General features: G+C 39.6%; 2 protein-coding genes and 1 pseudogene across 2 annotated transcripts; all 3 read left to right on the forward strand.

Annotated features, from left to right (window-relative positions):
* Window positions 1-23,413: 23,413 nt before the first annotated feature.
* On the forward strand, window positions 23,414-24,612 carry LOC138441682 (olfactory receptor 7A5-like). The gene is made up of 2 exons (XM_069592779.1): window positions 23,414-24,323; window positions 24,584-24,612. The coding sequence occupies exons 1-2, from the start codon at window positions 23,414-23,416 to the stop codon at window positions 24,610-24,612; spliced, it is 939 nt and encodes a 312-aa protein (XP_069448880.1).
* A 3,787-nt stretch (window positions 24,613-28,399) lies between these two features.
* On the forward strand, window positions 28,400-43,089 carry LOC138440644 (olfactory receptor 7A17-like; annotated as a pseudogene).
* Window positions 43,090-58,492: 15,403 nt separating this feature from the next.
* LOC138441683 (olfactory receptor-like protein OLF4) lies at window positions 58,493-59,464 on the forward strand. The gene has a single exon (XM_069592780.1). It carries the CDS (start codon window positions 58,493-58,495, stop codon window positions 59,462-59,464), a length of 972 nt encoding a protein of 323 aa, XP_069448881.1.
* The last annotated feature ends 12,625 nt before the right edge of the window (window positions 59,465-72,089 follow it).

Here is a 72,089-nt window from a genome sequence, read left to right on the forward strand (position 1 = left end):
GGAGAGGGAGGCCAAGGCCCAGGAAAGGGAGAAAAGGAATGAGACAAGGCATGCCCAGATGCTGGCCGCTCTCCAGGGAAGTGCTATGGCAAACCCCGAGTCTTTAAAGGACAAGGCATTAAGCAAATGCCTAATCTGTAGACAAGTGGGACATTGGCAAAGAGTGTCCAAACCATGACAAGTCTCCTAAAATGGCTTGCTACAAATGCCATCAACTGGGACACTGGGTGGCACTCTGCCCTCAGGATCCAAGAGCCTCGAGGTCAAGTGCCAAGCCTTCCCTCATGATGGTTCAACAGAATTGAAGTCGCCCACTCCAGCCAGCCTGCCTGTCACAGATAATCATCACAGGGCTGGAGCCAAGGGTGTAAATGGATGTGGCAGGTAGGTCCAAGAATTTCTTGGTTGACACAGCGGCTACCTATTCTGTCCTGACCTCCTGCTCCAGAGATTTCTCCCCCTAAACCTGTACCATTTTGGGTGCTACAGGAAAAACAATTAACAAAAAGACTCACCTGAGCACTTTGTTCCTGGGATGGGCCAATATTTTCCCACCAGTTTCTGGTGGTCCCCGAGTGTCTTACTCCCTTATTGCAAAGACATTGCTCCCTGCCTTCGAAATTTTGCAGCTATTGCAGCCCTGATAGAAGATGCTTTAAAACTCTCTCCTGGGGGCAAACTAACTATTTTTACCAGCCACCAAGTGAAACAGCTCCTGAATGGTAGAAGCCATTTATGAATGTCAGGTCAAAGGAGCCTCAGATATCAAGTAGTGCTGATGGAAAATCCAGACCTGACCATATCCCCTTATGAGGTTCTTGTGAGGTGACCCAGCCACCCTCCTGCCTACCCCTGAGGGCTCTCTCCCCTTTCATTCTTGCCTTGAAACCTTGGGCCATTGCAAAAAAAAAAAAAAAGGGATTTTCAGAAGATCCTCTGATGAATCTGAGGAAATCGGGTACACTGATGGAAGCAGCTTTGTCTTGGATGGAAAAAGAAGAGCTAGATAAGCAGTAGTCTCCAATTTTGAGACCATAGAGGCTAAACATTTGCCAGCAGCTACTTCAGTCCAATTAGTTGAGCTTATAGCCCTGACTTGAACTTTAGAGCTGGGAAAAGGAAAAAGAGTAGCCATTTACACCGACTCCAAGTATTCCTTTCTGGTTCTACATGCACATGCTGCTATTTGGAAAAAAAGAGGCCACTTGACCACATGAGGGACCCCAATCAAATATGGTGATCAAATCCTTAGGCAGTTCATTTGTGCACTGAGGCTTCAGTCTCCCTTTGTAAAGGACATCAAAAAGGGAGCACAGAAGTGGACGAGGGAACTGAAAGGTTGTTGCTGAACCATGAAAAGACACTGGGATTCTTGGCCTCTGGAGAAGAAGAAGTCAATCCAGGGCCAGAGACGAGGCTTGATCACTCAGAGCTTTTGTGTAATAAAGTTTTATTAAAGTATAAAGGAGATAGAGAAAGCTTCTGACATAGGCATCAGAAGGGGGCAGAAAGAGTACCCCCTGCTAGTCTTCAGCTGTATGTTATATAGTCACTAGCAGTTTGTTAATGAAAGGAAGGAATGTCTTAAAATTCAGAATGGCACCAGGCCCCTCATCCATAAAATATATTTTGGGATAATCTTGGCACCAAACGAGGCATCCTGGGCCACAAAACGATTGGCTTGAATCTTGTATAAAGGAAGATTACCACACAAATAGTTTTGTTTACATAGATTAGGGGAACAATGTCTAACATACTGGTTTGTCAAGTTGGTTCTGAGCCATTAGGCAGAATCAACTTGAAGACAGATTTTGGGGTAAATGCATAGTATATTAACATAGCTTAAGACAAACATTTCCATAAGAAAAATGCATTGGTTAACTCAAGGTTTGACAATAGCTAACTTCAGGTGAAACCAGGTATCATTATGCCAACACAGTATTTTAAGAGAAACCTCCTTTTAAATTTGTATAGAGAAGGGGGGAAAAGAAGTCACTAGTTTGTTTCCTCCTGCCACTTAAGAGAGATAAAAATGTCTGACACTTGCAGCCTATTTCCTCCGTTTGGAGACCCCTGGCCTTCCTGCCTGTTATCCTCTCATTCCCCCTTTTCTTTTAGCCTCTATGGTCTCAAAATTGGAGACTACTGCTTATCTAGCTCTTCTTTTTCCACCCAAGACAAAGCTGCTTCCATCAGTGTACCCGATTTCCTCAGATTCATCAGAGGATCTTCTGAAAATCCCTTTTTTCTTCTGTTGCCTAGGAAAAAGGGGCATCGTTCTCATTCTGTAACTGCTTCTGAGCCAACAAGGGTGTTCTCCCTAAATTGGTGAGGCAACATATTCTCCTAACCTTCATACGGAAGATTTCTGATCCAGGGGTCCCAAGTAGTAGTTGGAAGAAGCTGCAGCAGTAACAGGAGTTTGAGCAACCATTTGTAACTTAAAAGCTTTCATGTGACTAGAAACAAATCCAGTTACACAGTTATAGATGCAGGGAGCAAACAGCAAAAACAAAACAATCAGAATTGTTGTAATTAAGATAGTTTTCCACCATGGGGAACTAGTTAACATCTCCCAAAGGGAGGCAATTGAGACTTCAGGAGCATCCATAGCCCCAATCATCTTGTTCATGTGTTTAGTAAAACGAGTAATATTAGTGCTCATATCAGGTATATATGTACAGCATTGGGTATGAATAATGGCACCAGTTCCTCCTTGTGCAGATGTCAGAATATCTAAAGCCAATCTGTTTTGTAAAACTACCTTTCTAGTTTGTGCTTGTTCAGCATTAAGAGCTGAAATAGCTTTCTGAGAATCTTGTAATGCCTGTTGAATAAAATTAGCCAAAGCATCCACTCGTAGCATAACAACTGTAGCTCCCAAAGAGGGGACAAACACTGCCACCAAATAATCATACCAGTGAAATACAGACCTTGCCCACTGAGTTTTAAGGTGGGGTAAATTAGCAGGCTTTTCTGGAAGCTCTGAAAATATAAAGCCATGAGTAAAGGCTAGACCTAGGGTGCATCTCCCTATCCAACAGGGGGAAGTCATGCCCATAGGTAAGAGCTACGTATCCAATAAGTCCCGTTTGGAGCAAGCCAGCATGACTGAGATATCCAGTCCCAATTAGTGCCTGGCCAGACAAAGGGAGAACCTGAACTGGGGTTGGAAACCACGGGAATGATTATATTGCATATTTCCTGAGGCAAAAATCCCAATTTTTTCCAATCATTGTAATTAAGTTGTTGGCTAAGTTTTGGGGATGGCTCTGTTTGTTCCCAGCATATAGGGGCAGTAGATATTAGATCTCTTTTTTTTCAGGAGTTAGCCATATAACCTCATCTCATATTTGATAAACATCAGGTAAAAAACCATTGGATCTAGACCTATTTGCCTTATGTGTAGCAAAAATAGTCATTAAACAGAGACAATGTATAATCAAAATTAAAAGTCACGTATGTCCGTTGCACCAGTCCATTTTAGGGTTGCTAGATGTCATCAGATGAAGAAGAGGAATCATATATGATTGCTGTCGGAGGTATTCGCAGACTTGGAGAAAGTCTTTTCCTTGAAGTGGAGACATCCATCATGGGAAGCATTCCACTGATGAAGTGGGGAGCACCCTGAAGACCCAGCAGTTAGTCTGATTGTGGAATGCAGCGTAGGAGTGAGTCCAGGACAGGAAGGCATTGTCTTAAGGATCAAACGGCACACTCAGGATTTTTGGAGTCAGTGGAAGTAGGCTCACATAGATTATCAGGCCCATCTGAAAAGTCCAAATCAGAGCATAGAAACTAAAGACATAAAACGAAGTCACTTAGTTCTGGTCAGTGTGCCACCTCTTAACTAGAGTGTAATGTACCGACGAATCAATTCACTTTGACAGCTGTGGAAGAAGAAAGAATAACCTGGTAAGGGCCTTCCCAGAGGGGCTCGAGGGATGGGCCCCCAGACCCCAATGTTTTTATGAGGACCTCAGTTCCTGGCTCAAATAGAGGCTTGCTTGACTCAGAGGTGGGGTCAGGAGTCATCTCCCAGAGTTCTGTTAATGCCTGTTGAAAAGCTGAGAGCTGAGTTACATAACTAGTTAATTCCAAGGCTTCAGGGTCTATAACAATGTCTGTGTGTAAGGAAGGCCTTCCATAAATACATTCAAAGGAAGACAGTCCCTCCTTTGTTGTGGTAGTTCGAGCCTTCATTAAAGCTATGGGTAGGACTTTAATCCAATTGTCCTGTGTCTCTTGAGTCAATTTGTGCAGATGTCTTTTGATAATGTCATTAGCTTTTTCAACCTTTCCTGAGGACTGAGGTCTCCAGGAACAGTGTAAGTGATATTCTATTACTAGAGCTTTAGATACCCCCTGAGTTACAGCAACTTTAAATGCAGAACCATTGTCAATCTGAAGGCTCCGTGGCAGCCCAAACCTGGGGATAATTTCATGGATTAAAATCTTTATAACTTCCTTAGCCTGTTCACTACAGGGAAAAGCCTCAATCCATCCAGTAAAAGTATCCACCCAAACTTGTAAGCAAGAATACCCATTAGCTTTTGGCATATGAGTAAAATCAATTTCCCAGTCCTCTCCAGGATACTTTCCACTTCGTTGTAATCCAGACTTTGCTAGCTTTTCAGCCTTTGGGTTATTTTTCTGACAAACCTCACACATTTTGGTAATGTTCTTTAAAGTTTTCATTACATTTTTACCTTCGAACAAATGAGAAGCCATCTGGTAAGTACACTCTGCACCCAAATGAAAACTCTGGTGTAAACTCTTAAGAATTTTCCACTGAGCATTTTCAGGAATTATTAATCATCCATCCTCAGACTGTAACCATCCTTTATCAGTAATCTTTGCTCCTCTTTTCTCATATCTTTCTAATTCTTCCTCAGTATATTGTGGTTTTTCCCGTTCCACAGGACCTGTCCAGATCAAAGGCGTCTGCAGTGAAGGGGTTTCCTAGTAAAGTGTCACTTTTCTGGCTTGACAGTCAGCCAACTGCTTACCTTCAGCTACTTTATTCCCATCCCTGCTGTGCCCTTTCCAATGCATAACAGCTACTTCCTTAGAACAATATATAACAGTTAAAAGTCTCTCGATCTCTCTGAAATGCTTAAGAGGTTCTCTTGTTGCTGTTTTAAACTTTCTTTCCATATTGCAGCATGAGCATGTAAAGTCAAATAAGCATACTTAGAATCAGTGTAGATACTCACCCTCTGCCCTTTGCTTAACTCTAGAGCTCGGGTCAGAGCCACAAGCTCCGCTAACTGAGCACTGGTTCCCTGGGGGAGAGATTTTGCTTCTAAAACCTGTTCAGTACTCACCACGTCCTAACCTGCTTTACGCTTTCCATCCCAAACAAAAGAACTGCCATCTGTAAATATTTCCATGTCAGGATTGTCTAATGGGGTATCTATTAGATCTTCCCAAGCTGCATAATTTAAAGTTAGAAATTGGGAACAATCGTGATCAGGTGTTTCATTTTCCTTCTCAGGAAGGAAAGTGGCAGGTTTTAAATTTCCACAAACTTTAAGCTTAGTTACTGGTCCTTCTAACAACAATGACTGATATTTAAGAAGCTTACTGTCTGTCATCCAAATATTAACCTTAGAATTTAAGATTCCACTCATATCATGAGAAATCAACATAGTAAGGTTTCGTCCATTTCCAATTCCAAAGAAAGGCAATGCCAAAGAATGCTCAAACTACCGCACAATTGCACTCATCTCACATGCTAGTAAAGTAATGCTCAAAATTCTCCAAACCAGACTTCAACAATACGTGAACCGTGGACTCCCTGATGTTCAAGCTGGTTTTAGAAAAGGCAGAGGAACCAGAGATCAAATTGCCAACATCTGCTGGATCATGGAAAAAGCAAGAGAGTTCCAGAAAAACATCTATTTCTGCTTTATTGACTATGCCAAAGCCTTTGATTGTGTGGATCACAATAAACTGTGGAAAATCCTGAAAGAGATGGGAATACCAGACCACGTAACCTGCCTCTTGAGAAATCTGTATGCAGGTCAGGAAGCAACAGTTAGAACTGGACATGGAACAACAGACTGGTTCCAAATAGGAAAAGGAGTATGTCAAGGCTGTATCTTGTAACCCTGCTTATTTAACTTCTATGCAGAGTACATCATGAGAAACGCTGGACTGGAAGAAACACAAGTTGGAATCAAGATTGCCAGGAGAAATATCAATAACCTCAGATATGCAGATGCCACCACCCTTTTGGCAGAAAGTGAAGAGGAACTAAAAAGCCTCTTGATTGATGAAAGTGAAAGAGGAGAGTGAAAAAGTTGGCTTAAAGCTCAACATTCAGAAAACGAAGATCATGGCATCTGGTCCCATCACTTCATGGGAAATAGATGGGGAAACAGTAGAAACAGTGTCAGACTTTATTTTTTGGGGCTCCAAAATCACTGCAGATGGTGACTGCAGCCATGAAATTAAAAGACGCTTACTCCTTGGAAGAAAAGTTATGACCAACCTAGATAGCATATTCAAAAGCAGAGACATTACTTTGCCGACTATGGTCTATCTAGTCAAGGCTATGGTTTTTCCTGTGGTCATGTATGGATGTGAGAGTTGGACTGTGAAGAAAGCTGAGTGCCGAAGAACTGATGCTTTTGAACTGTGGTGTTGGAGAAGACTCTTGAGAGTCCCTTGGACTGCAAGGAGATCCAACCAGTCCATTCTGAAGGAGATTAGCCCTGGGATTTCTTTGGAAGGAATGATGCTAAAGCTGAAGCTCCAGTACTTTGGCGACCTCATGCAAAGAGTTGACTCATTGGAAAAGACTTTGATGCTGGGAGGGATTGGGGGCAGGAGGAGAAGGGGACGACCCAGGATGAGATGGCTGGATGGCATCACTGACTTGATGGACGTGAGTCTGAGCGAGCTCTGGGAGATGGTAATGGACAGGGAGGCCTGGCGTACTGTGATTCATGGGGTCACAAAGAGTCGGAGACGACTGAGCGACTGAACTGAACTGAACTGAAGGTTTCGTCCATTAACTATTTTTAAAGCTTCAGGTGCTAATAAAGCCACTGCCCCAATTAATCTTAGGCAGTGGGGCCACCCGCATGAAATTACATCTAATTCTCTGCTTAGATAAGCAATAGGTTGTTGGTGAGGCCCTCTGGGTTGTGTCAAAACTCCCAAGGCCATACCTTTTCTTTCAGTGACAAACAAATTAAATCCTGACTCTGTGGGTAAGCTCAGAGCTGGAGCTTGCAGGAGAGCAGTCTGAAGAACCTTAAAAGCCTTTTGAGTATCTGGAGACCAAACCAATTTGTCAGTTTGGGCCTGCTGAGTTTCAGATATAAGTCTATATAAAGGCTGGGCAAGTTCCCCATAACCTGGAATCCAAATGCAACAGTAGCCTGTGATTCCCCCAAATCCTCTCAATTGTCTTAAAGTCATAGGTAGGAGGTGATTTAGTACAGGTTTAATTCTCTTGGAGCTTATGGCACTAGTCCCTTCTGATGTGATTAAGCCCAATATCTAACAGATTGTTGACAAAGCTGAGCCTTTTCTTTTGATACTTTTTTTTAAAAGAAAAATATAAATTTATTTATTTTAAGTGGAGGCTAGTTACTTTACAATATTGTGTTGGTTTTGCCATACATTGACATGAATCCACCACGGGTGTACACGTGTTCCTCATCCTAAACCCCCCTCCCACCTCCCTAACCATCCCATCCCTCTGGGTCATCCCAGTGCACCAGAACCGAGCATCCTGTACCATGTATCAAACCTGGACTGGCAATCCGTTTCACATATGGTAATATACAGGTTTCAATGCCATTCTCCCAAATCACCTCATCCTCGCCCTCTCCCACAGAGTCCAAAATACTGTTCTATACATCTGTGTCTCTTTTGCAGTCTCACATACAGGGTTATCGTTTCTATCTTTCTAAATTCCATATATATGCGTTAGTATACTGTATTGGTGTTCTTTCTGGCATACTTCACTCTGTATAACAGGCTCTGGTTTCATCCACCTCACTAAAACTGATTCAAATGTATTCTTTTTAATGGCTGAGTAATACTCCATTGTGTATGTACTACAGCTTTCTAATCCATTTGTCTGCTGATGGACATCAGCAGGTTGCTTCCATGTCCTGACTATTATAAACAGTGCTGCGATGAACATTGGGGTGCACGTGTCTCTTTCAATTCTGGTTTCCTCGGTGTATATGCCCAGAAGTGGGATTGCTGGGTCATAAGGCAGTACTGGTTCTAGTTTTTAAAGGAATCTCCACACTGTTCTCCATAGTGGCTGTACTAGTTTGCATTCCCACCAACACTGTAAGAGGGTTCCCTTTTCTCCACACCCTCACCAGCATTTATTGCTTGTAGACTTTTGGATCTCAGCCATTCTGACTGGTGTGAAATGGTACCTCATTGTGGTTTTGATTTGCATTTCTCTGATAATAAGTGATGTTGAGCATCTTTTCATGTGTTTGTTAGCCATATGTATGTCTTCTTTGGAGAAATGTCTGTTTAGTTCTTTGGCCCATTTTTTGATTGCGTCATTTATTTTTCTGGAATTGAGCTGCATGCATTGCTTGTATATTTTTGAGATGAGTTGTTTGTCAGTTGCTTCATTTGCTATTATTTCTCCCATTCTGAAGGCTGTCTTTTCACCTTGCTTATAGTTTCCTTTGTTGTGCAGAAGCTTTTAAGTTTAATTAGGTCCCATTTGCTTATTTTTGCTTTTAATTCCAATATTCTTGGAGGTGGGTCACAGAGGATCCTGCTGTGATTTATGTCGGAGAGTGTTTCTTCTCTAGGAGTTGTATGGTTTCTGGTCTTAGGTTTACATCTTTAATCCATTTTGAGTTTATTTTTGTGTATGGTGTTAGAAAGTGATCTAGTTTCATTCTTTTACAAGTGGTTGACCAGTTTTCCCAGCACCACTTGTTAAAGAGATTGTCTTTTCTCCATTGTATATTCTTGCCTCCTTTGTCAAAGATAAGATGTCCATAGGTGCATGGATTTATCTCTGGGCTTTCTATTTTGTTCCATTGACCTATATTTCTGTGATTTATGTTGGAGAATGTTTGCCTATGTTCTCCTCTAGGAGTTTTATAGTTTCTGGTCTTACATTTAGATCTTTAATCCATTTTGAGTTTATTTTTGTGCGCGGTGTTAGAAAGTGTTCTAGTTTCATTCTTTTACAAGTGGTTGATCAGTTTTCCCAGCACCGTTTGTAAAAGGGATTATCTTTTCTCCATTGTATATTCTTGCCTCCTTTGTCAAAGATAAGGTGTCCATAGGTGCATGGATTTATCTTTGGGCTTTCTATTTTGTTCCATTGATCTATACTTCTGTCTTTGTGCCAGTATCCTACTGTCTTGATGACTGTGGCTTTCTAGTAGAGCCTAAAGTCAGACAGGTTGATTCCTTCAGTTCCATTTTTCTTTCTTAAGATTGTTTTGGCTATTCGAGGATTCTTGTATTTCCATGCAAATTGTGAAATTATTTTTTCTAGCTCTGTGAAAAATACCATTGGTAGCTTGATAGAGATTGCATTGAATCCATATATTGCTTTGGGTAGTGTACTCATTTTCACTATATTGATTCTTCCGATCCATGAACACGATATATTTCTCCATCTACTAGTGTCTTCTTTGATTTCTTTCACCAGTGTTTTATACTTTTCTATATATACGTCTTTTGTTTCTTTCAATTCAATTCAGTCGCTCAGTCAGGTCCGACTCTTTGCGACTCCATGAACTGCAGCACGCCAGGCCTCCCTGTCCATCACCAACTCTGGAGTTCACTCAAACTCACATCCATTGAGTTGGTGATGCCAACCAGCTATCTCATGCTTTGTCACTTCCTTCTGTCACCATGCTCTGTCACCACCTCCTGCCCTCAATCCCTCCCAGCATCAGAGTCTTTTCCAATGAGTCAACTCTTCTCATGAGGTGGCCAAAGTACTGGAGTTTCAGCTTTAGCATCATTCCTTCCAAAGAACATCCAGGACTGATTTCTTTAGAATGAACTGGTTGGATCTCCTTGCAGTGCAAGGGACTCTGAAGAGTCTTCTCCAACACCACAGTTCAAAAGCATCAATTCTTTGGCACTCAGCTTTCTTCACAGTCCAACTCTCACATACATACATGACCACAGGAAAAACCATAGCCTTGACTAGACAGACCTTAGTCAGCAAAGTAATGTCTCTGCTTTTGAATATGCTATCTAGGTTGGTCATAACTTTTCTTCCAAAGAGTAGGCGTCTTTTAATTTCATGGCTGCAGTCACCATCTGCAGTGATTTTGGAGCCCCCCCAAAATAAAGTCTAACACTGTTTCCACTGTTTCCCCATCTATTTGCCACGAAGTGATGGAACCAGATACCTTGATCTTAGTTTTCTGAATGTTGAGCTTTAAGCTAACTTTTTCACTTTCCTCTTTCACTTTATCAAGAAGCTTTTTAGCTCCTCTTCACTTTCTGCCTTAAGGGTGGTGTCATCTGCATATCTGAGGTTATTGATATTTCTCCCAGCAATCTTGATTCCAGCTTGTGCTTCTTCCAGTCCAGCGTTTCTCATGATGTACTCTGCATAGAATCTAAATAAGCAGGCTGACAATATACAGCCTTGATGTACTCCTTTTCCTATTTGGAACTAGTCTGTTGTTCCATGTCCAGTTCCAAGTGGTGCTTCCTGACCTGCATACAGATTTCTCAAGAGGCAGTCAGGTGGTCAGGTATGCCCATCTCTCTCAGTATTTTCCACACTTTATTGTGATCCACATAGTCAAAGGCTTTGGCATAGTCAATAAAGCAGAAATAGATGTTTTTCTGGAACTCTCTTGCTTTTTCCATGATCCAGCAGATGTTGGCAATTTGATCTCTGGTTCCTCTGCCTTGACTAAAACCAGCTTGAACATCTGGAAGCTCACCGTTCACATATTGCTGAAGCCTGACTTGGAGAATTTTGAGCAGTACTTTACTAGCATGTCATGAGTGCAATTGGGCAGTAGTTTGAACATCTTTTGCATTGCCTTTCTTTGGGATTGGAATGAATATTGACCTTTTCCAGTCCTGTGGCCACTGCTGAGTTTTCCAAATTTGCTGGCATATTGAGTGCAGCACGTTGACAGCATCATTTTTCAGGATTTGAGATAGCTCAACTGGAATTCCATCACCTCCACTAGCTTTGTTCCTAGTGATGCTGTCTAAGGCCCACTTGACTTCACATTCCAGGATGTCTGGCTCTAGGTGAGTGATCACATCATCGTGATTATCTAGGTCGTGAATATCTTTTTTGTACGATTCTTCTGTGTATTCTTGCCACCTCTTCTTAATATCTTCTGCTTCTGTTAGGTCCATACCATTTCTGTCCTTTATCGAGCCCATCTTTGCATGAAATGTTCCCTTGGTATCTCTAATTTTCTTGAAGAGATCTCTAGTCTTTCCCATTCTGTTGTTTTCCTCTATTTCTTTGCATTGATCTTTGAAGAAGGCTTTCTTATCTCTTCTTGCTATTCTTTGGAACTCTGCATTCAGATGCTTATATCTTTCCTTTTCTCCTTTGTTTTTTGCCTCTCCTTTTTTCACAGCTGTTTGTAAGGCCTCCCCAGACAGCCATTTTGCTTTTTTTGCATTTCTTTTCCATGGGGATGATCTTGATCCCTGTCTCCTGTACATGTCATGAACCTCATTCCATAGTTCATCAGGCACTCTATCTATCAGATATAGGCCCTTAAATCTATTTCTCACTTTCAATGTATAATCATAAGGGATTTGATTTAGGTCATACCTGAATGGTCTAGTGGTTTTCCCTACTTTCTTCAATTTAAATCTTAATTTGGCAATAAGGAGTTCATGATCTGAGCCACAGTCAGCTCCTGGTCTTGTTTTTGTTGACTGTATAGAGCTTCTCCGTCTTTGGCTGCAAAGAATATAATCAATCTGATTTCTGTGTTGACCATCTGGTGATATCCATGTGTAGAGTCTTCTCTTGTGTTGTTGGAAGAAGGTGTTTGCTATGACCAGTGCATTTTCTTGGCAAAACTCTATTAGTCTTTGCCCTGCTTCATTCCATATTCCAAGGCCAAATTTGCCTGGTAATCAGGTGTTTCTTGACTTCCTACTTTTGTATTCCAGTGCCTTATAATGAAAAGGATATCTTTTTTGGGTATTAGTTCTAAAAGGTCTTGTAAGTCTTTATGGAACTGCTCAACTTCACTTCTTCAGCGTCATGAGTTGGGGCATAGACTTGGATTACCATCGTATTGAATGGTTTGCCTTGGAAATGAACAGAGATCATTCTGTCATTTTTGAGATTGCATCCAAGTACTGCATTTCAGACTCTTTTGTTGACCGTGATGGCTACTCCATTTCTTCTAAGGGATTCCTGCCCGCAGTAGTAGATATAATGGTCATCTGAGTTAAATTCATCCATTCCAGTCCATTTTAGTTTGCTGATTCCTAGAATGTCGACGTTTACTCTTGCCATCTCCTGTTTGACCACTTCCAATTTGCCTTGATTCATGGACCTGATATTCCAGGTTTCTATGCAATGTTGCTGTTTACAGCATCGGACCTTATTTCTATCACCAGTAAGATCCACAACTGGGTATTTTTACACCCATTTTAATTGCTTATGGTGGATATCTGGAGCTGACTGAGTGTGAAATCTATCCTTTAAGATCACTTTTCCCTCTTCACTTTCGGGGTCAATCTCAGTGAGTCTGCAAAGAGCTTCTCTCAGTCTATCTAGGAATTTAGCCAGAGCTTCCTTCTTCTCCTGTTCCATGTTTGCCAATTTGTCATAGTTTAAAGGGTTAGCACATGCTTGCCTGAGTCCTTCAAGAATACATCTGACAAAATGACTCTGATCCCATTTTCCTTTAGCTGTGTTGTAGTCCCAGTCTGATTCTGTAATTGGGACCGCCTGATCCCAGTGAGGAGGCGGTTATCTCGTCCTCCCTCTTCCCTGCTGATTCATTACCAAGCCATTCATCTCCATAAGGAACCGCTTTTTTGAAAACTCAACTTTTTGATCGGGAGTCAGCGTTTGTCCCAAGATATACATCACATCCTTACAAGTATGGTCATAAAGCAGAGTAACACCTTTAAAAGTTCTAATATATTTTTCTGGGTCTTCCAATTAGTCTCCCAGATCCTCTTTGATTCTTTGTATTTCTTGATAAGAAAATGGCTTATTAACTCTCATAGACTGATTATTTCTTGCGGTGGGTGCTTCATGAAGAGGAAACAGCTTGGACTATTCCTCAGCCTCTCTGGCTGCTCTGCACATATGATCCCAGGGATAGATTTGAGAAACCTGTTTTTCTTCATCTCTTTGTCTCCTGTGCTCCATCTCATCTCTTACTTCGATGGTCTGAGTCTCTACTGAAACCACAGTAGTCTGAGGTCGTACTGAGACAGGAGTTGTTTGGACCCTACCTGGGCAGTTTGAATTTCAGTTTGGGTTTCCACAGAGACCATGGCAATCCTTCTTGGGTGGGTTCTCTGACTTTCAGTTTGCTTAGTTGGGAGCCCCAGGTACAGGGGCGAAGTAGGAGGACAGGAGGGAGCTCAAGGTGTCACACCCAAATCTATACCATTAAGACACAAGTCTGGCATATTTTGCAGAGAGAAAAAGGGCAACAGATATGTTACTTCTACCTGTTTCCCTTGTTTTCTACAGAACTGGCCTAATTGTAAAACAGTATTATACTTAAGAGACCCTCCAACTGGCCACCATTCACCGTCCTCCAGTGGATACTGTGGCCATGCAGTATCACATAGGAAGACCAGGTGTGTCTTCTTTAAGCCCTGGGGATCAAATCTATCCCTATTTTTCAGGATACAGTTCAAAGGAGTGAGGCTGGAATTGTTAGCTCCCATCTGTAAGATAGAATAAAAGCAACCGGCGCCATCTTTCTACCAGAGGCGTCCCTCCCTGCTCTAGATGTGGGTGTAGACAGACTTTACACCAAAGATTTTCTTTCCTGGTTGGACTTAGTCTGTCCCTTACAGATGCAGGCATTATATTCGTCCCTCCCTGTTCTACCACCAAGACTGGGTGGGGATGTAGACCTGATGGCATCCTTGACTGGCACCCAGCTCCTCATCATTAAAACCTTGCTTGCCTCTGGTGCCACTCGGGGTGCAATCAGAGTAACCTTCCGAAATGCCTCCAGGCCAAGACCACTGGGGGAAACATTCATCATCTGAGTGCTTGTGCACGACCCTGAGTATATTCATGACCAAAACAAGACCGATACAAACATAAAACTGAGATATTCCTTTCAAGCATCACCACACCAGTATAAGAGCCTCCTCTGGTCCACTAAGAGCCAGCATTACCAAAGGGAAAAAACCCCATTGCAGTCCCAATCTGAGACTCAGAGTTGCTCTTGGAGCTAGAGCTCCATCCATCTTCTGAACTTTCGATTCCTAGTGAGGCTAGGCACTTCCTGACCACCAATCCAAGTTTGGGACCTATGTAACAGTATACAGTAACAGCATACAAGTCCCTTGAAAGTCTATGATTTGATAGATTAGGTTAGTACTTCAAATTCCCAAGGAGTATGAAATGGTCAAAGAGACCGAAAAGTTTGACCGAGAAAGGAGAGTTCAGTCCACACGCTTTGCCCATTTCTGGTCGGTCCCCCAAAGGAGACATTGGGTGCCTCTTGGCAGTGGCAGGTCGGTATAACCCCCCGACAGGTTTCTGCCATAAGCTGTATGAGGTCACTGCGGAACCGCAGAGAAGGGCTCCTCAATTGCTTCGTGCAGGGCGTTTCATTCATTCACACAAGCACACTGTAGTTAGTAAAGTACATCAGAAAACGTGTTCCCTAGGAGAACAAAGAACTAGAGCTCCAAACATCCTTACCTTGCCCTGAAGAATCCTGGATGAGCCCCCAAGATGAAAGGTTGTTGCTGAACCACACAAAGATGCTGGGATTCTTGACCTCTGGAGGAGAAGAATTCAATCCAGGGCCAGAGACAAGGCTTGATCGCTCAGAACTTTTGTGTAATAAAGTTTTATTAAAGTATAAAGGAGATAGAGAAAGATTCTGACATAGGCATCAGAAGGGGGCAGAAAGAGTACCCCCTGATAGTCTTCAGCTGGATGTTATATAGTCACTAACAGTTTGTTAATAAATGAAAGAAAGGAATGTCTTAAAACTCAGAATGGCACCAGGCCCCTCACCCATAAGATGTATTTTGGGATAATCTTGACATCAGATGAGTCATCCCAGGCCATAAAATGATTGGCTTGAATCTTGTAGAAAGGCAGATTACAATACAAATTGTTTCATTTACAAAGATTAGGGGAACAATGTCTGAGTATAACATACTTGTTTTGAGCCATTAGGCGGAACCAACTTGAAGACAGAGTTTGAGGTAAATGCATAGTACATTAACATAGCTTAAGACAAACATTTCCGTAAGAAAAATTCATTAGTTAACTCAAGGTTTGAGAATAATTAACTTCAGGTGAAACCAGGTGTCATTATGGCAACAAATATTTTACGAGAAACCTTTTAAATTTGAATAGAGAAGGGAAAAAAAAAATATATATATATATATCACTAGTTTGTTTCCTCTTGCCGCTTAAGAGACATAAAAATGTCTGACACTTGCAGTCTATTTCCTCCGTTTGGAGACCCCTGGCCTTCCTGCCTGCTACCCTCTCAGAACCTAGCCGCTGATCAGAGAGCTAAGAAAGCAGCAGTATAGAACAATGACCTAATAGGGGTTGCCACCTTAGTTCCACAGACTAATTTGCCAGAAACTCCTTCATATACTGAAGGTGAGATTCTTAAAACTAAGAGTGAGGGCTTTCAAGAAGATCATATGGGGTGGTTCCACAAGGAGGGGCTCCTTTTTCTGCCTGGGAACCTCCAATGGAAGTTGGTTAACTCCTTACATGCCACACTTGTTTGGGGAAAATACCTCCAAAGATTACTAGAAAGTTCCTTCAGAGGAATGGGTCTCCTCTTGTCCTACTTGCCAATTAAACAATTCCCAAGAAGCTCAAAGACCCCAGCTGGCCCAGCCCGTCTAATGATGTGGGGCCTACCCAGGAGAGGACTGGCAGATGGACTTCACCCAGATGCCGGTTTCTCAAGGGTATAAATACCTATTAATCATAATAGATATATTCACAGGATGCATTGAAGCTTTCCCACTTGGACTGAGAAGGCTGAGGAGGTGGTAAAAAAACTGCTCCATGAAATCATTCCGAGATTTGGTCTGCCCAGGTCATTACAAAGTAACAGGGACATCATTTACTTCTAAGGTCACACAAGGGGTCTCTAAAGCATTGGGCATTACTTGTTACCTCCATTGTGCTCGGAGGCCTCAGTCTTCAGGAAAAATAAAAACAGCCAACCAATTCTTAGAATCAGCGATAAAAAGATAACCCAGGAGACCTCACTGGGATTGAAGGAGGCTTTACCAGTAGCTCTCCTCTGTACCCATAAGGCCCCTAAGGAACAGGTTGGTCTTAGTCCTTATGAGATGCTATATGGGAGACCTTTTGTTTATGTCAATGAGCTCTTCCTAGATCCAGAGGCTCAGACCCTCTGATCTTATACCATGGCCATTGGGCAGTTCCAACAGGATATACACTTGTGGGGTATCAGTCAGGAGCCAAAGATTCTAAAGATATTTACCTACTATGTGGTAAGAGTCTCCACTATATGCTCCAGGGACTCAAGTCTTAATTGGAGTCTGGAAGAATGGATCACCAAAAGCTCAACTCCAGCCCACATGGAAGGGCCCCTACCCTGTGATACTTTCTAGCCTCACAACAGTCAAGGTACCAGGACATGAATCCTAGATTCCCTACTTACGAGTCAAGCCATGAAAGGAAACTGAAGAAGACACTCAATACACTGTGAGCCCCTAGGAGACCTCAGTTACCTATCCAGGACCACAAATGAATGCCATTCTAATGAATACCCCCAAAATTAAGTTTCTGGGGATAAGATTTTTCAGGTCAGCTCTAAAGAGCCAGAATAGCTTGATGGGGGTTGTACTCCAAAATAGACAGGAGATAGATCTCCTGATTCTTGAACAAGGAGGGACCTGAGCCATCTTGAATGAAACATGTTGTTTCTGGGTAAATATCTCCAGCCAAGTTAAAGAAAGTCTCAGAGTCCTCAAGAAAAACATTCAAGACTTACAGGGATCTCGAAGAATGAGCTGGAGAGTTCTTGGGGTGGCTACAGTTTTTTTTGGGGATTCTTCTCCTGGAGAGGGGAAATTTGGAGTTGGCTAATGGCCCTCCTAATCCCTGTTATCACCATATGATTGCTTCATGTATGTCTCTGCCCAAGTCAACAAGCTACATCATGCAGTGCCAGTTCAACAAGGATATATAAAACCACCTGACCACGGAAAATATCGCTCATCCTTAGATGGACACTGCTGTAAGGACTCTGAGGCTTGAGACTAGCAAGAGGGGGGTGGAGGCCCAATAGCCCTTGCCATCCCACTTCAGCAGGAAGTAGCCAGAGAGACCTCAGTGCCCCTATTCCCAAAGAATTGGGCCCTCCTTGGCTTGAATGGGGGATGATAGGTAGTCAGAATAGGAAAAAGGAGTCCAAAATGGTGGTGGCTAAAAGACAAAGAAGGGAAAAGCCTACGAAAATAGAACAAAGGAAGGTTCAAGGACCAGAGTGAGGACCTCAGGTAAAACAAACAGCCCTCCTGGCTAGCCCAGTTTACATAGTACGGGTTCGGGGGGAGGAGACAAATGTATAAAAGGAGAAAGCTTAGAAGGATCTGAGCCTCTCTTTTCTTAGTCTTTTGGGTCGGCCCACCCTCACTCCTCAAGTGTGTACTATCATTTGTTTTTCCTAATAAATCTGAGCTATAACACTGGTCCATCCATTATTTCAAATTTTTGCTGCAGAGAGACAGAACCGAGGAAATTACACACTCCCCCAGTACCTTCAAAGGTTTTGGAGCTCCCCTGGTGGCTCAGATGGTAAAGAACCTTCCTGTAATGCAGGAGACCTGGATTCAATCCTTGGGTCAGGAAGATACCTTGCAGAAGAGAGTGGCTATCTACTCCAATATTCTTGCCTGGAGAATTCCATGGACAGAGGAGCCAGGGCTACAGTTTATGTGGTCAAAAAAAAGTTGGACATGATTGAGTTACTAACACTTTCATTTACAAAGGTTTATTTAAGGCATTCAGGAAAGATCTTCCAAGTTTACCAGTTCAATTCAGAGCAAAATCATTATTTTTTTTATCTTAATTAGTCTTGAATGTTAGTTTCCAGTTTTTTACTAGTTTGTATGGCTCAGGTGCAGAGAAGGCAATGGCACCTCACTCCAGTACTCTTGCCTGGAAAATCCCATGGACAGAGGAACCTGGTAGGCTGTAGTCCATGGGATCGCTCGGAGTCGGACATGACTGAGTGACTTCACTTTCACTTCGCTTTCATGCATTGGAGAAGGAAATGGCAACCCACTCCAGTGTTATTGTCTGGAGAATCCCAGGGACGGGGGAGCCTGGTGGGCTGCTGTATATGGGATCTCACAGAGTCAGACACGACTTAAGCGACTTAGCAGTAGCAGCAGCAGCATGGCTCAGGTGGCTCAGTGGTAAAGAAACCGTCTGCCAACACAGGAGCAATAGGAGATGCGGGTTTGATCTCTGTTTGGGAAGATACCTTGGTATAGGAAATGGCAACCCACTCCAATATTTTTGCCTGGAAATTTCTATGGAGAGAGAAGCCTGGTGGGTTACAGTCCATGGGGTTGCAAAGAGTCAGACAAGAGTAAGTGAGCATACACACACACATACTCACACATATGCACACATGGCTCAGGTCACCCTAGTGGTTTCCTTTAGTAAGTTCAATTAATAGTTGTTGAGATGTAGATTTATATGCCTTGTCTTATAGTACCACGAAGGAGAAGCATTACCAGTGAAACATGCTTATTCCACAATATAATTAAACAAAAGAGATATAACCATCTTATAATGCCCATTTAAATAGGCCAATTGTATATACTTTCATCTCAATTCTGTCAACTTTTTGCCTTTAATATTAGAGTGTGGACTTAAAAAAATGCACAATGTGATAGTTGTTAGTTAAGTTTTATTTAGGGGCAAAATGAGGACTGCAGTCTGGGAGATAACACCTCAGATATCTCTGAGAGACTGCTCCATAGAGGCAGTTGGGGAAGGTCAAAATATAAGATTTTGGTGAAGGGGGAGTTCAATGCAACCAAGTGCTTTCTTTACAGCTGGTTTTCTACTAGTTAGGAGTAGCTGATGTCACTATAGAGGGATGTAGTGCTTTTCTAGATATAAAGAAGATGCAAAGATTGGGATCATGGAATCAGTTCTTGAAAATATTTAACTATCTAAAGACCTGTCCCACCAGATTCCCTGGAGCACAGAGTGCCTCACCCCACCCTGAACTCCCTCAGCAGGTGTTGAAGGCCAACAGTTGCAACAACACAGGGCTCAAAGGCAGATGGCAAATCCCTTGTTGTTGTTCAGTCGCTGGCAAATGCTCTTGGCAAGTGCCAATTTGTAGTTGACAAGCCTCTGGGTGCAGGAGAACTGAGAAGGAATAGTAAAAACAGAATTCACGTGCCTTGTAACCTGGTCTCTTAGGAACATAGAAAGAACAGGGAAATTTTCCTTTCTGTCCAGACCCCTGTTCCCTAGGGAAATCAGGTACAGAGTATGGGCGTTACAACCAAAAAAATGCCTAATGAGGAGCTAAGTGAGCTATAAAGTCTCTATAAAGTCTATAGAGTCTGTAGAAGTCTATAAAGTCTATAGACTCTATAAACTATAAAGTCTCACCCCAGCCTGAGAAGTCTTGGATGTCACAGAACATGTTTCCTTTGGAGACCTGAGTCTGACTGAAAAACAGTTTTTCTCTCCCTCCAGCTGTCTTATGGAGACAGAGCTTCATTCACCAATATCAACCTTCCAGGAGGTATTTGAACTTCCACACAAAGGCCTTTCTCTCAGTTCACATCCAGGTGAGTCTGAGAGCCCAGTAGATGCTGTGGGAGAATTAGAGAGAATGGAAGCCTGGAACATTTATCCAACCTAGCTCAGATACCAGAGGTTAGTGTGGTAGTTTGCTACCCTGATTCATAAATAAATGTATTTAGTTAGGACTAAAGGAAAGCAATGTTTGACCTCAGTAACATAAGGCTCAGTGTTGCCAATGAAATGATAATAATTAAAGTCCAATTAGAAGAAGGAATGAGATGCATAAAGCACATTAAGTAAAATTTGAATATAAGCCTCATGATTCTAGGAACATTATATATTATATCATTTCATGTCTACACATTTGCCAATTTAATTTCTAATCTATGTGATTTCATGAAATAGTTACCATTTAAATATCATTTTCACTTAGTTTTTGATGCTCTATTTGATTTCTTAAAGAAATACAGTTGATTCATTACTGTTATATTTAAGCCTGTTCCATTTTCATTGCCATTCTTTTTATTTTGTAACTTCATTTATATTTAAATATGTTCCTATACAAGTGCACATGTATTCATATAGCTTTTTGACAATGTGATAGTGAACAAAGCACGTGAAGTCTCAGATGATTAAGATTTTGCATTATAATGGCAAAATCACAGTATAATGAAGTAAATGATATCATACATAATGTCTCAGGCATAAATCATATGAGGAAATTTATCCAGGGTGAAATGGTGAATTGTCATGAAGTCTGTAGAAATTATAGAGTGTGGTCTGGAAAGCCCTTTGCATGTTAATTGTAGACCAGATGAGAATTGGGATATGCCCACCAAATTTACTTAAGGAGTAAGATAAATCCAAAAGTTCAAGAAAAACAAACATAACACACCCCACAAGAAAACTGGGATGTGGCTTACCTCCTTCTGTGTGTGTAAGTTGTCTCAGTTGTGTCCAACTCTATGTGACCCTATGGACTGAAGCCCACTAGGCTTCTCTGTCCATGGGACTCTCCTGGCAAGAATACTGGAGTGGGTTGCTGTGCCGTCTTCCAGGGGATCTTTCTAACCCAGGGATCGAACCTGTATCACTTAGGTCTAACGTGCACTGGGAGGCAGGTTCTTTACCACTAGTGCCACCTAGGGTGGCACTTTCTCTATGGGATGGAAAAAAAATTATTCAAATAAGTGAGTCAGGCTCAGGAAAAACAAGTCTTCTACTGCTTCATATAAAGCAATACCCACCTTTGGTTGCGGTTTGTATGGTTCATTTTGTGAATTATTTTCTTTTGCACTTTGCTCTTTTTTCTTTTGGGGTATTCAATCTGTCAGGTGTCTTGTGCCATAAATGTATCACTGTTTCTATCAAAGTAATAAAGGTATTTTTCCTTTTTTAAATTATTTTTTCTGAGCATCAAGGAGATGTAACTGGAGTTGGAATGTTGCCAAACCAAGGAAGCTTTAATTCATTACATCATCTGAAGGGGCCATTCAGGCTTATTATATAATTTTCCCCTAAGGCTCATGTGTCCAGTCTTCTCTCTCTCTCTCTCTGTCTCTCTCAGACTTTTTAAAGTATTTCTTTAAATACAGGGCAGAAAGCGGCCATACCAAGAAGGAAACCCATGTCTATTGGTCCATGGGAAGCTTGTGAATTTAAATTTCTGGGTAACATTTATATATTCCTTAAATGAAAGATAATCTGATCTGACCAGTTTGACTTGTAACCACTCATGGCCTGAAGAAAGTGTTTCTAGGCAAGAAATACATAGTAGTGACACACTCATGATGACGTGGTGTGTGTGTCTGTGACTGGGGTGAAAGCAGTTCTTTAAGCAGAGGAAGTGAAGTGAAAGTGTTAATCACTCAGTTGTGTCTGACTTTTTGTGACTCCCATGGACTGTAGCCTGCCAAGCTCCTCTGTCTATGGAATTCTCCAGGCAAGAATACTGGAGTGGATTGCCATTCCCTTCTCTAGGGGAATCTTCCCAATCCAGGGATTGAACCCGGGTCTCCTGCATGACAGGCAGATTCTTTACTGTCTGATCCTCTAGGGAAACGGCCTCCTATATTAAGGTGACATAATACAGAGACCAGGATTTAGTCAGAAGATGGAACTAAGAAGAGGATATGATATGTTTACAATTCACAGGATGCCATGGCAACTAAATTCATAAAGTACAAGGAATCACATGAAAGGAAGGATTCTGTGTGGACTGAAGTGTCAGCTGTCACAGGGAGACCACCTTATTCCTCAGCATCCCTGACACCATCTCTAGTCACTCCCCTTCTTGCTTATTCCTCTGCCCCACTGGCTTCCTTATTTGGGTTTGAACAGGTGGAACCAGCGTCTTTCTAAAGTCCTTAGCAGTGGCAGCTCCCTCTACCAGACACACACTTCTCCTATCACCACACTAGTTCTTTCTCTCTCTTTTTTGAGGAATTGGTTCAATTATTATCTTGTTTGCAGGCCTTACCTGAACACTCAGTACAAAATAATACCTACTCCCCTCTCATTTATACCTGGTTCTTTTCATAGTATCTGTCATCTCCTGTTATATTATATTTTACACTTATTTGAATATCATCTTTAACCACCCTTGGAATGTGGGAGTTTTGTTTATGAACACTGTTCCTTATATGTGCTCAGAGCATTGTTGGTTCTCAATAAGTATTTCTGAAATGCATGAAAGGAGTTTTCATTAAAACTGTAAATTAAGAAGCCTTTGGAATTTGTTGAGAATGGGACAAAAATTTCTAGTCAGAGGTGAAATGAGGTATACACTCAAGGAGGATTTATCTCCATATAACAAAGTTATGACCAACCTAGATAGCATATTTAAAAGCAGAGACATTACTTTGCCAACAAAGGTCCGTCAAGGCTATGGTTTTTCCAGTAGTCATGTATGGATGTGAGAGTTGGACTGTGAAGAAAGCTGAGCTCCGAAGAATTGATGCTTTTGAACTGTGGGGTTGGAGAAGACTCTTGAGAGTCCCTTGGACTGCAATGAGATCCAGTCAGTCAATTCTAAAGGACATCAGCCCTGGGTGTTCTTGGAAGGATTGATGCTAAAGCTGAGACTTCAATACTTTGGCCACCTCATGCGAAGAGTTGACTCATTGGAAAAGACTCGGATGCTGGGAGGGATTGGAGGCAGGAGGCAAAGGTGATGACAGAGGGTGAGATGGCTGGATGGCATCACCGATTCAATGGACATGAGTTTGAGTGAAATTTGGGAGATGGTGACGGACAGGGAGGCCTGGTGTGCTGCAATTCATGGGGTTGCAAAGAGTCGGACATGACTGAGCAACTGAACAGAAACAAACATATTAACATCAATTCCTTGACAGCAAAGAGAAATTAAAATAGTTCAGCTATGTGAGTTAGGCTGGTTTGTGTGAAAACTACTCATGTTATTTCTTTTTTCCCTCCAATAGTCACCTCCACCACATGGAATCAGGAAATGGTACACAAAGCTCGAATTTTCTTCTTCTGGGACTTTCAGGGGAATCAGAACTGCAGCCCCTCATATTTGGGCTTTTCCTCTCCATGTACCTGATCACTGTGTTTGGAAACCTGCTCATTATCTTGGCTGTCAGCTCAGACTCCCACCTCCACACCCCCATGTACTTCTTCCTCTCCAACCTGTCCTTTGTAGACATCTGTTTCACCTCAACAACCATCCCGAAGATGCTGTGGAACATCCAGACACAGAGCCAAGTTATCACCTATGAAGGCTGTATCACCCAGATGTATTTTTACATTCTCTTTGCAGGATTAGATGTCTTTCTCCTGACGGTGATGGCTTATGACCGGTATGTGGCCATCTGTCATCCCCTGCACTATGTGGTCATCATGAGCCCCCAGCTCTGTGGACTGCTGGTTCTGATATCCTGGATAGTGAGTGTTATGTATTCCTTGTTGCACAGCTTAATGGTGCTGAGACTGTCCTTTTGTACAGACTTGGAAATCCCTCACTTTTTTTGTGAAATAAAAGAGCTGGTCCAACTTGCCTATTCTGACACCTTTCTCAATAACATGATGATGCAATTTGGAGCTGGACTCCTGGGTAGTGGTACCCTGACTGGTATCCTTTACTCTTATTCCAAGATAGTGTCCTCTCTATATAGAATCTCTTCAGCTCAGGGGAGGTGTAAAGCATTTTCCACCTGTGCATCTCACCTCTCAGTGGTCTCTTTATTTTATTGTACAAGTTTAGGAGTGTACCTTAGCTCTGCTGCTACCCACAGCTCACTGTCAAGTGCTGCAGCCTCAGTGATGTACACAGTGCTCACACCCATGCTGAACCCCTTCATCTACAGTCTAAGAAATAAAGACATAAAGAAGGCTCTGAAAAGATTTTTTGGGATGGAAACTATATCAAGGTCATTTGTCCTTGGGCTAAAGAAATGCACATGATAGAAGGGTTTAAGCCTCAGGGCCACATATTATGCTTCTTTGATCAAATTGTGAAAATGGCACTTGCTCCTTCAACTTATTGTCTTCTATTTCCATTTCTTTGATTTCAACTTCTCTATACAATTTCAGCAATTTGCTTCATTAACTTTTCTGTTCTGTCATCTATGACATCTATGTCATCTTTATCCTTTGTCATTTTTATACTCTCCCAAATTGATTCATGTCCTTAAGTGAAATATATGGAAATGCCCTTATATCTCATAAGACTGGGTGCATCTCCTAAGAATGATTTCTTTGTGAAATGTTATATACAGATCAAGTTTATTTCATTTTACTGAGTGAATAATCCTGAGTTCTGTTACCTTTTAGAAAAGAAAAACTACCTTGACTACTGAATCCATCCAATGACATAATTTCATAAGAGTGTTAAGTATGAAACCTCAATTTATTACTTTCTGTTCATTATTCCTTTTGCACATCACTACCATAATTTCTCTTCCTCAAATTGTAGACTTTAACATATAGTGTGTTTCACAACAAGGCATTCCATTTTATTCTTGATAGGATCTTGTTCTTTATTTAGCTCAGTGTGCATATTGGTTACCAGTGTGTGCTCAGTTGCTCCGTCGTGTCTGACTTTTTGCGACCCCATGGACTGTAGCCCACCAAACTCTGTGGGATTTTTCAGGCAACAATACTGGAGTGGGTTACCATTTTCTACTCCAAGGGATCTTCTCTACCTAGAGATCCAACCAGCATTTCCTCCATCTCCTGCATTGCAGACAGATTCTTTACCTGCTGAGCCACCATTATCAGAGTCACTGGAAAACCTGATCATCAATGCATGTCTCCACTGGTAGTCTAGGTGAAACACCAATTTCAAAAACGAGTTTGATGTAATAAAGTCTAGAGTCTAAGATGACCCTAACTAAAATGAAGCACATATTTATACCAGATTTTAACTATGCAAATTATTTTTTCTGGTGTACAATTTACTTACTGATGTATGTAAGATCAGTGTCCATATATAAAGGTGTTTATCATTGGCATGAAGTATTGTTTGGTGTAATTATATTTTATTTTGAATCATCTTTCTTCTTCTACTTGAAAAACTTACATTTTTGCCTATGAATATGATTCCTTTCATTGTTCTAAATGAAATATCTTCTCCATCTAAGTTTCATCATGACCACTAAAAGATGTTGAATGAGCAATATAAACATATATATCTCTTTCCAAGTACAGCTCACTAGGGAGCTTAAATTCCTCCTGGTCCTGTGATTCAGAGTCACAGAGTTTTGAACAAACAGGCATATCCTTTTAACCTGGCATAGTTACCTATATGAAAACCTGGATGGATTCAGTTTTTAATACAGTTATATGAAATAGACTTGAATAACTGAGTAATTATAAATGCTATTCAAGTATCAGAGCAAATGTCTACAATGAGAAGTCATATATTATTATAATTTCACTCAGCTGTTCACTTGGATTATTTTATCAGTTTGTTGCTGCATAACAAGTTGTCCTAAAAGGAAATGGTTTAACATAATGTCTTTAGTCTCAAATAGAAATACACAATAAGGATTTAATCTGAGTTCTGATAGTCTCTTCTTCATGAGTCTACTGTCAGCTGTCAGACTCTATTCTGTGTTTTCAAGTTACCTCCATGACAGTGTGTGCAGTTGTAGTGCTATTGTGTTTTGAGCCACTTTATATCAATTTCTTCTTTTGATATAGGTAGGTTAGTCTTTAGTTTAAAAGAAAAAAACTGAGTTTATCAAATAGTTATTTCTTTATATTATTTTCACTGTTCCTATATCCATATATGACACTTTGTTCTAATCCTTGATTAAAGCGATACCTCTCAATTTCAGGTGTGACTCAACTGCATGGACTTTACTTATTACTCTGAACAATGCAAAACTCAAAATTTGAAATTCTAGCTAAGTCATTAAAGAGTAATTACATACAATAAACTGCCAATTTTTAAGGTATACAATTTTCTGAATTTCATAAATTAGCAGTACACACTACATGGTTCATTTTTTGATAGTCTAAAAGGTGCAGAGCAAGTTTCAATTTCTTTGAAATGTTATTGTTAATACTGTAATTGACCTGAATCTCAGTTTTATTTATTTATGATGAATATATAAGATAACACCCTATGGATGTTGTGAAAATGAATGAAATGTATAGAAATGCTTTGTAGAGTCCACAAACCATGTTCAAGGTTAGGAGTACAAGTATGTATACATGTGCCCACATCTGTATATACCTTTCTCTGAAATAAATATGCTCACACATATATGTACATGCCTACAGTCTCATTTGTAATTCCATCCCAAGTTGAAAGAAACCTTGAGAGCAAGTTAGAGGGATGGAAGTGAAAAGAACAGACGCTTGAAATAACAGAAAATAGAAGAATTTAGAAATTTTGACAAAAAGTTTTTAAACAGAATATGTGCCTTTAATATTAGTAATGATTTACTTTTCTCATCTTAAATCGTCAAAGACCTCAAAGTTAGAACCACATTTATATTTAGGCAATGAAAAGTTCCCTATGGGAGCTAATGAGAATATCTCAAAAAGGACTCAATTTTCTCTTTCTGTTTGTGTATAATTTCAACACAAAATACCTCTAGCTAAGGGTAGCTCACTGATTGAACTGAAAGGTTTAAACTCAACTCCAAGAACAACATCTGTATTAAATTGTTCTTGCTCCTACAAGAGACTCAGGTTCCATTCCTGGTTTGGGAAGACACCCTGTAGAAGGCCATGGCAACCCACTTCAGTATTCTTCCCTGGAGAATCCCATGGACAGAGTAGCCTGGTGGGCTATAGTCAATAGGGTTGCAAGGAGTCAGACATGACCCAAGCAACTTACCATGCATGCATGCTCTTGTAACAAATTACCATAGTAGTGATTTAAATTGGAGAAGGAAATGGCAGCCCACTCCAGTGTTCTTGCCTGGAGAATCCCAGGGACGGCAGAGCCTGGTGGGCTGCCATCTATGGGGTCACACAGAGTTGCACATGACTAAAGCGACTTAGCAGCAGCAGCAGCAGTGACTTAAAACAAATACCTGTCTTACAATTAGCACACTAGTGGCTTAAAACATGTATGTATCTTAAACTTCTTCAGAAGTCTGAAGTCTCATTGAACTATAATTATGATGTCTGTAGGACTGTGATCCTCCTGGACACTCCAGAGGACAATGCGCTCCCTTTGTTGTTTTACTTCTAGTGGCCACCAGCATTTCTTGGTTCATGGTCTTTCCTCAATCTTCAAACCTAGGTGCAGAGCACTTGAAAATATTTTACACTAATTCTCTTTCCTTTCTCTTCCACATTTAGAGGAACACTGTGATTATATTATTCTAAGCTGAATATCTATGCTAATCTGATATAAAGATCGATGATTATGCACTTCATTCCATCTGCTAATGTAATCTCAGACTTCCCTGGTAGCTCAGCTGGTAAAGAATCTGCCTGCAATGCAGGAGATCCTGGTTCAATTCCTGGGAGGTGAAGATCCCCTAGAGAATGGATAGGTTACTCACTCCAGTATTTCCCTTGCTGAGATAGGATATTCAAAAGGTCTTGAGAATAGAGTGTGGTCATCTTTTGAGTATCTTATTCTGCCTACTAAATGGTCTTTTCTCAGATATATATCATTTGATGTCACTTAAAATTTCTTTAAAAAATAATTTTAGTTGGAAGATAATTGCTGTACAATATTGTGATGGTTTTTGCCATACATAAACATGAATCAGCCATAGGTATACATGTGTCTCCCCCATCCAGAACACTCCCCCCACTTCCCTCTCCACTCTATCCCTCTGGGTTGTCCCAGAGCCCTGGCTTTGGGTGACTTGCTTCATGAATCGACTTTGCACTGGTCATCAATTTTACAGACTGGCGAATTAAGCGCAGGCGGCTGCAACCGGCACACTAAGCGTGGCCGAGAGGAGCTACCCCACGTTCGAGGTTAGGGGCAGAAGCGGGGAGGACCTCATGCCCGAATGGCGGCAGCCAAGCGGAGTTACCCCACGTCCTAGGTCAGGGGCAGCAGGCGAGAGTGCAAGGCTGAGACGGTGCAGTAACAGCCCAGAGGAGCCACCCTGCGTCAGAGATCAGGGGCGGCGGCCGGGAGGAGCCACCCCACACCTGAGGCCAGGGGCAGTGGCCGGGAGCAGCAACCTCACGTTGAAGGTCAGAAAGGGCGGCAGTGAGGCGACACCCTTCATCCAAGGTAAGGAGCAGCAGCTGCGCTTTGCTGGAGCAGCCCTGAAGAGATACCCCATGCCCAAGGTAAGAGAAACCCAAGTAAGATGGTAGGTGTTGCAAGAGGGTATCAGAGGGCAGACACACTGAAACCATACAGAAATCTAGTCAATCTAATCACACTAGGACCACAGCCTTGTCTAACTCAATGAAACTAAGCTATGCACATGGGGCAACCCAAGACGGGCGGGTCATGGTGGAGAGGTCTGACAGAATGTGGTCCACTGGAGAAGGGAATGGCAAACCACTTCAGTATTCTTGCCTTGAGAACCTCATGAACAGTATGAAAAGGCAAAATGATAGGATACTGAAAGAGGAACTCCCCAGGTCAGTAGGTGCCCAATATGCTACTGGAGATCAGTGGAGAAATAACTCTAGAAAGAATGAAGGGATGGAGCCAAAGCAAAAACAATACCCAGCTGTGGATGTGACTGGTGATAGAAGCAAGGTCTAAGGCTGTAAAGAGCAATATTGCATAGGAACCTGGAGTGTCAGGTCCATGAATCAAGGCAAATTGGAAGTGGTCAAACAGGAGATGGCAAGAGTGAACATCAACATTCTAGGAATCAGTGAACTAAAATGAACTGGAATGGGTGAATTTAACTCAGATGACCATTATATCTACTACTGCGGGCAGGAATCCCCTAGAAGAAATGGAGTAGCCATCATGGTCAACAAAAGAGTCCGAAATGCAGTACTTGGATGCAATCTCAAAAATGACAGAATGATCTCTGTTTGTTTCTAATGCAAACCATTCAATATCACGGTAATCCAAGTCTATGCCCCAACCAGTAATGCTGAAGAAGCTGAAGTTGAATGATTCTATGAAGACCTACAAGACCTTTTAGAACTAACACTCAAAAAAGATTTCCTTTTCATTATAGGGGACTGGAATGCAAAAGTAGGAAGTCAAGAAACACCTGGAGTAACAGACAAATTTGGCCTTGGAATGCAGATGAAGCAGGGCAAAGACTAATAGAGTTTTGCCAAGAAAATGCACTGGTCACAGCAAGCACCCACTTTCAACAACACAGGAGAAGACTACACATGGACATCACCAGATGGTCAACACCGAAATCAGATTGATTATATTCTTTGTAGCTAAAGATGGAGAAACTCTATACAGTCAGCAAAAACAAGACCAGGAGCTGACTGTGGCTCAGATCATGAACTCCTTATTGCCAAATTCAGACTTAAATTGAAGAAAGTAGGGAAAACCACTAGACCATACAGGTATGACCTAAATCAAATCCCTTATGATTATACAGTGGAAGTAAGAAATAGATTTAAGGGCCTAGATCTGATAGATAGAGTGCCTGATGAACTATGGAATGAGGTTCGTGACATTGTACAGGAGACAGGGATCAAGACTATCCCAATGGAAAAGAAATGCAAAAAAGCAAAATGGCTGTCTGGGGAGGCCTTACAAATAGCTGCGAAAAGAAGAGAGGTGAAAAGCAAAGGAGAAAGGGAAAGATATAAGCATCTGAATGCAGAGTTCCAAAGAATAGCAAGAAGAGATAAGAAAACCTTCTTCAGGGATCAATGCAAAGAAATAGAGGAAAACAACAGAATGGGAAAGACTAGAGATCTCTTCAAGAAAATTAGAGATACCAAGGGAACATTTCATGCAAAGATGGGCTCAATAAAGGACAGAAATGGTATGGACCTAACAGAAGCAGAAGATATTAAGAAGAGATGGCAAGAATACAGAGAAGAATTGTACAAAAAAGATCTTCATGACCTGGATAATAAAGATGGTGTGATCTCTCATCTAGAGCCAGACATCCTGGAATGTGAAGTCAAGTGGGCTTTAGAAAGCATCACTAGGAACAAAGCTAGTGGAGGTGATGGCATTCCAGCTGAGCTACTTCAAATCCTGAAAGATGATGCTGTGAAAGTGCTGCACTCAATATGCCAGCAAATTTGGAAAACTCAGCAGTGGCCACAAGACTGGAAAAGGTCACTTTTCATTCCAATCCCAAAGAAAGGCAATGCCAAAGAATGCTCAAACTATTGCACAATTGCACTCATCTCACGTGCTAGTAGGTAGTGCTCAAAATTCTTCAAGCCAGGCTTCAGCAATATGTGAACCATGAACTTCCGATGTTCAAGCTGGTTTTAGAAAAGACAGAGGAACCAGAGATCAAATTGCCAACATCCGCTAGATTATGGGAAAAGCAAGAGAGTTCCAGGAAAACATCTATTTCTGCTTTATTAACTATGCCAAAGCCTTTGACTGTGTGGATCACAATAAACTGTGGAAAATTCTGAGGGAGATGGGAATACCAGACCACCTGACCTGCCTCTTGGGAAATCTGTATGCAGGTCAGGAAGCAACAGTTACAACTGGACATGGAACAACAGATTGGTTCCAAATAGGGAGAGGAGTACGTCAAGGCTGTATATTGTCAGCCTGCTTATTTAACTTCTATGCAGAGTACATCATGAGAAATGCTAGACTGGAAGAAACACAAGCTGGAATCAAGATTGCTGGGAGAAATGCCAGTAACCTCAGATATGCAGATGACACCACCTTTATGGCAGAAACTGAAGAGGAACTAAAAAGCCTCTTGATGAAAGTGAAAGAGGAGTGCGAGGAAGTTGGCTTAAAGGTCAACATTGAGAAAACGAAGATCATGGCATCCAGTCCCATCACTTCATGGGAAATAGATGGGGAAACAGTGGAAGCCGTGTCAGACTTTATTTTTCTGGGTTCCAAAATCACTGCAGATGGTGACTGCAGCCATGAAATTATAAGAAGCTTACTCCTTGGAAGGAAAGTTATGACCAATCTAGATAGCATATTCAAAAGCAGAGACATTACTTTGCCGACTAACGGCCGTCTAGTCAAGGCTATGTTTTTCTTGTAGTCATGTATGGATGTGAGAGTTGGACTGTGAAGAAGGCTGAGTGCCGAAGAATTGATGTGTTTGAACTGTGGTGTTGGAGAAGACTCGAGAGTCCCTTGGACTGCAAGGAGATCCAACCAGTCCATTCTGAAGGAGATCAGCCCTGGGATTTCTTTGGAAGGAATGATGCTAAAGCTGAAACTCCTGTACTTTGACCACCTCATGCGAAGAGTTGACTCATTGGAAAAGACTCTGATGCTGGGAGGGATTGGGGGCAGGAGGAGAAGGGGACGACAGAGGATGAGATGGCTGGATGGCATCACTGACTCGATGGATGTGAGTCTGAGTGAACTCCGGGAGTTGGAGATGGACCAGAAGGCCTGGCGTGCTGTGATTCATGGGGTCGCAGAGTCGGACACGACTGATCGACTGAACTGAACTGAATTGAACTGAATGTACATATTTCAATGGTAGTCTCTCAGAGAATCCCACTCTTGCCTTTGAGAGGGCAACAGGCAGGAAGGCCAGGGGTCTCCAAATGGTGGAAATAGGCTACAAGTGTGAAACATTTTTTCTCTCTCCCTTATGTGGCAGGATGAAACAAACGAAGTGTCAGATTTTTTTCTCTTAAAATTCTGTGTTGCCGTGATGACACCTAGTTCCACCTGAACTTAATTTTTCTCAAACCTTGAGCTAACCAATGCCTTTTTCTTATGGAAATGTTTTTCTTAAGCCAAGTTAGTGAAGCTATGTATTTGTTTTGGAATTTGCCTTTCTTCAAGATGGTTCCACCTAAAGACTAACTTTTTTCCTTTTCTGAAACCTTGGGCTGATAATAGCTCAACAAACCAGTGTTTATATTTATTCTTTTATTGCTGGAGGATGACACGCTTGTTACCATCCTATCACAAAAATGCATATTGTGGGAGAGGGGCCTGGTGAAACTCCAGCAGCATTGAGATGTCTCTCTTATCTGATTAATAGCTTTCAATCAGACATAAAACAGCTTGCTAAAACTAGCGGGGCAGGGAGAGGGGGCACTCTCCATCCCCCTTCAGATGTTCTGATGTCTAGGTCAGAAGCTTTCTCTGTCCCTTTTTATAATTTAATAAAACTCTGCTATACTAAAGCTCTTGGGTGATCAAGCTTGGTCCCCGGTCCTGAAATTAAATCTTCAGAGATCATGAATCCAACACCGTTCATCATAAGCTGTTACCTTCTCCCACTAAAAGAATCAAACAGAATTTACCACTGCTTACAAAGTGAGTGAAATGTATCGTTCAAAATTACATACATGGAAGATTCTTGATGAAGACCTAAAACTGTTTACACCTGAATCTAACAGAATCGTTTTCTTGGCATACCCCGACAAGGACCTGCAGCATTAAGAACATGTAGGATATTGTTAGAAATGCAGAACACCTGGTAGCTTGAATCAGACCTGTTGAATCATAATTTGCATTTGGACTATAGGTCTCGGTAATTTTTAAGAATAATCACAGGGATGATCCAGAGGGATGGTATGGGGTGGGAAGTGGGAGGGGGGTTCATGTTTGGGAGCTCATGTACACCCGTGGCGGATTCATGTCAATGTATGCCAAAACCAACACAGTATTGTAAAGTAAAATAAAGCAAAAATAACAATTAAAAAAAAGAATAATCAATTTAGAAAAGTGCTAGACTAGAATAAATTTTAAACATTTTCACTGATGGTATTTGAGGTAGTATAATTATAAGTATTGGGTACTGTCCTATGCATTACATGTGTAGGATCCCTTAGGCCCTAAACAATATCACCAGCTGCAAAGTCATCTCTGATTGAGAATCACTGCTACAGAATTTGTGCACTAAAAGCATTCTGACAAGACTCCCAATCAAGACTCCATCCCTTTCTTGGTTTATAGCTTTGGGCAGAACATTAAACCCCTCTGTGTGTCATTTCTATCATGGAGAATGAAGTATTAATATATAAGAAGACTACATCACACCACAGAAAAAGAAAGAAAGAAAGAAAGAGAAGTCGCTCAGTCGTGTCCGACTCTTTGCAACCCTGTGGGCTGTAGCCCACCAGGCTCCTCTGTCCATGGAATTTTCCAGGTATGAACCTATGTTAAAATTAAAGCAGACAGTCCCTATGATGTGCTAAGTTAGGCTACAGTGCACAAAAATATCTAAATTTGTCCCATAATTAAAAACATTCATAATGAAGTACTAAAGGACAGCTCGTAACTTCTGATATAAACATAAATATCCTAATTGAGTTGGCCAAAATGTCGGGGAGCCAAGGAGTGTAATTCCCAAGGTTTTATATTAAGGGACAAAGTTATACTAATAAAATATATTTTTAGAAATATCAGGAGTTATGTACTCACCATTAGTGAAAACTTGGAAGATCTGAGGGACTTAATCAAGTGAGAATTCTTAACCTAGACTTTGACGAAACTTTAGCTTGGACTGGGATAAATTGCAGGGATGGTTTAGACCTGTGGACACGGGAGAATTAAGGGGGAAGGAGTAATAAAAACAGAATTCACCTGCCTTGTAAACTGGTCTCTTAGGAACAAAGAATGAAATGGAAAATTTTCCTTTCTGTCCAGACCCCTGTCCCCCAGGGAAATCAGGTACAGAGTATGGGTGTTACAGCAGAAAGATGCCTAATGAGAAGACAGGTGAGCAATAAAATCTCTCTGCTATGGGCCCCTCAGCCTGAGAAATCTTGGATGCCACAGAACATGTTTCCTTTTGAAAGATTGTTGCTGAGCCACAAAAGACGCCAGGATTCTTGGCCTCCAGAGGAGAAGAATTCAATCCAGGGCCAGAGATGAGACTTGATCACTCAGAGCTTTTGTGTAATAAAGTTTTATTAAAATATAAAAGAGACAGAGAAAGCTTTTGACATAGACATCAGAAGGGGGCAGAAAGAGTGCCCCCTTGCTAGTGTTAGCAATGGGGTTATATACTTTTTATTTAGTTATTACAGTGAATCAAAAGAATGTCTAGAGGTTGTAAAGACCTTACTAGACCCACTCCCATAATCTACATTTTAAGATAACAGGATTAGTCAGAAGACTTTTTCCAGAAACTGTCCTCAAGCAGGATCAGAGAAGGCAATGGCAACCTACTCCGGTACTCTCGCCTGGAAAATCCCATGGACAGAAGAGCCTGGTAGGCTGCAGTCCATGGGATCACAAAGAGTCGGACACTTACTGAGCGACTTCACTTTCACTTTTCACTTTTATGCATTGGAGAAGGAAATGGCAACTCGCTCCAGTGTTCTTGCCTGGAGAATCCCAGGGATGGGGGAGCCTGGTGGGCTGCCATCTATGGGGTCGCACAGAGTCGACAAGACTGAAGTGACTTAGCAGCAGCAGTCCTCAAGCAGGATACATTATTGTTATATAGTCCTAAGGAATGTAGAGGGAAAAAAACTTTGTCCTTTCTTTCTCTTTGAGAATTCCAAACCCTTCTCTCCTTGGGGACCCCTGGACTTATCAACCTGCCTAGGAATTGACTCTCTCACTTTGAAAATCTGAGTCTGACTGACTGGGAAACCAGTCCTTCACTCCCTGCAGCTGTCTTGTGGGGACAGAGCTTCAGTCTCTATTATCAACCCTCCAGGAGGCATTTGAACTTCCACACAAAGACCTTTCTTTCAGTTCCCATCTAGGTGAGTCTGAGAGCCCAGCAGACACTGTGGGAGAGAAATAGAATGCAAACCTTGAACATGTATCTGAAGTCACCTGTGATTCAGCCCAGCCTAGCAAAGATACCAGAGATTAGTGTGACAGTTTGCTACCATGATTATTGTGTGTACATGTTCAGTCATCAGTCATGTGTGACTCTTTGCAATCCCAAGGACTGTAGCCTGCTAGGCTCCTCTGTCCATGGAATTTTTCAGGCAAGAATACTGGAGTGGATTGCCATTTCCTACTTTAGGGGATCTTCCCAACCCAGGGATTGAACCCAAGTCTCTTGCATCTCCTTCATTGGCAGGTGGATTATTTATCACTAGCACCACTTGGGAAGCCATAATTCCTAAAAAAATGTATCTACTTAGGACTAAAAGAGGAGCAAGGGTTTCACAGGCGTCACTATTGGCAAATAACCTGCTTGTCAATGCAGGAGACATAAGACACATGGGTTTGATCCCTGAGTCAGGAAGATCCCTTGGAGGAGGGCATGCAACCCACCTCAGGATTCTTGCCTGGAGAATCCCATGGACAGAGGAGCCTGATGGGCTACTGTTCTTAGGGTCAACAGAGTCAGATATGACTGAGTGACTGAGCAGGCATGAGAAAGAGAAGCAAACCTTGACCTCAGTAAGGTAAGGCTCAGCGTTGCCATTTAAATGTTAAAAATGGAAGCCCAAGTAAAAGAGAGAATGAGAGGCATAAAGTGTTTCCAGTAAAATTTGAACATAAGCCTTATGACATGCTAAGTAACAAGAGTAGAGAAATGGGTTATTAGATGTTGACAGATGTACCGTGAAGTAAGGATTTTTTTAAGATGGATCATATTTGACTGGGTCTATATTAATGAGTAAGATCTGGACCAAGGGCTTCACGAAAATACATCCTTTCAAACATATGTATACAATGGCTGATTCATGTTGATGTAGGGTAGAAGCCAATATAATAGTGTAAAGCAATTATTCTCCAATTAAAATAAATGAATTTAAAAAAATTCTTGAAAGATAGTGACTTCTCTTTGCTGGAATGCTTAGTCACCCAGTCCTGTCTGACTCTTTGTAACCCCATGGACTGTATCCTGCCATCTCCTCTTGTCCATGGGATTCTCCAGGCAAGAATACTGGAGTGGTCTCCCATTTCCTCCTCCACGGGACAATTCCTACCCAGGGATCAAAGCGACATATCCTGTCTCCTGTATTGCATGCAGCTTCTCTACCCACTGGGCAATGGGAAAGCCCTTTGCTGGATAGTTATATATGCTTACATATATATAAAAGGTTGGACACAACTGAGTGACTGAGTGCATGCGTGCACACACACACACACACACACATATACATATATAATATATATGTATCTGTGTGTTACACAATTACTCTGTTAATCAAAAATTGTCAGTGAGAACCCTCTGTATGCTGCAGTTGGAGTGCTTTTATTACTGTCTTTGCTCACATTTTTCAAAATGAATTGGAGGTTTTATTTTCTTTCCACAAAATGCTTGCCATTTAATTATTTTATGTATGTATAGATATATTTGTGAGAGTGTTTGATAGTTTGTAAAATGTATGTGGTCAGTCAGTCATATGGTGTTCTCTCCATTGTTTTTACATTTTTATTACTTGAAATAATTGAGCTGTCACTGCAATATTCTTCATTTGACAATACTTGTTTAAAAAAAAATGACAGAGAATGTTTTCCTGCATAAATTTTTGTGCTAATTAATCACCTATTATGAGCTTCCTAGGTGAAGATAGTGGTAAAGAACACGCTGCTAGTACAGGAGAGGTGAGAGACACAGGTTGGATCCCAGGGACTGGAAGATCCCCTGGAGGAGGGCATGCAACCCACTCCCGTATTCATTCCTGGAGAATCCCATGGACAGAGGAGCCTAGTGAGCTGTGGTCCATAGGGTTACAAAGAGTCAGACACGACTGCAGCAACTTACCACACACACACACACACACACACACACACACACAAAACCACCTAGTAAACATATTTCTAACTTTTACTCTCTTCTTCCTTATTGTTCTTTTTAATCCGTTTTGGTTAAATGTATTTCTAAAAGTTGTATTACCTTTGGACACCATATAAAAATCATCTTTTTAAAACCATTTGATTAAACGTCACCTTTGTCTTTCATGAACATATTTGAATCCATGTATATTTAAGAAAAAAAATTTTAACTTGAATACACTTCCTCCTTGCATTTTAAAATATCTCCTCATATTCTTTTATTTCCAAGTCTTTGGCAGTTTAACATTGAATTAGTGGCTAATGTTGGTATCATTAAATTATTACTGTTCACATCTTTATGAAACTTATAGATACTCATTCAATCTTGTTACATTCAATTACTTTAAAGCCACTACCACATAACCTAGTTTTATTCCCAGTAACATTGTCCCATATATGCTTGGTTTCTTTTAAACTTTTCTTTCTACATGAGGTTCAGTTCAGTTCAGTCGCTCAGTCATGTCCCACTCTTTGCAACCCCATGAATCACAGCACGCCAGGCCTTCTTGTCCATCACCAACTCCCGGAGTTCACTCAGACTCACATCCATCGAGTCAGTGATGCCATCCAGCCATCTCATCCTCTGTCGTCCCCTTCTCCTCCTGCCCCCAATCCCTCCCAGCATCAGAGTCCTTTCCAATGAGTCAACTCTTTGCATGATGTGGCCAAAGTACTGATACCTAATTCATACAGTTTTGTACAAATGCATGAATAGAATCCTATGCACATCACAGATATGCTTGATGATTCAGTGCAGTGTTTTTTTTTTTTTTTCCTACTTGTGTTGCCTTTTCCTTGTTGGTCAATAATGTCCCAGGACTTTCTACCAGTCAACTAGTATTCAATGTAATATGGGTTCATTATTTCAATAGCTGTTTAGTATTTCATAAGGTGCTGTGCTACTCACACTGCAGATGGTCTTTCCTAATATTTCTCTTTGAGTTGCTATTATATCATTCCTGCAAAAATATTTGAGATTGTTAAAGTTAACCTGTTCTAAGCAGGAGCAACTTTGTTTCCTCAGAAATACTGAAAAATGCTTGTAGAAATATCTGTCTGTTATTCCAGGAACTGTGGGTGGAGATCAGGGATGCTCTAGACATCCTACAAGGCACAGGACAGACCCTACCACAGAAAACAACCTGCCTGAGAATGTCAATAGTGCTGAGACTGAGAAGCCTTCAGTTAAAGAACTGGATTTTTAATATCTATACCATTGTTCAGATGGTTTTCCTAACAGGGTAACATTTTAAATTTCTGTCTGCAAACAGATAATGCACCTTTGATACCTGTTTCAAAGTACCACTATAAACTGTGTGACAACTCTAAATAATTTCCCAGACCAATGTTTGTGAAAAAGTGTTCTTTTCTTAACTGTTACTGAGTTTGATAAAAAATTAATACCTTGAATTGTCATTTTAATGTGTCTATTTTTATTATTATATGCCCGCATAATATATGCCTCTTAATCTACCGTTATCAACTTTTGAAATAATTTTTTAAAATAGTTGTTTCCATTGTGTATATGTACCACAGCTTTCTTATCCATTCATCTGCTGATGGACCAAAAAAAAAAAAAAAAAAAAGTCAGTTTAGTGGGGGAAAAAAAAAAAAGAATAGCTGTTTCTCAGTTGAACTTTTGGGGACTGTTTTGCCATTAAAATCATTTTGCTTGGTTAAATACATCTATCTTCTGTTGGGTTTCTTGCTTTAAGATAGTTTGGCACACTTGTGGATTTTATTGTGTAACTGTCCAGGTATTCACCAAAAAATGATTGGTTTTTATATTGCATAGATTACCCCTCTGATTTATTCTATAATCTAATCTTCCCAAATTGAAGTGCAATCTTATATGTATTTAATGAAACCTATAATAGAGACATAATTCTTGATTCATTCCATGTACAATAACCGAGAATCTAATATGTGCCATAATTTTCAGGAACATTATATATTATATTCATGTTTACACATTTCCCAATTTAATTACTAGTTCATCGGATATTATTAAATCATTACTATTTTAATATTGTTTGAGTTAGTGTGTGATGCTCCATTCAATGTTTTAAAAATACAGTTTCTTTGCAACTAATTTATTTATTTTTCCTTCAATTCTCTTTATTTTATTAAAATATGTTTCTGTATGCCTGAGTGCATGCTAAGTCACTTCAATCATGTCTGACTCTTTGCGACTCTATGGGCTGTAGCCCACCAGGCTCCTCTGTCCATGGGATTCTCCAGGCAAGAATCCTGGAGTGGGTTGCATGCCCTCCTCCAGGGGATCTTCCTGACCCAGGAACTGAACCTGTGTCTCGTGTCTCCTGCATTGGCAGGCAGGTACTTTACCACTAGCGCCACCTGGGAAGCCTGTGTTTCTATATAAGTGCACACGTATTCACATATCTTTCTGAAAATGACCAGAGCAGTTGAAGTCTCTGATGCTTAGGATTTTGCATTATCATGGTGAAGTAATAGTACAATGAAATAATTATTTATATAATATAATGTTTTTAGGCATGAATATTATGAAGAAAATTTTCAGGGCAAAAGGATGGATTGACACAGTGTCTGTAGAATTTACAGAGTATAGTTTGAAAAGCCCTTTGTGTGTTGAACAAAGGCCAGAAATAGCACTGGGGTATGCTCATCAGATTTATTTTAAAAAATAAAATAAAGTCCAAGAATAACAAACACAAGATGCCCCATAAGAAAACTGGGAAAGAGCTTGCCTCATTCCCTATAGGACAGTGAAAAACTGGTCAAATACATGGAAAAGATTCAGGAAAAATGTCTTCTACTGTTTTATATAAAACATGTTCAACTGTTACTGTTTTCATTTGTGTATTCATTTTTGTTGGTTTATTTACTTTGCCCATTTTTCTTTTGGGGTAGTCAGATATGTCAGGTTTCTTTCATTATAAAAGTATAACTGTTCTGTCAAGGTAAACATGTATTTTTCTTTTTGAAAATTATTTTTCCTGAGTGTCAAGCAGAGATAACCAGAATTGGAATGTTGCCAAACAAAGGAAATTCTACTTTATCACATAGTCTCAGGGGCCATTAGAGCTTGTTAAATCTTTTACCCTCTAATGTCTGTTTCATTTTCCTCTCCTCACTCTCCCCTGGCCTCTCTTTTGCACATACACACACACATACATACTTTTCCTATTTCTTTAAATACAGAGCAGAAAGTGATCATAAAAATGAACCCCAAGTTTATTGGTCTATAGGCACTCTATGAACTGGAATTTCTGGGTACTATTTATACATTTTGTAGGAGAAAGATGATCTGATCTGATCAGCTTGAGTTATAATGGTATATGGTGTGAGAAGGGTGGTTCTGGGTGTGAAATGTGTGGTAGGAACATAGCCCAGGAGGACATGGTGTGAGGAGGATGATGATGATGATGATGATGTGTGTGTGTGTGTGTGTGTGTGTGTGCGCGCGCGCATGAGCATGTGTGTGCTTATGCCTTGTGGAATGAGAGCAGTTCTTAAAGCAGAGGCACCTGAACTCATATATTAAGGTGCCCTATATCACAGAGCCCAGAACTCAGTCAGCAGAAGGTACTAAGGATGGAAGATGCTTTAATTCACAGGATGCTTTTGCAACTAAATTCATAAAGTGCAAGGAACAAGCATTTTCCTTAGGTCCTTTGTAGCAGCCATTCTCTCTCCAGGCACATATTTCTCTTGATATCATACTAGGTCCTTTTCTCCCTTCCATGAGCTTTCTGTTCAATTATCACCTTGTTTGCTGGCCTTACCTGAACACGCAGTACATGAAAATACCTCCTCAGTTCAGTTCAGTTCAGTTCAGTTCAGTCGCTCAGTCGTGTCCGACTCTTTGCGACCCATGAATCGCAGCACACCAGGCCTCCCTGTCCATCACCAGCTCCCGGAGTTCACTCAGACTCACGTCCATCAGGTCCGTGATGCCATCCAGCCATCTTATCCTCTGTCATCCCCTTCTCCTCCTGCCCCCAATCCCTCCCAGCATCAGAGTCTTTTCCAATGAGTCAACTCCTTGCATGAGGTGGCCAAAGTACAGGAGTTTCAGCTTTAGCATCATTCCTTCCAAAGAACACCCAGGGTTGATCTCCTTTAGAATGGACTGGTTGGATCTTCTTGCAGTTCAAGGGACTCTCGAGTCTTCTCCAACACCACAGTTCAAAAGCACCAATTCTCTGGTACTCAGCTTTCTTCACATATCTAGCTTTGTTTTCTTCATACCAACTGTAATCACTTGACATATTATATAATATTTTATTTGCACATCATCTTTCACCATCACTGGATTGTGAAAACTTTTTTTTTTTAGCATCATATACTTGTTACTTATATTTGTTTAGAGGGACTTCCCAGGTGGCTCAGTGGTAAAGAATCTGCCTAACAATGCAGAAGAGGCAGGTTAGATCCCTGGGTTGAGAAGATCATCTGGAGAAGGAAATGGCAACCCACTCCAGTATTCTTGCCTGGGAAATCCCTTGGACAGAGGAGCCTGGCCAGCTATAGTGCGGGGGTGGGGGGAGGCAGTCTCAAAAGTGTCAGACACAGCTTAGTGATTAAACAGAAATATATGTTTTGAACATGGTTGACACTCAATATATATTCTTCAAATATATGAAAGTATTTCTATTACAACTGTAGAATGCATATTTCTTTGGGAATATGCTGAGAGTGGGACAAAAATGCCTAAGTAGGGATGAAACAGAATTTTTCTAAACACAAGATATTAAAAATATTTTATTGACAGCAAAATAGAAATTTTACTATTTCATCTATGAGAGTTATGCCAATTTTTGTGAAACTTAGTCATGTTATTTTCATTTTTCTTGGTAGTCACCTCCACTGCATGGAACCAGATAATAATACACAATTTTCTAAATTTTTTCTTCTGGGATTCTCAGATGATCCAGAATTGCAGCCTCTCATCTTTGGGCTTTTCCTCTCCATGTACTTGATTGCTGTGTTTGGAAACCTGCTCATTATCCTGGTCACCATCTCTGACTCCAATATCCACATACCCACGTACTTCTTCCTCTCAAACCTGTCCTTTGTAGACATCTGCTTCACTTCCACCATCATCCCAAAGATGCTGCAGAATATTCAGACCCAGAGCAAAGTCATAATCTAAGAAGGCTGTATCATCCAGATGTATTTTTACATTCTCTTTGCAGAATTAGATGATATTCTCTTGACAGTGATGGCCTATGGTCGGTATGTGGCCATCTGCCACCCTTGCATTACACAGTCATCATGAACCTCCGGCTCTGTGGACTGCTGGTTCTGATATCCTGGGTGCTGACTGCCTTGTATTCCTTGCTACACAGCTTAATGGTGCTGTGACTGTCCTTCTATCCAATTGTGCAAATCCCCCACTTTTTCTGTGAACTCAGTCAGGTGGTGCAACTTGCCAGTTTTGACAACTTTCTTAATAACAGTGATGTATTTTGCAGCTGTCCTGATGTGTGGTGGTCCTTTTGCTGGTATCCTTTACTCTTACTCTAAAATAGTTTCCTGCATGTGTAAAATATAATCAGCTCAGGGGACGAATAAAGCATTTTCTGTGTGTCCCACTTCTTGGTTGTCTCCCCATTTTATTTTACAGCCTTAGGAGTGTTCCTTAGCTCTGGTGCTACCCACACCTCACATTCAAGTACAATTGCCTCGGTGATGTACACGTGTGGTCACACCCATGCTGAATCCTATCATCTACAGTCTGAGAAACCAAGATATAAAAGAGGCTCTAAAGAGAGTATATTTGATGCCTAGCATAAAAAAGACCAATTATATTAGTGCTTTGGATTGTATAACTCAAAGAATTAGAATCAGAAGTTGTTCTTTGATCATAGTGAAATAAAATTTGCTCCTTGCCCTTATTTCCTGAGATTTCCATTTTTCTTTTCTTCTTTGAATTCAGCATCTTTATACAATTTTAGGAACTCTCTTATTAAACTTTATCCTTAGTCTTATATATAGACATTAAAAATTTTTTCCTACTCCACCATTTTTCTACCTCTGGATCAAAAATGTTTGGAAATTCCATTTTTTTTGAAGGAATATCATAGATTTATGAAGAATTTATTAGGAGTAAAGTATTTTTATTGAAACATTTCACCTGTTGTTGTTCAGTTGCCCGGTCATGTCCAACCCTTTGTGACTCCATGGATTGCAGCATGCCAGGCCTGCCTGTCCCTCACCATCTCCCAGAGCTTGCCGAAGTTCATGTTCATTGCATTGGTGATGCCATTCAGCCGTCTCATCCTCTGATGCCCTCTTCTCCTTCTGTCTTCAATCTTTCCCAGCAGCAGGGACTATTCCAATGAATCATCTGTTTGTGTCAGGTGACCAAAATACTGGAACTTCAGCTTCAGCATCAGTCTTTCCAGTGAATATTCAGGGTTGATGTCCCTTAAGACTGACTGGTTTGATCTCCTTGCTGTCTAAGGGACTATGAGGAGTCTTCTCCAGCAGCACAGTTTGAAGGCATCAGTTATTCCACATCCTGCCTCTCATAACCATATGTGACCACTGGGAAGACCATAGCCTTGACTATAAGGACCTTTGTTGGCAGAGTCATGTCTCTGCTTTTCAACACACTGCCTAGGTTTGTCATTGGTTTCCTGCCAAGAAGCAATCATCTTCTGAATCCATGGCTACAGTCACTGTCCACAGTGATTTTGGAGATCAAGAGGAAGAATCTGTCACTACTTCCACCTTTTCCCCTTCTACTTGTCATGAATTAATGGGGCTGGGTGTCATGATGTTAGTTTTTTTCCAATATTTAGTTTTAAGCTGGCTCTTTAGGAGAGCATTTAATCTACTGGCTGCTTTAAAGAGGATTTTAGTAGGTATTACTTATTGCCCATTTATTAACTTGTTTTCTGATTGTGTAGTTCTTTGTTTTTCTTTTTTCTTTGTGTTTCTTCTCTTATGACTTAATGATTTTATTTAGTGATATGCTTGTGTTATTTTTCCTTTAGTTTTTGCTTATCTAGTGCAAATTCTTCATGTATGGTGAACAAAGTGTCTTCATATTGTCACGCGAGTGTATGTTCCTCAATTCTTTGTCTCATCACAACAAATATTTGGAGTGACAGACATTAAAGCCCCCTTGGCGTGTCACAGCTCTCAGGTCTTGGATAGACCGTGTTATAGCTCTCAGGTCTCGAATGGACCATGTTATAGCTCTTAGACAAATCAGTGTTACAGCTCTATTTTATTTAGAAGATAGTAGGAAAATCCATCTTCGAGGCGTGAGGGCACGTCGATCTAAAGACACGAGGAGAAGAGCGCCCCAGTGCCCAGGAGAGAGAGAGAGAGAGCTTGCTTTGGCTCCTCTGTTTATCTGTTTATCTCTCCTGGGCCTGTCCTGTATAAATTGGGCCAGCCAGGAGTGTTGTTTGTTTTACCTGATATCCTCACTCTGGTCCTCAGATCTTCTTTTGTGTCATTTTCTTGGGCTTTTCCCTTCCTTGTCTTGTAGCCACTGCCATTCTGGACTCCTTTTCCCTGTTCTACCTACCTAACATTCCCCCCTCAAGAGATGGGAGGCCCAGTTCTTTGGGAATAGGGGTGTCGAGGTCTTTTTGGCTACTTCCTGCTGAATTGGGATGGCGAGGGGTATTGGGCCTCCCGCTCTTGTTAGTCTCAAGCCTGAGTCCTTATAGTGGTGTCCATCTAAGGGTGTGTGATATTTTCCGTGGTCGGCTGTAGTTTTATACCTTTGTTGAACTGGCACTGTATGTTGTAGCTGGTTGACCTGGGCAGAGACAAAACAGGTTAGACAATTGACAGTACATGGAATAATCATAAGCATCATCAATATAGCATAACAAGGACTAGTAGGGGCATTAGTCAATTTTAAATTCACATCGCCAGGATGCCTCAAGTCCCTCCTTGTTCAAGGATCGGAAGATCTATCTCCTGTCTGTTTTGGAGTACAATCTCTGTCAAGCTGTGTTGGCTGTCTGCAATCAGGCAGACAGGACATGCTTCCTGGTTTTCAAGTCATAAATCTGGCTACCTGAGAACTTAAGCAGCCTAACCCAGACCCAAGAGATTGCCACATATTTTTTCCTAGGTTGACTAATACATTTAAAATTGATTGATTTAATATATGAAAAGAGTGGTGCCTGCTGACTCAGTGATACAAGCATCACTGTTGACAAATAAGTGATGGGAATGGAATTCCAGTCGGATGAGAATGAAGAAGGGATGGAAGGAATAAACTGGCTCTGGTAAAAACAGAACATATCTGAGGAGTTTTGCAGTTCATGGGAGTAGGAAAGCAGAGTATTAGGATTGGAGGTGTGAACATTGAAGGGAGGGTATTTAAAAATTTGTTCAGGCTCAGTGTTTCAACATGTCCTGTATTTATGAGAAGAATCCAGATGCATGGAGGTAGATGCTGTGTTGCAACTGCAGTATTTAGGACCCATATTTCACAGTATTGCCTACCACCTTGATATTCCCATGAAAAAGAGCATTGTATAAATATGCACAAAGAGGTATGCCAAGGAGTATTACTTGGTAATTTTTTCATTACAGGATGGCTAAGCCTTCCCTGGTGGCACAGTGGTAAAGAATCCGCTTGCCAATGCAGGAGATGTGGATTCGATCCCTGGTCCAGGAAGATCCCTTGGAATATGGAATGGCAACACACTCCAGTCTTCTTGTCTGGAGATTCTCATGGACAGAGGAGCCTGGTGGGCTACAGTACATGGAGTTACAAAAGAGTTGGACATGATTTAGCAACCGAACACCACCACCAAAATACATGTTTGGTTTGTTAGTCATTCACTTTCTATATGCAAATTGTCTTTGCAAGAATTTTGCTTTGTGTCTTGGAATCTGAGTGTCTTTTTTTTTTTTTTCATTCTTTCAAAAATTAGGACCTTCTTCATCAAGTTTGTAGTTTGCCATTTAATTCTTCTATGTAGATGTAGTTCCATTAATGGAGTTGTGTGAGAGTTTATAAATTGTGTTTAATCAAATCTATCAGTTGGGCACATTGTGTTCCCCTTATTACTTTTAAACATGGAATGTTCTTCTGCATCTTTAGTAGTAAGGAATAGATATTATGCATATTGCTATCTTATTTCATATCCAACTATCCTAATTTGTATTATTTTGTTTTTGTGATTAAACCTGTTTTTTGAAAAGTAGCTATCTATCTTTTCCCAAGTTGTGGAACAAATTGTTTTGCATTTAACTAGAGATATCTTATGGGGCTTCCCTGATAGCTCAGTTGGTAAAGAATCCACCTGCAATGCTGGAGACCTGGGTTTGATCCCTGGTTTGGGAAGATCCCCTGGTGAAGGGAAAGGCTACCCACTCCAGTATTTTGGCCTAGAGAATTCCATGGACTATATAGTTCATGGGATCACAAAGAGTCGGACATGACTGAATGACTTTCACTCACTCACATTCTGTCTGCTACCAAGCCTTCTTAATATATATTTTATTTCAGATGACTCAAGAGCTATTATATTTCAGTGATCTAATACATAATTTATCATGACCTATAAAGTGAATAATAAAAAAAATATCTTTCAAAGTTACATAAAGATCCTTGGTGGAGGAGATTGAAACTGCATATACCTGACTCTAACACAGGACTACTGTCTTGTTACTCAAACTGTGATCCACAGACCAAGACCTACACTTTCATCAATACCTAAGAACTTGTTTGAAAGGCAGTTCCTGTGTCTGCTAGAGACCCAATGAGACATACTTTGTATTTGAACCACAAACTTTGATGATTTGTATGCATAATGAGCTTATTGGAGCTCTGGTCTAGAATAGGTTTTCTTACTGTTGGCATTTGGGGCAGGAATATTACTTCTATTGGGTTCTGTCTTGTGGAATATAAATTAGTAGTATCTTTCTCAGTTCAGTTCAGTTCAGTTCAGTTCAGTCACTCAGTCGTGTCCAACTCTTTGCGACCCCATGAATCATAGCATGCCAGGCCTTCCTGTCCATCACCAACTCACGGAGTTTACCCAAACTCATGTCCATTGAGTCGGTGACAGCATCCAACCATCTCATCCTCTATCATCCCCTTCTCCTCCTGCCCCCAATCTCTCCCAGCATCAGAGTCTTTTCCAATGCTTCACATCAGGTGGCCAAAGTACTGGAATTTCAGCTTCAGCATCAGTCCTTCCAGTGAACACCCAGGACTGATCTCCTTTAGGATGGACTGGTTGGATCTCCTTGCAGTCCAAGGGACTCAAGAGTCTTCTCCACACCACAGTTCAAAAGCATGAGTTCTTCGGCGCTCAGCTTTCTTCACAGTCCAACTCTCACGTCCATACGTGACTACTGGAAAAACCATATCCTTGACTAGACAGACCTTTGTTGGCAAAGTAATGTCTCTGCTTTTGAATATGCTATCTAGGTTGGTCATAACTTTTCTTCCAAGGAGTAAGCATCTTTTATTATTATTTTTTATGTGTTTTCTTTTTCTTTTTTTTTTAATTTAAGTTTATTTATTTTAATTGGAGGCTAATTACTTTACAATATTGTATTGGTTTTGCCAGTGTCTTTTATTTTATTTTTTTTTAGTTTTCTGAATGTTGAGTTTATTTCTTTTAATTTTAAAATCTTTAATTCTTACATGCGTTCCCAAACAAGAACCCCCCTCCCTCCTCCCTCCCCATAACATCTCTCTGGGTCATCCCCATGCACCAGCCCCAAGCATGCTGTATCCTGCGTCAGACATAGACTGGCGATTCAATTCTTACATGATAGTATACATGTTTCAATGCCATTCTCCCAAATCATCCCACCCTCTCCCTCTCCCTCTGAGTCCAAAAGTCCGTTATACACATCTGTGTCTTTTTTCCTGTCTTGCATACAGGGTCGTCATTGCCATCTTTCTAAATTCCATATATATGTGTTAGTATACTGTATTGGTGTTTTTCTTTCTGGCTTACTTCACTCTGTATAATCGGCTCCAGTTTCATCCATCTCATCAGAACTGATTCAAATGAATTCTTTTTTATGGCTGAGTAATACTCCATTGTGTATATGTACCACAGCTTTCTTATCCATTCATCTGCTGATGGACATCTAGGTTGTTTCCATGTCCTGGCTATTATAAACAGTGCTGTGATGAACATTGGGGTACATGTGTCTCTTTCAATTCTGGTTTCCTCAGTGTGTATGCCCAACAGTGGGATTGCTGGGTCATAAGGTAGTTCTATTTGCAATTTTTTAAGGAATCTCCACACTGTTCTCCAGAGTGGCTGTACTAGTTTGCATTCCCACCAACAGTGTAAGAGGGTTCCCTTTTCTCCACACCCTCTCCAGCATTTATTGCTTGCAGTTTTGGATCGCAGCCATTCTGACTGGTGTGAAGCGGTACCTCATTGTGGTTTTGATTTGCATTTCTCTAATAATGAGTGATGTTGAGCATCTTTTCATGTGTTTGTTAGCCATCCGTATGTCTTCCTTGGAGAAATGTCTATTTAGTTCTTTGGCCCATTTTTTGATTGGGTCGTTTATTTTTCTGGAATTGAGCTGCCTAAGTTGCTTGTATATTTTTGAGATTAGTTGTTTGTCAGTTGCTTCATTTGCTATTATTTTCTCCCATTCAGAAGGCTGTCTTTTCACACTGCTTATATTTTCCTTTGCTGTGCAGAAGCTTTTAATTTTAATTAGATCCCATTTGTTTATTTTTGCTTTTATTTCCAGAATTCTGGGAGCTGGATCATAGAGGATCCTGCTGTGATTTATGTCTGAGAGTGTTTTGCCTATGTTCTCCTCTAGGAGTTTTATAGTTTCGGGTCTTACATTTAGATCTTTAATCCATTTTGAGTTTATTTTTGTGTGCGGTGTTAGAAAGTGATCTAGTTTCATTCTTTTACAAGTGGTTGACCAGTTTTCCCAGCACCACTTGTTAAAGAGATTGTCTTTACTCCATTGTATATTCTTGCCTCCTTTGTCAAAGATAAGGTGTCCATATGTGTGTGGATTTATCTCTGGGCTTTCTATTTTGTTCCATTGATCTATATTTCTGCCTTTGTGCCAGTACCATACTGTTTTGATGACTGTGGCTTTGTAGTAGAGCCTGAAGTCAGGCAACTTGATTCCTCCAGTTCCATTCTTCTTTCTCAAGATTGCTTTGGTAATTCGAGGTTTTTTGTATTTCCATACAAATCTTGAAATTATTTGTTCTAGTTCTGTGAAAAATATGGCTGGTAGCTTGATAGGGATTGCACTGAATTTGTAAATTGCTTTGGGTAGTATACTCATTTTCACTATATTGATTCTTCCGATCCATGAACATGGTATATTCCTCCATCTATTAGTGTCCTCTTTGATTTCTTTCATCAGTGTTTTATAGTTTTCTATATATAGGTCTTTAGTTTCTTTAGGTAGATATATTCCTAAGTATTTTATTCTTTTCGTTGCAATGGTGAATGGAATTGTTTCCTTAATTTCTTTTTCTACTTTCTCATTATTAGTGTATAGGAATGCAAGGGATTTCTGTGTGTTGATTTTATATACTGCAACTTTACTGTATTCATTGATTAGCTCTAGTAATTTTCTGGTGGAGTCTTTAGGGTTTTCTATTTAGAGGATCATGTCATCTGCAAACAGTGAGAGTTTTACTTCTTCTTTTCCAATTTGGATTCCTTTTATTTCTTTTTCTGCTCTGATTGCTGTGGCCAAAACTTCAAGAACTATGTTGAATAGTAGCAGTGAAAGTGGGCACCCTTGTCTTTTTCCTGACTCTAGGGGAAATAAGGATCTCATTCAAATACGAAGGAGAAATCAAAAGCTTTACAGACAAGCAAAAGCTGAGAGAATTCAGCACCACCAAACCAGCTCTCCAACAAATGCTGAAGGATATTCTCTAGACAGGAAACACAAAAAGGGTGTATAAACCCGAACCCAAAACAATAAAGTAAATGGTAACGGGATCATACTTATCAATAATTACCTTAAACGTAAATGGGTTGAACGCCCCAACCAAAAGACAAAGACTGGCCGAATGGATACAAAAACAAGACCCCTCTATATGCTGCTTACAAGAGACCCACCTCAAAACAAGGGACACATGCAGACTGAAAGTGAAGGGCTGGAAAAAGATATTCCACGCAAATAGAGACCAAAAGAAAGCAGGAGTGGCAATACTCATTTCCGATAAAATAGACTTTAAAACAAAGGCTGTGAAAAGAGACAAAGAAGGCCACTACATAATGATCAAAGGATCAATCCAAGAAGAAGATATAACAATTATAAATATATATGCACCCAATATAGGAGCACCGCAATAGGTAAGACAAATGCTAACAAGTATGAAAGGGGAAATCAACAATAACACAATAATAGTGGGAGACTTTAATACCCCACTCACACCTATGGACAGATCAACTAAACAGAAAATTAACAAAGAAACGCAAACTTTAAATGATATTAGATCAGTTAGACCTAATTGATATCTATAGGACATTTCACCCCAAAACAATGAATTTCACCTTTTTTTCAAGTGCTCATGGAACCTTCTCCAGGATAGATCACACCCTGGGCCATAAATCTAAACTTGATAAATTCAAAAAAATCGAAGTCATTCCAAGCATCTTTTCTGACCATAATGCATTAAGATTAGATCTCAATTACAGGAGAAAAACTATTAAACATTCCAACATATGGAGGTTGAACAACACACTTCTGAATAACCAACAAATCACAGAAGAAATCAAAAAAGAAATCAGAATATGCATAGAAACTAATGAAAATGAAAGCACAACCACCCAAAACCTGTGGGACACTATAAAAGCAGTGCTAAGAGGAAAGTTCATAGCAATACAGGCATACCTCAAGAAACAAGAAAAAAGCCAAATAAATAACCCAACTCTACACCTAAAGCAACTAGAAAAGGAAGAATTGGAGAACCCCAGAGTTAGTAGAAGGAAAGAAATCTTAAAAATTAGGGCAGAAATGAATGCAAAAAAAAAAAAAGAGACCATAGCAAAAATCAACAAAGCTAAAAGCTGGTTCTTTGAAAGGATAAATAAAATTGACAAACCATTAGCCAGACTCATCAAGAAGCAAAGAGAGAAAAATCAAATCAATAAAATTAGAAATGAAAATGGAGAGATCACAACAGACAACACAGAAATACAAAGGATCATAAGAGACTACTATCAGCAGTTGTATGCCAATAAAATGGACAACGTGGAAGAAATGGACAAATTCTTAGAAAAGTACAATTTTCCAAAACTGAACCAGGAAGAAATAGAAAATCTTAACAGACCCATCACAAGCATGGAAATTGAAACGGTAATCAGAAATCTTCCAGGAAACAAAAGCCCAGGTCCAGAAGGCTTCACAGCTGAATTCTACCAAAAATTTCGAGAAGAGCTAACACCTATCCTACTCAAACTCTCCCAGAAAATTGCAGAGGAAGGTAAACTTCCAAACTCATTCTATGAGGCCACCATCACCCTAATACCAAAACCTGACAAAGATGTCACAAAAAAAGAAAACTACAGGCCAATATCACTGATGAACATAGATGCAAAAATCCTCAACAAAATTCTAGCAATCAGAATCCAACAACACATTAAAAAGATCATACACCATGACCAAGTGGGCTTTATCCCAGGGATGCAAGGATTCTTCAATATCTGCAAATCAATCAATGTAATTCACCACATTAACAAACTGAAAAATAAGAACCATATGATTATCTCAATAGATGCAGAGAAGGCCTTTGACAAAATTCAACATCCATTTATGATAAAAACTCTCCAGAAAGCAGGCATAGAAGGAACATACCTCAACATAATAAAAGCTATATATGACAAACCCACAGCAAACATTATCCTCAATGGTGAAAAATTGCCAGTGTCTTTTAATTTCATGGCTGCAATCACCATCTGCAGTGATTTTGGAGCCCCAAAAATAAAGTCTGACACTGTTTCCCCATCTATTTCCCATGAAGTGATGGGACCAGATGCCATGATCTTCGTTTTCTGAATGCTGAGCTTTAAGCCAACTTTTTTGCTTTCCTCTTTCACTTTCATCAAGAGGCTCTTTAGTTCCTCTTCACTTTCTGCCATAAGGGTGGTGTCATCTGCTTATCTGAGGTTATTGATATTTCTCTCGGCAATCTTGATTCCAGCTTGTGTTTCTTCCAGCCCAGTGTTTCTCATGATGTACTCTGTGTAGAAGTTAAACAAGCAGGATGACAATATACAGCCTGATGTACTCCTTTTCCTATTTGGAACGGGTCTGTTGTTCCATATCCAGTTCTAACTGTTGATTCCTGACCTGCATATAGGTTTCTCAAGAGGCAGGTCAGGTGGTCTGGTAGTCCCATCTCTTTCAGAATTTTCCACAGTTTATTGCATAACAATATCTATATATGTCTTTCATAGTTACAAATATTTTATACTGAGGACTCTTAAATGACAGCTATTAACTCCTTATATGAGTAGGGAATCCTTATTGGCATTATAAAAACTTTCAAGAAACCAAGGATTATAATATCCAAGTTTTATATTAAAGGAGAAAATTTGTTCCCTTTTGAAGAAGGGAATAATCATATTCAGAGATTTCAGGTGTTGTGTTCCCAACAAAACCCAAAGCTTTGAAGGCCCTGTGGACGTAGCTGAGGCAAATTGTTCATGTTATATTATTGAGATAATTTGAACTCAGGGATGTGATGAGGTGTTGGGAGGCTTAGAGCTCTGGAAGTAAGAGAGGTAAAGTCAAAGGAGCTATAAAAACGGATTTCTTCACCTAACTTATAATGCAGTCTCCTAGGAACAGAGAGTCAGTAGGAAAAAAAAAATTCTATCCAGACCAGTGTCTCTAAGGGAAATCATGTACTTAGAAGCTGAATTAACAAGAGGAAAACATGCCTAATGAACTGACACAGGAAACTGTGAACATTTCCTCTGCTACAGTCCCTCAGCCTGTGCCTCTTTGATTCTGTAGGATGTGGTTATTTACTTTTGCAGTCCTACATCTGGCTGGGAGACTAATGCTTGGTTTTTATCCTTTCCTGTTTTCTTGTTTGAAGACAAAACTTTGATCTGCCTTGTCAATTAATTAGCGAGAAACTTTAACCTTCACAGAGAAATCATCCACCCAGAGTTCCCAAGCAGGTGAGTCTGAGAGCCCCACAGACACTGGAGGGGAGGATCAGAGAGGATGGAAGCCAGGAACACGTACCTGAGGACCAATCGGGCATAGCCCAGATGCAGAGATCTCTGTGGTTATTTGCTGTGTTTCATAATAATGCATTTATTTATGATGTAAAAAAAGTGACCATCATACTTGGAAACAAGGATGTCAGTTTTGACAATTAAGAGGAAATGGGAAACACAGGATATTACCTGTGGTGGGATGCACAGTGAAGTGACAGCATTTCTTTTTATTGTAAGATGGGGCATATTAGACTCTGTTTCTACATGCAGGAGAAAGATCTGTACCCAGGACTGTTTGCAAAGACACCCTTGCAATAGTTGTGCAATAAACACACACATTACAGTACCTTCTCTCACGCTAGGTATTCACGTAAGGGGGAAAAAAACCACTTAGTTTCATAGGTGAAAAGATGTATGATAATGAGGTTAACTTTTTCTATTTAAAAATGTCTCTACAATTCTGCTTTATAAAGTGCGTCACTTATTTTTTATGTTTAATCGAATCCTTTGAAAGAAGAAATTGTTTTCCTTTCCTTTTCTTTCTTTTTTTTTAAAAACAAAAACTGAATGTCAGGTCTTTGTATATATATACATAGATACATTTGTGAGGATGGTACGTTGTTGTTGTTTGGTCGCCAAGTTGTGTCCGACTGTTTGCAACCCCATGAAATATAGCCCACCAGGCTCCTCTGTCCATGGGACTTCCCAGGTAAGAATACTGGAGTGGGTTGCCATGCCCTCCTCCAGGGGATCTTCCTGACCCAGGGATCTAACCCAGGTCTTCTGCATTGGCAGGTTCATATTTTACCACTGAGCCACCAGGGAAACCTGGGGATTGTATAAAAATTCATTTTGGGGGTCAAATTTTGGACCAATTTTTGTGTCAAATCTGTCAGTCAGTTTATGCTATAAAGTATTATGAACTATATATAGTCACCATGCTGTACAGTACACCCCATTTGTTGCTTTTTCATTGTCACTTTTCTTACTGAATGAATTCAGTTATCACTTTAATATTCTTGATGGTTCAATCCTTGTAAACCAAAATGGAAAGTGAGAGTTCTGCAGCATCCTTAATGATATTAATAATAAATAGCACTTTATACATATTTACTTCTAGTTTCACAACTGTTATTTCTTATTGTTCCTTTTAGCCTTCTAATTAAATCTATTTGCAAAAGTTGCATCAGCTTTAGACATAATTTTTTAATATACGTTTATTTATTTTCATTGGAGGTTAATTACTTTACAATATTGTATTGGTTTTGCCATACATCAACATGAATCCACCACAGGTATACACTTCTTTACCATATTAAACATTGCCTTCACATTCTGTAAGTGTATTTGAGTCCATCTATTTCAATATGAGATGAAATTACAACTTTTGTACCGCTCTGTCTCCTCACTGTAAATGTCCTGTTATAGTCTTTCATTTCCCTGTTTTGGCAATTTCAACTTGAATTAGAGACCAATGCTGGTATCATTAAATTCTTACTCTTTTATGTGTTTTTATTAGTTAGTGGTAGATTTTCATTCAAGTTTTTACCTACAGTTGTTCAGGAAGCAATGTATTTTACCTTATTTTGCTTCATAATGTTAAGTATATTTATTATTCCATAAGTTTTTATTTATGGAATAAGTATTTTTGATTCCTTAATTTTTTAGTTTCCTTTAAAGATACCCTTCTAAAATATGCACTTAAACATATTCACATACTTTTATACAAAGGTATAAATATAATCCTAAATACGTCATTAAATTTTCTTTATGTTTTACTGATAAGTGGCCAGTCTGTTTAATGTTTTTTCTACAATTTATCCACTTTTGTCTATTTCTCAGCAACAACTCAGGGACTTGCTTCTAAACAACTAGTAATAATGCTGGCTCATTATTTCAATGTCCATATAATATTCCATGGCTGTGTGGCTGTGTGACTCATACATTCGATGGTCTGTATCATTATTTAGCAATAAGGACTATCATATCACTGCTACAAAATTATTTTGAGATTGTTAATTTAACATTGCACTTCTAAACCAAGGGTAACTATCCCTCAGGGGACATTGAGCAATAACAGTAGACATTTTTTGCTGTCACACTGATGAAGGGCAGGTGGTGGGCAAGGATGCTTCTAAACATCCTACAATGTACAGGACAGACCCCACCACAGAGAAGGACCTGGCAGATAATATCCAGTAGTGTGGAGACGGAGGAACCCTGAGTTAAATAATATTTGTGTTTCTATTATCAATAGCTGTCTTAGGTGGTTTCCACAATGTTCTCCATTTCATATCTCTGCCAGTGAAATTAGAGAGTTTCCCTTATGTCTGTAATACTTGTTTAAAAGTTTCAACTTCAATCAACATTAAGTTTTTTCCCAGGCTGAAGGTTGTGAATTAGATATCCTCCTGTTTATTAAACTAGTACTCACTTTGAACAAAGATTTGTATATAAGTTATTTCTTATTATTACCATATATCTACATATACTTTATGCCTTCTTCTCAACAGTTAACTGCATTTCCAATGATTTTTTTTTACAAAGTATTGTTCTGCGATTGATTTTGGGGTGGGTATTTTTGCCCATAAAATGTTTTAAATTTTTATATAGTTAAATTTGTGTTTCTTCTTACTTCTGATTTTCTCCCTTGATAATAATAGTTTTCTCACCTGTAGATTTTATGTATGGTTTTACATGATCATCTGAAATGGGCTGTTCACTTTTACACTGTCTTTTTAAAAAAGATGCATTGAATAGGAAATCACTTCATTTCCTTCCAGATAGATGGCCATTTATTCCGAATTTTATTCAACAATCCAGCCTTTTCCTATCAAATTGAAGTATAATCTTCCCATACACCAGTGTTCATATCTAAGGGGATCTAATTCATAATCATTCAACAAATATTGACAATACATAGGCTATTTGCTAGAAATTCCCAGATAGATTATATATTAGATTCTCTTGAGTCAAGGTCTTTTCTAAATTAGTTATTAATTCATTATTAATGATTGTTTCGATTGTTCTGTTACTGCTAAAAACTGAATGGAACATCAAAAATTGATTGAAACATAACGGTTTTGATGTTCCATTCAGTTTTGTTTAATGCATTTATATGAAATCACTCTTTTAACTGGTTTAACATTTTTGCCATTCTATTTCATAATTTATAATTTTCTTAATTGTGTTTTTAAAATAAATGCACATGTATTCATGTACATATGGGAAAATAAGAAGTAAACAAGGGAGCTGAAATCAGTGATGCTTGGAATCTTGCATTATAGTGACACCATCACAGTGTACTGAAATAAAACAGTGTCCTTAGGCTTAAATCATGTCAAGAAATTTATCCATAAGAAGAGAATGAATTTTCATGACCTCATGGACTCACAGAATATGGTCTGGAGAAGCCCTTGCATGCTGTCCAAAGATCAGAACTAGAATTAGGATGTTCCCAGTGCATTTATGAAAAAAATTAAAAACATTACGCCCAAGAATAACAAATAAAATATATCTCATAAGAAAATAGAGACAAGGGCACTTTCCTGGCTGTCCAGTGGTTAGGACTTTGCCTTCCAGTGCATGGGCTGTGGGTTCGATCCCTGGTTTGGAAGCTAAGATCCCACATGTCTCACAGCTAAAGATCTAGAACATAAAGCAGGCATAATATTGGAGCATTTTCAATAAAGACCAAAAATGGTCCACATCAAAAACAACAAAAAAAGAAAAAACAGAGACAGGGCAAATTGGTGTGGTTTTTCACATCCTAAAGATATCATAGCTTCTGTCTTTGGAAAAGAGGTATTTTTCTTTCTGATCTTTCCTGGTTATCAAGGGATATAGCTGAAGTTAAAATGTTGCCAAACCAAGAACACCACATTGTCTTAGGGGCTGTTTGAGCTTGTTATATCTTTCCCCTTCATTTTCTCTCTCTCTCTCCCATGCTGTTTATACTTATTTAAATATAGGGCAGAAAGTCATTGTAGCTAAAAGGAATCTCAACTGTATTATTTGCTCAGTAGCTTGTGAACTGGAATTTCTAGGTACTATTTAAACATCCTTTAGGAGAAAGATAATCTGATCTGACAAGCTTGAGGTGTCACCACCCGTGGCTTAAGGAAGGTGGTGCTGGGTGAGAAATTCATGAAGTAACACAGCCCAGGAGGCTACGGTGTGTGTGTATGCTTGTGACTTGTGGAGTGAGAGCAGTTGTTAAAGCAAAGGCACCTGCACTCACATACTAAGGTGACGTGATAAGGTGACAGAAGCCAAAAGTCCATCAAAGATGGTACTAAGAAGACGATCTGATATAATTTACAGGACTCCTTTGCAACTAAATCCATAGAGTTCTGGGAACAACATGGAAAGAGGGATTCTCTATGGACTGAAGATTCAGCTATAGCAGGGAAGCCACCTTGTTCCTCAGCATCCTTGACACCATCTCTAATCACTCCCCCTCTTGATTATCCCTCTACCCCACTGGCTTTCTCGTTTGCCTTTGAACATGTGGAACCAGCATCTTCCTCAGGTCCTTTGCAGTGACAAACACACTGCAAGACACACACTTCTCCTGGTATCTCACTAGGTACTTCTCTCTCTTCCTTGACATCTCTTCAAATAACCCCTTGTTTGCAGCCCTTGCAACTTGGTATAAAATAATGCCACCTACTATTCTCTCCTTTATACATGTTTTTGTTTTCTTCTGTCACCTTCTAACATATTCTATATTTATTTGAATATCGTCTTTCACCACCCTTGGATTGTGAGAGATTTTTTTTTAAGTGTCTCTATTTATCCCCTATATGTACTTGAAACATGTTGACTGTCAGCATAATGTTTCTCAAAGGCATAAAATACTTTCTCATTAAAACTGTAAATGCATGAACTCCTTGGAAATATGCTGAGAGTGAGACAAAAGTGTCTAATTAGAGGTGAAATGGAATATACCTTCAAGGAGAATTTATCTATATACAACTCATTAACATCAATTTCTTGCCAGCAAAATAGAAATTACAGAAGTTCAGCTATGTGAGTTATACCTGTTTGAAAATTATTCATGTTATTTTCTCTTTTCCCAGTACTCACTTCTATCGCATGGAATCAAGGAACAAGACACAAATTTCAGAATTTCTCCTTCTGGGACTTTCAGAGGAGCCAGCATTGCAGCCCCTTATATTTGGGCTTTTCCTCTTCATGTACCTGATCACTGTGATTGGAAACCTGCTCATCATCCTGGCCACCATCTCAGACCCCCACCTCCACACACCGATGTACTTCTTCCTCTCCAACCTGTCCTTTGTAGATGTCTGTTTTATGTCCACCACCATCCCAAAGATGCTGTGGAACATCCAGACACAGAGCAAAGTCATCACCTATGAAGGCTGCATCGTCCAGGTGTATTTTTACTTACTCTTTGCAGCATTAGATGATTTTCTCCTCACCGTGATGGCCTATGACCGGTATGTGGCCATCTGTCAACCCCTGCACTACACAGTCATCATGAACCCTCGGCTCTGTGGACTGTTGGTGCTGCTGTCCTGGATCGTGAGTGCCCTCTTTCCCCTGTTACACAGCTTAACAGTGTTGCAACTGTCCTTCTGCTCAGACTTGGAAATCCACCACTTTTTCTGTGAAATTACATGGCTGATCAGACTGGCCTGTTCTGACCCCTTTCTCAATAACATGATGGTGTATTTTGGATCTGTAATTCTCGGGGGTGTTCCCCTGGCTGGCATCCTTTACTCTTACTCTAAGATAGTGTCCTCTATCTGTGGAATCTCATCAGCTCATGGGCAGCATAAAGCATTCTCCACCTGTGCATCTCACCTCTCTGTTGTCTCCTTATTTTATTGTTCAGCCTTAGGAGTGTATCTTAGCTTCACTGCTACCCACAGCTCACACACAAGTGCTATAGCATCGGTGATGTACACTGTGGTCACACCCATGCTGAACCCCTTCATCTACAGTCTGAGAAACAAAGACATAAAAAGAGCTCTGAAAAGATTCTTTGGGATGGGAATGTTTGTAAAAGGGCCATTTGCCCTTGGGCTGAAAAACTGCCCATGATAGCAGGGTCAAAGCCTCATATGGGGATATGTGATTCTTTGATTAGACTATGATAATAGCAATTGCTTCTTCAGTGTATACCCTGGTATTTCCATTTCTTTGATTTCAGCTTCTCTATATGATTTTAAAAGTATCCTTTCTTAACTTTTCTGTTCCCTATCATCTAAGATTTTTCTCTTGTTATTTTTCTACTCTTTCAAATTGATTCAAAACCATGTGTGAAACGTGTAAATTCCCATTTATCTCATGATGCTTCACACATTTCTTAAGAATAAATTCTTCTGAAATTATATACTTTATACTGAGTAATTTTTCTTTCTTTTTGCTAAAAGAATAATCATGAATTGTGCTACTTCTGTGGGAAAAAAAACTAACTTGGAAACCAAACCAATTAGACAATTTCATAGGAGAGTAAAATGTGGAACTACAGTTTATCATGCCTTAGTTCTTCATACCTTGGAGCATCACTACCATAATTGCTTTTTTTGAAAATGTAGATGTTAACAGATAGTGTATTTCATAAATGGTCATCTGATTTTATGCCTTCACAGGGTACAATTCTTTATTTAACCTAGTGTCTACATTCTCTATAGGAGTTACTGGTAAAGCTGATCATCAAATGCATGTCTCTAATTGACATCTATGTGAAACAGAAATTTCAATAAAGACTTTGACATAATAAGACCTAGAGTCAGAGAGACATTAAGTATGATGCAGCAAAAATTTGTGTCAGATTATATCTTTGCAAATTATTTTTTCATGATGTCCATTTACTTACTGATGTATGTAATTTAGTATCTGTGTGTAAAGGGGTTTATTGTTGGGGTGAAAGAGTTTTTGGTATAATTATATCTTTCTGCTTGCAAACTTCCATTGTTGCCTACAAATAAATGGCTCCTTCCATTGCTCTAGATGAAATATTTCCCCCATTCCATTTCTGTTATAATCAGTGAAAGAGTGAATGTATAATATAAATATCATATTTATATGATATACACAATATATATATATAATATTATAATATATATATCCAAATTATGGCCCATTAGGCGTTAAATTCTCTTCTAGTCTTGTGATAAATGGGCTTCCCTGATAGCTCATTTGGTAAAGAATCTGCCCACAATGCAGGAGACCCCAATTTGATTCCTGGGTCGGGAAGATCCACTGGAGAAGGAACAGGCTACCCACTCCAGTATTCTTGGGCTTCCTTTTTGTCTCAGCTGGTAAAAAATCCACCGGCAATGTGGGAAGGTTCCCTGGAGAAGGCAAAGGCTACCACTCCAGCATTCTGGTCTGGAGAATTCCATGGACTGTAAAGTCCATGGCGTCACAAAGAGTCAGACTGAGCGACTTCCATGTTTTCACTTTCCTGTGATAAACTTATATGTTTCTCACACATAGGCATATCCTTTCAACCTTTCTTGCTTACCTACAAGGAAAACTAAGTGGAATCCCTTTTTAATAAAATTGTATGACATAAACTTGAATAATAGAGAAGTCATGAATGCTATTCAGATATCATAACAATTGCCTAGAAATAAAGCAACACGTTATGATAATTCTCTCAGTTCTGTTCACTTGGATTAGTGTATATCAGTTAGCTGTTGTTATATAACAAGTCATCCTAAAAGTAAATGATTTAGTATAATGAATTTTTTATGTAATAAGTTTCTATGATGGGGAGTTGACCTGAGTTATGATTGTTTCCACATGGATCTACTGTCAGCTGTCAGACTCTATTTTGTGTTTTAAAGTCTCCTCCACGATGGTGTGTTCAGCTGTAGTGGTCTTCTGTCTTGAACAACTTTGTGCCAGTTCTTCCCTTTATGTAAGTAGAATAGTCTTTAATTTATTGAGGATGGTGACTGCATGAGAGTTGGACCGTAATGAAGGCTGAGCGTCAAAGAATTGATGCTTTCCAATTGTTGTGTTGGAGAAAACTCCTGAGAGTCCCTTGGTCTGCAAGGAAATCAAACCAGTCAATCCTACAGGAAATCACCCCTGAATATTCATTGGAAGAACTGATGCTGAAGCTGAAGTGACAATATGTTGGCCACCTGATGTGAAGAACTGATTCATTGGAAAAGACCCTGAAGCTGGGAAAGTTTGAAGGTAAAAGGAGAAGGAGGTGGCAGAGGATGAGATGGTTAGATTGCATCATTGACTCAAAGGACATGAATCTGAGCTAGCTCTGGGAGATGGTGAAGGACAGAGAAGCCTGCCATGTTACAGTCCACGGGGTTGCGAAGAGTCGGACTTAACTTAGAGATTGAACAATAGTCTTTTAGTTTATAAGAAAAAAAAAACACCCTTGTCTTTCTCAAATGTTAATTGCTGTATTTGAATTTCACTGTTCCTAAATCCATATATGCCACTTTGCTTTCTTTCCAGTTAGAGGAACTGTCTCTCACCAGTTTTATGTGATTAATATACTACCCTTGGAAAAGACCCTGATGCTGGGAAACATTGAAGGCAGGAGGAGAAGGGGATGACAGGGTGAAATGGTTGGATGGCATCACTGACTCAATAAACATGAGTTTGAGTTAACTCTGGGAGTTGGTCATGGACAGGGAGGTCTGGCATGCTATAGTCCATGGGGTCGCAAAGAGTCAGACATGACTGAGCAACTGAACTGAATTGAACTGAACTGAAAATACTACCTTTAACAATGCACAACCAGAAAATTTTAATTCTTTTTTTTTCCCCCAGAGTTGACACATTATGTCATTTTATTTATTTTAATATAAATTTATTTATTTTAATTGGAGGCTAATTACTTTACAATATTGTATTGGTTTTGTCATACATTGACATGAATCCACAATGGGTGTACATGTGTTCCCCATCTTGAAACCCCCTCCCACCTCTCTCCCCATACCATCTCTCTGGCTCATCCCAGTGCACCAGCCCTGAGCATCCTATATCATGCATAGAACCTGGACTGGTGATTCATTTCACATATGAAAATATACATGTTTCAATGCCATTCTCCCAAATCATCCCATCCTCGCCCTCTCCTACAGAGTCCAGAAGACTGTTCTATACATCTGTGTCTCTTTTGCTGTCTTGCATACATGGTTATCATTACCATCTTTCTAAATTCCGTATATAAAATATATATGCATTATTATACTGTATTGTTTTTTTTTTTTTTTTTTGGCTTCCTTTACTCTGTATAATAGGCTCCTGTTTCATTCACCTCATTATAACTTATTCAAATGTATTCTTTTTAATGGCTGAGTAATATTCCATTGTGTATATGTATCACAGCTTTCTTATCCATTCGTCTGCTGAAGGACATCTAGGTTTAATTCTCAACTAATTCACTAGAGTGCAATTAAATATAATAAACTACACATTTTTAAAATGTACAATTTTATAAGTTTCAGAAACCAATATACATGGTTCCATTCGTATAATTTTAAAAGGTCTACAATAAATTTTAATTTATTTGTAATGTTATTGTTAGTAACGAAATTGCCCTAAGCCTCAGTTTTATCTTTCAGAAGGAAATGTGAGATGATAAATCCTAACTTTTACTTGGAGGTTGTAATGAATGCATAAAATGTATGTAAATACTTTGCTGAGTCCCCAAACATTGTTCAGGTTTAGGAATATGTATATGTGTCTGCATCTGTATACACTTTCTCTGAAATAAATACACATGCACACATAGATTTAAATGCATGGCTTCATTTGTAATTCCATCCATTGTGCTGAAAGAAAACACGAGAGAAAGTTGGAAGGATAGAAGTGAAAAAATGAATGCTTGAATGAACATAAATTAGAAAAAATGTAGAAACGTTAATACACAGATGATCCACATTTACATTTAGACAAAGTGAAATTCTCTGTACCAGCTCAGTTCAGTTCAGTTCAGTTCATTTCAGTCGCTCAGTCGTGTCCGACTCTTTGCGAACCCATGGATCACAGCACGCCAGGCCTCCCTGTCCATCACCAACTCCGGGGGCAAAATCTCTCCAGAACAACTAACCCTTTCTCCTATTAAAGATCAGAGTGTAACATAAAATGATGTTATATAAGGGAAGTTCATTGATTGACTCCAAAGGGTTAAACTCAGTTCCTAGAAGCAGTATGTGTGCTGTTCTGTGTGCTAAGTCACTTAAGTCTTGTCCGACTCTTTTGTGACCCCATGGACTGTAGCCTGCCAGGCTCCTCTGACCATGGGATTCTCCAGGAAAGAATACTGGAGTGTGCCTTCTCCAGGGGATCTTCCTGATCCAGGGATCCTACCTATGTCTCTTATATTTCCTGCATTGGCAGGTGTGTTGTTTAATTTCTGCTGTAAGTAGGAAATCAATTTAGGCTTTGCAAAACTTGCTTGTGACCAAGGATTATAATACCCAAGTTTTATGTTAAAGGAGCAAAGTTATCCCCTGTTTTGAAAAGGGTAATGGTCATATTCAGAGACTTCTTGGGTTGTGTTCCCACAACAGATCAAAGCATTGAAGACCCAAAGGACCTAGTCAAGACCAATTGTCAGTATTATACTTTTGAGAAAAGTTGAACTCAGGCATGTGACGAGGTGTCGGGAGCCTTAGAGCTTTGGAAGTAGGAGAGGTAAAGGTAAACGAGTGAGGAAACTGAATTTACCTAACTTATAATGGAGTCTCTTAGGAACAGAGAATCAGAAGAAAAAAATGCATTCTGTCCAGACCAGTGTCACCAGGGGCAATAGCGAACTTAAAGTGTGGGGTAACAAAGGGAAAACATGTCTAATGAGCTGACATGGGAGATATAAATATCTCCGCTGCTGCAGTCCCTCAGCCTGTTCCTCTTTGGTTGGACAGTATGTGTTCATTGCTTTTGTGGTCCTACATCTGGATGGAAGACCAATGCTTGATTGTCTTAGCTGTCCTGTACAGAGACAGGACATGAGTCTGCATCACCAGCTGCTTATGGGGGAACTTTGACTTTCACAGGGAAATTTCCCAGACAAGGTGAGACAAACCTCCCAAACAGGTGAGTCTGAGAGCTCCACAGACACTGCAGAAGAGGATCAGAAGGATGGAAACCAGGAATGTACCTGAGATCACTTGAGGACCAATCTAGCATAGCCCTGAGGCAGAGGTCGCCATGGTTGCTTGCTGGGTTTCCTGAAGATGCATTTATTTATGATGCTGAAAAGGAACAGTGAACTCGAAAATGATATCGTCAGTGTTGACAATTAAGTCACGCTAGTGGAAGCCCAACAGAAGAACAAATAGGAGGGATAAACTGCATCCAGTAAAATTGGAACATGAACCCAAGGTTCTTGTTAATTAACAGGAGTAGACAAATAGGGTATTAATTGTAGAGGGGCAGTCAGTGAGGTGAAGGCGTTTCATTTTATTGTAAGATGGGGCATATTAGACTGTGCCTCCACATAGAGGACAAAGATCTAAACTGAGGACTGTTTGCAAATACACACTTTCAATAGCTGTGTAGGAAACACACACATTACAGTATCTTCTCTTGTTTTTGTGTTCACTTAAGAGAAAAAAACCTTAGTTATATAAGTGTGAGGATGTATGCTAGTTAGGTTTACTTTGCAACTATTTTATTATCTGTGAGGCTAAATAGATCTATGGATTTATTAGCCATGCAGTGTTTCTCTATTAAAAAAAAGTCTCTATAACTATTTTGTTTTATACAGTGGTATCAGGTGTTATTCCTTTTTTAAATTGCATTTTTTGATAGGAAGGATTATTTTTTAACAAAACCCTTAAATTTGTGATTTAGCTCTTTTATATATGCATAGATGTATTTGTGGGATTGTATAAGAATTGTTAAATTTTGTTGGTCAAGTCTGCCAACATTCTCTCCATTGCTTTCCCAAAAGAATTTGGGTATAACTGACCTTTGACAATATATGCATTACAGGTGCACAGCATAATGGTCCAATATTTGTTTATATTGCTAAATGATCACCACAGTAAATCTCCTTAACATGTCACCACACATAGTTACAATTTATTTCTTGTGAGGAGAGTTTTTAGGATATACTGTCTCTTAGCAACTGACAATTATTCTAAAAAATGTGTTATGAACTATAGTCGCCATGCTGCATAGTACATACCGCTCATTGCTCTTTATTGTTATTTTTCTTACCGTAATATTTTACTTGTCACTTTAATATTCTTAAAGTGTTAACTCTTGATGTAAGCCAGAAAGGAAAGTGGGGCTTCTTTAGCACCTTTAGTGCTGATAAATAACTTCTTATACATATTTACTTCTATTAAGAGTTTCTCATCTGTTTTTGTTTTTATTCCTTTTGGCCTTCTGATTAAATCTTTTCCCAAAAGTTGCATCATCTCTGACCATAATTCTTTACTATTTGACTTACATTCTATAACCATATTTGAATTCCTCTCTCTACATATAAGATAAAATTATAACTTAGATACTGCTCCTTCCTCACATTGTAAATGTTCTTTTGTTATATTGCTTCACTTCCAAATCTTTGGGAATTTGATCTTGAATTAGTGATTCATGTTAATATTGCTAATTTTTTACTCTTTTGTGTATTTTTATCAGTTAGTTGTAGGTTTTCATTCAATTTTATTTTTCAAATTATTATCGTGGTGCTAGCGGTAAAGAACCTGTCTGCCAAGCAGGAGAATTAAGAGATGCAGTTTTGATCTTGGGGTTGGGAAGATACCCTGGAGGAGGGCATGACAACACACTCTAGGCTTCTTGCCTGGAGAATCCCATGGACAGATGGAGGCTACTGGCAGGCTACGGTCTATAGGGTTGCATGGAGTCGGACACGACTGAAGTGATTTAGCACATAGCACATTGCCCAGGAAACAGTACCCTTAACATAATTGCACTCTCACCAATATATTCTGTTGCATAAGTTCTTAGGTTTTGAAAAATCTCTTTCTAAAATGTGTTCTTATACATACTTTTACACAAATGCATCAATATAATCCTGAATACATCATAAATGGTTTTTATATTTTAGTGGCAAATCGTCATTATGTTTAATGTTTTCTACAGTTTGTCCCTCTTTTGTTTCTTTCTCAATAATACCTCAGGGACTTGCTTCCAATCAACCAGTATAATGGTGGTTCATTATTTTACTATCTGTATAATATCACATGGTGTGGCTCACACATTTGGTGGTCTATAACATTATTTATCAATAAGTGACTATTATATCACTGCTGCAAAAATATTTTGAGATTCTTAATTTAATACAGCATCTCTCCACTAAGGGTGTCCCCCACGGTCCTTTAAGAAATATTCGTAGACAGTATTTGCTGTCACACTGATGAATGGTAAGTGGTGGGTAATGATGTTTCTAAACATCCTGCAATTTACAGGACAGACTCCACCCCAGGGAAGGATCCAGCAGAGAATGTCCAATAGTGCAGAGACAGAAGAATCCAGATTTTAAAACTATCCGTGTTTCTGATATCAGTAGAAATGAAGTTCCAATGTAGCTTTTTATATATTTGTCTAAAGCGGACTGCTTAATTTTACACTGGGGTCTGTAGTCCCTTTTAAAAAGATGTGTCAGATAAGGAACTACTTAATTTCCACCTAGAGAGATGGCCATTTATTCCAGCTTTTATTCAACAATCCTGCCTTTTCCAACCAAACTGAATACAACTGTCCCATAGGATAGTGTTCATATCTAAAGGGACCTAATTCCTAATCATTCAAAACATTATAACAAAGCATCTGCTATTTGCCAGAAATTTCTGGGTCATTGTATGTTATGTTCTCTTGAGTTGAGGTCTTTTCTAAATTAATTATTAATTCATGTCATAAATGTTTTATTACTCCTATTAATTCCCTGGTGGCTCAGACACTACAGCGTCTGCCTACAATACAGGAGACTCAGATTCGATCCCCTCCTGGGTCGGGAAGATGCCCTGGAGAAGAAAATGGCAACCCACTCCAGTATTCTTGCCTGGAAAATCCCATGGATGAAGGAGCCTTGTAGGCTATAAACCACGGGGTCGCAAAGAGTCAGACATGACTGAGCAACTTCGCTTTCACCCCTAGTGTATGTCAAGTTTCAGTCAGCTTTTGCTGTTCCATTCAGTTTTCTTTTCTTTTTTTTTTTTGGACATGTTGAAAAATGGTACCAATGAACCTATTTGCAGGGCAGGAATAGAGCTGTAGATATAGAGTGTAGACTTGTGGAGACAGTAGGAGAAGGGGAGAATGGGACAAATTGAGAGAGTAGCATTGACATACATGAACTACCATATGTTAAATAGCTAGTAGTAATTATATATATATATGTACATATATATGTACACACACACACACTTAGAGCTGACTCACATTGTTGTACAGCAGAAACTAACACAACATTATAAGTTAATTATCCTCCACATTAAAAAATATAAAAGAAGGGAATCAAGATAGAGAAACAGCAAAGAACATGATTTAAAAATGCTGTCACTTTCTATTCAACATGTCTTGGGAAGAGAAAATTGTCCTGTCATGCTGATGGTTATAAGGGTGTACCGAATGTTACTTACAAAGAATATGTTACATTTCTCTGTCAAACAACTGGAACAGCAAATGAAAAATTTAGAGAACACAAATGGTTTGGTATTGTTTCTCTTAATTGTTGAAAATTCTATCATAGTGCTGCCATCACTGGTCTTACTGTACTTTTATTTTATTTATTTATTTATTTTTGTAGTTGGTGGTTTTTATTTTTTCTTTTTTTTTAATTTTAAAATCTTTAATTCTTACAGGCATTCCCAAACATGAACCCCCCTCCCACCTCCCTCCCCATTACATCTCTGTGGGTCATCCCCATGCACCAGCCCCAAGCATGCTGTATCCTGCGTCAGACATAGACTGGCGATTCCATTCTTACATGATAGTATACATGTTAGAATGCCATTCTCCCAAATCATCCCACCCTCTCCCTCTGAGTCCAAAAGTCCGTTATACACATCTGTGTCTTTTTTCCTGTCTTGCATACAGGGTCGTCATTGCCATCTTTCTAAATTCCATATATATGTGTTAGTATACTGTATTGGTGTTTTTCTTTCTGGCTTACTTCACTCTGTATAATCGGCTCCAGTTTCATCCATCTCATCAGAAATGATTCAAATGAATTCTTTTTTACGGCTGAGTAATACTCCATTGTGTATGTGTACCACAGCTTTCTTATCCATTCATCTGCTGATGGACATCTAGGTTGTTACCATGTCCTGGCTATTATAAACAGTGCTGCGATGAACATTGGGGTACATGTGTCTCTTTCAATTCTGGTTTCCTCGGTGTGTATGCCCAGCAGGGGGATTGCTGGCTCATAAGGTAGTTCTATTTGCAATTTTTTAAGAAATCTCCACACTGTTCTCCATAGTGGCTGTACTAGTTTGCATTCCCACCAACAGTGTAGGAGGGTTCCCTTTTCTCCACACCCTCTCCAGCATTTATTGCTTGTAGATTTTTGGATCGCAGCCATTCTGACTGGTGTGAAGTGGTACCTCATTGTAGTTTTGATTTGCATTTCTCTAATAATGAGTGATGTTGAGCATCTTTTCATGTGTTTGTTAGCCATCTGTATGTCTTCTTTGGAGAAATGTCTATTTAGTTCTTTGGCCCATTTTTTGATTGGGTCTTTTATTTTTCTGGAATTGAGCTGCATAAGTTGCTTGTATATTTTTGAGATTAGTTGTTTGTCAGTTGCTTCATTTGCTATTATTTTCTCCCATTCAGAAGGCTGTCTTTTCACCTTGTTTATATTTTCCTTTGTTGTGCAGAAGCTTTTAATTTTAATTAGATCCCATTTGTTTATTTTTGCTTTTATTTCCAGAATTCTGGGAGCTGGATCATAGAGGATCCTGCTATGATTTATGTCTGAGAGTGTTTTGCCTATGTTCTCCCCTAGGAGTTTTATAGTTTCTGGTCTTACATTTAGATCTTTAATCCATTTTGAGTTTATTTTTGTGTAGGGTGTTAGAAAGTGATCTAGTTTCATTCTTTTACAAGTGGTTGACCAGTTTTCCCAGCACCACTTGTTAAAGAGATTGTCTTTACTCCATTGTATATTCTTGCCTCCTTTGTCAAAGATAAGGTGTCCATATGTGTGTGGATTTATCTCTGGGCTTTCTATTTTGTTCCATTGATCTATATGTCTGCCTTTGTGCCAGTACCATACTGTTTTGATGACTGTGGCTTTGTAGTAGAGCCTGAAGTCAGGCAAGTTGATTCCTCCAGTTCCATTCTTCTTTCTCAAGATTGCTTTGGCTATTCGAGGTTTTTTGTATTTCCATACAAATCTTGAAATTATTTGTTCTAGTTCTGTGAAAAATATGGCTGGTAGCTTGATAGGGATTGCATTGAATTTGTAAATTGCTTTGGGTAGTATGCTCATTTTCACTATATTGATTCTTCCAATCCATGAACATGGTATATTTCTCCATCTATTAGTGTCCTCTTTGATTTCTTTCATCAGTGTTTTATAGTTTTCTATATATAGGTCTTTAGTTTCTTTAGGTAGATATATTCCTAAGTATTTTATTCTTTTCATTGCAATGGTGAATGGAATTGTTTCCTTAATTTCTTTTTCTACTTTCTCATTATTCGTGTATAGCAATGCAAGGGATTTCTGTGTGTTGATTTTATATCCTGCAACTTTACTATATTCATTGATGAGCTCTAGTAATTTTCTGGTGGAGTCTTTAGGGTTTTCCATGTAGAGGATCATGTCATCTGCAAACAGTGAGAGTTTTACTTCTTCTTTTCCAATTTGGATTCCTTTTATTTCTTTTTCTGCTCTGATTGCTGTGGCCAAAACTTCCAGAACTATGTTGAATAGTAGCGGTGAAAGTGGACACCCTTGTCTTGTTCCTGACTTTAGGGGAAATGCTTTCAATTTTTCACCATTGAAGATAATGTTTGCTGTGGGTTTGTCATAGATAGCTTTTATTATGTTGAGGTATGTTCCTTCTATGCCTGCTTTCTGGAGAGTTTTTATCATAAATGGATGTTGAATTTTGTCAAAGGCCTTCTCTGCATCTTTTGAGATAATCATATGGTTTTTATTTTTCAATTTGTTAATGTGGTGAATTCCATTGATTGATTTGTGGATATTGAAGAATCCTTGCATCCCTGGGATAAAGCCCAGTTGGTCATGGTGTATGATCTTTTTAATGTGTTGTTGGATTCTGATTGCTAGAATTTTGTTGAGGATTTTTGCATCTATGTTCATCAGTGATATTGGCCTGTAGTTTTCTTTTTTTGTGACATCTTTGTCAGGTTTTGGTATTAGGGTGATGGTGGCCTCATAGAATGAGTTTGGAAGTTGACCTTCCTCTGCAATTTTCTGGAAGAGTTCGAGGAGGATAGGTGTTAGCTCTACTCTAAATTTTTGGTAGAATTCAGCTGTGAAGCCGTCTGGAGCTGGGCTTTTGTTTGCTGGAAGATTTCTGATTACAGTTTCAATTTCCGTGCTTGTGATGGGTCTGTTAAGATTTTCTATTTCTTCCTGGTTCAGTTTTGGAAAATTGTACTTTTCTAAGAATTTGTCCATTTCTTCCACGTTGTCCATTTTATTGGCATACAACTGCTGATAGTAGTCTCTTATGATCCTTTGTATTTCTGTGTTGTCTGTTGTGATCTCTCCATTTTCATTTCTAATTTTATTGATTTGATTTTTCTCTCTTTGCTTCTTGATGAGTCTGGCTAATGGTTTGTCAATTTTATTTATCCTTTCAAAGAACCAGCTTTTGGCTTTGTTGATTTTTGCTATGGTCTCTTTTGTTTCTTTTGCATTTATTTCTGCCCTAATTTTTAAGATTTCTTTCCTTCTACTAACTCTGGGGTTCTCCAATTCTTCCTTTTCTAGTTGCTTTAGGTGTAGAGTTAGGTTATTTATTTGGCTTTTTTCTTGTTTCTTGAGGTATGCCTGTATTGCTATGAACTTTCCTCTTAGCACTGCTTTTATAGTGTCCCACAGGTTTTGGGTGGTTGTGTTTTCATTTTCATTAGTTTCTATGCATATTCTGATTTCTTTTTTGATTTCTTCTGTGATTTGTTGGTTATTCAGAAGTGTGTTGTTCAACCTCCATATGTTGGAATGTTTAATAGTTTTTCTCCTGTAATTGAGATCTAATCTTAATGCATTATGGTCAGAAAAGATGCTCGGAATGATTTTGATTTTTTTTGAATTTATCAGGTTTAGATTTATGGCCCAGGATGTGATCTATCCTGGAGAAGGTTCCATGAGCACTTGAAAAAAAAAGGTGAAATTCATTGTTTTGGGGTGAAATGTCCTGTAGATATCAATTAGGTCTAACTGATCTAATGTATCATTTAAAGTTTGTGTTTCTTTGTTAATTTTCTGTTTAGTTGATCTGTCCATAGGTGTGAGTGGGGTATTAAAGTCTCCCACTATTATTGTGTTATTGTTGATTTCCCCTTTCATACTTGTTAGCATTTGTCTTACATATTGTGGTGCTCCTATATTGGGTGCATATATATTTATAATTGTTATATCTTCTTCTTGGATTGTTCCCTTGATCATTATGCAGTGGCCTTCTTTGTCTCTTTTCACAGCCTTTGTTTTAAAGTCTATTTTATCGGATATGAGTATTGCCACTCCTGCTTTCTTTTGGTCTCTATTTGGGTGGTATATCTTTTT

The sequence above is a fragment of the Ovis canadensis genome, chromosome 5, assembly GCF_042477335.2.
Source record: "Ovis canadensis isolate MfBH-ARS-UI-01 breed Bighorn chromosome 5, ARS-UI_OviCan_v2, whole genome shotgun sequence".
NCBI classification, from domain to species: Eukaryota; Metazoa; Chordata; class Mammalia; order Artiodactyla; family Bovidae; genus Ovis; species Ovis canadensis.

What these genes read in the sequence shown, in the direction of transcription:
- LOC138441683 (XM_069592780.1), top strand. Translation starts at nt 58,493, where the DNA reads ATGGAATCAAGGAACAAGACACAAATTTCAGAATTTCTCCTTCTGGGA.
- LOC138441682 (XM_069592779.1), top strand. Translation starts at nt 23,414, where the DNA reads ATGGAATCAGGAAATGGTACACAAAGCTCGAATTTTCTTCTTCTGGGA. An exon ending in AAAGAAGGCTCTGAAAAGAT is followed by an intron (nt 24,324 to 24,583) that starts TTTTTGGGATGG and finishes TTGTCATTTTTA; the next exon opens with TACTCTCCCAAATTGATTCA.